This window comes from Notolepis coatsorum, assembly GCF_963971535.1.
Source record: "Notolepis coatsorum genome assembly, chromosome: 3".
Lineage (NCBI taxonomy): Eukaryota > Metazoa > Chordata > Actinopteri > Aulopiformes > Paralepididae > Notolepis > Notolepis coatsorum.
Window position 1 is genome coordinate 206,129,634 of NC_140167.1, and position 72,089 is coordinate 206,201,722.

The 72,089-nt window shown below is 46.2% G+C and overlaps 1 protein-coding gene across 1 annotated transcript; it reads right to left on the bottom strand.

Moving 5' to 3' along the window:
- Window positions 1-7,149: 7,149 nt before the first annotated feature.
- On the bottom strand, window positions 7,150-36,061 carry LOC311224615 (HAUS augmin-like complex subunit 8). Its single transcript, XM_084309656.1, has 10 exons — window positions 35,940-36,061; window positions 31,065-31,117; window positions 30,057-30,121; window positions 26,568-27,150; window positions 26,052-26,162; window positions 21,907-21,998; window positions 17,325-17,483; window positions 16,245-16,386; window positions 14,830-14,971; window positions 7,150-7,346 (listed from the first exon to the last, which is right to left on the bottom strand). Exons 1-10 carry the CDS (start codon window positions 35,999-36,001, stop codon window positions 7,220-7,222), a joined length of 1,536 nt encoding a protein of 511 aa, XP_084165782.1. The 5' UTR covers window positions 36,002-36,061; the 3' UTR covers window positions 7,150-7,219.
- Between the last annotated feature and the right edge of the window lie 36,028 nt (window positions 36,062-72,089).

The window sequence follows — 72,089 nt, forward strand, 5'->3', positions numbered from 1 at the left end:
GTGGATGTCTTGTGGTGATGGCCAAGGTGGTGGATGTCTCATGGTGATGGCCAAGGTGGTGGATGTCTCGTGGTGATGGCCAAGGTGGTGGATGTCTCGTGGTGATGGCCAAGGTGGTGGATGTCTCGTGGTGATGGCCAAGGTGGTGGATGTCTCGTGGTGATGGCCAAGGTGGTGGATGTCTCGTGGTGATGGCCAAGGTGGTGGATGTCTCGTGGTGATGGCCAAGGTGGTGGATGTCTCGTGGTGATGGCCAAGGTGGTGGATGTCTCGTGGTGATGGCCAAGGTGGTGGATGTCTCGTGGTGATGGCCAAGGTGGTGGATGTCTCGTGGTGATGATCAAGGTGGTGGATGTCTCGTGGTGATGGCCAAGGTGGTGGATGTCTCGTGGTGATGATCAAGGTGGTGGATGTCTTGTGGTGATGGCCAAGGTGGTGGATGTCTCGTGGTGATGGCCAAGATGGTGCGATCCTCTCTACATCGCCCCCATACTTCAAATCAATCCGAACGGAATATGACTGATATTTTGACCTCTGAGCCTTGACATTTAGCCGTTATACTATTTTCATACTAGCGCTCGTTTCCCTATGCTTTTCATTTTGTTGTTGTTGTTCTTAGCTGCATTTAAATCTTTCAAAAATTGTCTTATGTACCCCAGTTGCTATTGCATGTACATATTTGTGTTTTATTACACGTATATATGTACATACATACCAACTATTCGCCTGTTTTATTCTCCACCCAATTGATCATCCATAGCAACACTATTATCACCGACATCCAAGAAGGAGGATCCCCCCTTGAATGGCCCATCTAAGGTTTCTCTCCTGCCTGTGATGCTTTTTTCCTATTGCTAGGTTTTTAGTGAGTTTTTCCTTACCTTCGCTGGCGTATGTCTGGGAGTGTTGCATTTATTTATTTTACATTTATTTTGGATTTCATGGTGGGTTTTTTGTTCTTGATCTATTGTGATGTTTCTTCTTGACTTGTTTAAATTAAAAAGGCTACAATGTATCCAAAACAGCGCTGCTAGGATCCTGATGAGAGTGCGGAAATACCACCACATCACTCCCATCCTCAAGTCCCTTCACTGGCTCCCTGTCTCACTCAGGATTGAGTTCAAAGTCTCCCTGCTCACCCACAAATGCCTCTACGGAAACGCCCCCCCTATACCTCAAAGAACTCATCACCCCCCACTCCTCCTCCCGACAACTCCGCTCTGGCCAGGCAAACCTCCTCCAGCGCACAAGGACAAATCTCTGCACTATGGGAGATCTGGCTTTTTGCTCTTCCGCTCCCAGTCTGTGGAATGCTCTCCCTGACTACCTGAGAGCACCACAGACTGTGGATGCTTTTAAGAAAGGCCTCAAAATTCACCTTTTTAGTAGAGCCTTCTGTTGACTTTTTATCAAATTTTTTGCTCCACACATTTTATGTTCTTTTACCAATTTCTTTCATCAGTTTTATTTATTCTATGTTTCTCTATGTTATTCTATGTTTTAGTCATGCCCCGCAACTGTAAAGCGCATTACAAATATAACCTATTATTATTATTATTATTAGACTTGTCTGGAACAACCAGAGTTAAGACCCTCTAGCTGACCACTGGAACCAGAGTTAATACCCTCTATCTGACCACTGGAACCAGAGTTAAGACCCTCTATCTGACCACTGGGACAACCAGAGTTAAGACCCTCTATCTGACCACTGGAACCAGAGTTAAGACCCTCTACCTGACCACTGGAACCAGAGTTAAGACCCTCTAGCTGACCACTGGAACCAGAGTTAAGACCCTCTATCTGACCACTGGAACAACCAGAGTTAAGACCCTCTATCTGACCACTGGAAGAACCAGTTAAGATCCTCTATCTGACCACTGGGACAACCAGAGTTAAGACCCTCTAGCTGACCACTGGAAGAACCAGTTAAGACCCTCTATCTGACCACTGGAACCAGAGTTAAGACCCTCTATCTGACCACTGGAACAACCAGAGTTAAGACCCTCTATCTGACCACTGGAACCAGAGTTAAGACCCTCTATCTGACCACTGGGACAACCAGAGTTAAGACCCTCTATCTGACCACTGGCACAACCAGAGTTAAGACCCTCTACCTGACCACTGGAACAACCAGAGTTAAGACCCTCTACCTGACCACTGGAACAACCAGAGTTAAGACCCTCTATCTGACCACTGGAACCAGAGTTAAGACCCTCTACCTGACCACTGGAACAACCAGAGTTAAGAACCTCTATCTGACCACTGGAACAACCAGAGTTAAGACCCTCTACCTGACCACTGGAACCAGAGTTAAGACCCTCTATCTGACCACTGGAACCAGAGTTAAGACCCTCTATCTGACCACTGGGACAACCAGAGTTAAGACCCTCTATCTGACCACTGGAACCAGAGTTAAGACCCTCTATCTGACCACTGGAACAACCAGAGTTAAGACCCTCTATCTGACCACTGGAACAACCAGAGTTAAGACCCTCTATCTGACCACTGGGACAACCAGAGTTAAGACCCTCTATCTGACCACTGGAACCAGAGTTCTATCTGACCACTGGAACAACCAGAGTTAAGACACTATCTGACCACCGGAACAACCAGAGTTAAGACCTTCTACCTGACCACTGGAACAACCAGAGTTAAGACCCTCTATCTGACCACTGGGACAACCAGAGTTAAGATCCTCTATCTGACCACTGGAACAACCAGAGTTAAGACCCTCTAGCTGACCACTGGAACAACCAGTTAAGACCCTCTACCTGACCACTGGAACAACCAGAGTTAAGACCCTCTATCTGACCACTGGAACAACCAGAGTTAAGACCCTCTACCTGACCACTGGAACAAGAGTTAAGACCCTCTATCTGACCACTGGAACCAGAGTTAAGACCCTCTATCTGACCACTGGAACCAGAGTTCTATCTGACCACTGGAACAACCAGAGTTAAGACCATCTACCTGACCACTGGAACAACCAGAGTTAAGACCCTCTACCTGACCACTGGAACAACCAGAGTTAAGACCCTCTATCTGACCACTGGAACAACCAGAGTTAAGACCCTCTATCTGACCACTGGAACAACCAGAGTTAAGACCCTCTACCTGACCACTGGAACAACCAGAGTTAAGACCCTCTACCTGACCACTGGAACAAGAGTTAAGACCCTCTATCTGACCACTGGGACCAGAGTTAAGACCCTCTATCTGACCACTGGAACAACCAGAGTTAAGACCTTCTATCTGACCACTGGAACAACCAGAGTTAAGACCCTCTATCTGACCACTGGAACAACCAGTTAAGACCCTCTAGCTGACCACTGGAACAACCAGTTAAGACCCTCTACCTGACCACTGGAACAACCAGAGTTAAGACCTTCTACCTGACCACTGGAACAACCAGTTAAGACCCTCTAGCTGACCACTGGAACAACCAGAGTTAAGACCTTCTACCTGACCAAAAGATGGTTCAGCCACAATCTATATTTAATTTGTTGACAAAATTGTTGAACCCACATATCACATATGAACCTTTATATACGCACTTACACATTATATAACTTATATTACAATTAGGGATGTCCGATACTATCGGCCTACCGATATCGGCATTAAAATGCGATATCAGAGGGGAGCTCCCGTAGCTCACCGCATATCTCGGCGCTATTTCTGCGTCGGGGAAAACCGTGCTCGTCACGGATCTGGGGGACACGAGTTCGAGTCCCGGACCCGCCGTCATTTCTCAGAATGTCTTCCCCTGCTCTACATCCCATTTCAACCTGTTTCTGTCGGTCATGCTTGACCAGAAAAGCGATAAACACTAAAAAATAAAGTTTAAAAAAAAATGCGATATCAGAAAATATCGGTATCCGTTTAAAATTTTATTTTATATATATATTTTTTTACATTTCTATAACCTTTATTTACCCAGGTAAGCAAGTAAGAACAAATTCTGATTTTATTTATTGTCAAAAGTATGCATAATGTTGTGTTAATTCCACAACAAGAGATATGTAAGGGATAATGTAATGTACGAGGTCATTGTCGCAAAATAATTGACCGACACGGAGTTTAGAACACAGAGGCGCAGCACCGAGGTGTTTTAAACGTCAGTGAAGGTCAATTATTTTGTGACAATGATCGAGTATAGCTATACATTATCCCGCTTATTACATGGCTAACTTACTAACAATATACCCAATTCATTTTACATCGACAAGACGAGATCAAATGCAGACGCAGTTCTGTTCTGGCTCCGCTGTCATCGTCACACACTCCGCTGTCAGTGCAGCCAGCAGGAGTCTGTCTCGAGTAATATCGGACCTCTGACGAGCGCTATTGACCAATCACAAGCAAGCATTTCGGCGAATGTGAAAACGCCATGTAATAAATAATTTTAATGCAAAAAAAAAGTGTCCTCTGTTCTTTCATTTCAGCATTGTCTATCGCAGAACACATTCCATTGTGGGCCGAGTGTATGCTTGGTTTCATTCCAGCCTTGCCTAAACACCAGCTGATGATTTCACTAATCACCTCTTGATTGATTGAAAACTTTATTAACAGATTGCAGAATGGGTACAATACAGTACAGCTCAATACACACAATTGTTAAGGGGATGCAGACCAGAGAAAGACTTTCGTCTTGTTTACATCAGGGTCCCCCATTTTCAATTCATCAGGACATATATGACATACATGACATACAGATAGTCAGTACTGCTACATCTATACATTTATGACATACCAGATTTGCAAATACAGTACTGTTTGTGATTCAGAAGGAGTCAAGAAAAGAGAGTATATACATTTGACGTAGAAACTGTACATTGGAGGAGGTTGGGTGGGGTTGTGTGGGGGGGGTTGGGTACATTGGGATATTGTCAACCATACTGGGTAATTTACATTGGAGGTGGTTGGGGGGGGGGAAACACTGTATAAACAAGCAAAACTGTACATTGAGGGGGGGGGGACACTGTACAAACAAGCAAAATTGTACATTGGACTGTTGACAAAACCATACTAGGTAAGTGACTGTACATTAGAGGGGGTTGGGTTAGGACATTTACAGGGGCCAGTTTTGAATTGCAGTCTCCCGTAGGTGTCCCTTGAGTGGTTTTGAAAGTGGGTAGTGAACTAGTGATCCACATTCCTTTACAGCTTTGGGTAGGGCGTTCCACATTGATGTGGCATAATTGCGAAACGTGTTTAGTCCCTTATTTGAGCCGAATCTGGGTTTAACATGATTTGTGGCGCTCCCTCTGGTGTTGTGATCGTGGTATTCACTGACCTTTGGGAAGTATTTTGACATGTACATGGGTACCTTGGTCGTGTAGTGTATCTTGTAGACCAGGCCCATTGCAAGTTGCTGTACTCTGTCGTCTACTCTAAGCCATCCTAGGTTGTCAAAGTGGGCAGGGGTGAGGTGGGTTCTAGGAGTAAGGTCAAGCAGTAGTCTGACTAGTTTGTTTTGAGATGTTTGTAATTTTGTTTTTAGCGCCTTTGAGGTGCTTTGGTACCATGAGGTGCAAGCATAGTCGTAGTACCCTTGAATGAGTGCTCCAGCCAGAGTCTTCAGGGTATTCTTGTTTACCAGAGAGGAGATCCGGTACAAGAATAGAGTTCGTTGGTTGACTTTTTTTATTACATTGGATGCCATTTTGTCACAGGAGAGATTAGCCTCTAGGATGGAACCCAGGTAGGTAATTTCATCTTTCCTTGTGACAATATTGTCACCCACTGTAACTGAGAAGTCGTCGGTCTTGCTGAGTTTGTTATTTGAACCGAAGAGAATGGACTCTGTTTTGCCCATGTGTAATGATAGTTTGTTATCAGCGAGCCATATGCAGATTTTGCCTAGTTCCGAGCTGAGGGTTTTTTCAACCTGTAACTTGTTCTCGTCAGAGACCAGCAGGGCTGAGTCGTCCGCAAACAGGAACAAGTTGCAGTCACAAGCTGACGACATGTCATTTGCATAAATTAGGAACAGTAGCGGTCCTAGTATGCTTCCTTGTGGAACACCACAGCTCACTGTGAGGGGGGGGGATAGGGTACCGTTTACCTCCACCATCTGTTCCCTCCCCTCAAGGTAGGATTGCATCCAGCTCACTGATAGCCTATCAAAACCAATTGCTTTTAGCTTGTCAATCAGAATGGAGTGATTGACAGTGTCGAAGGCCTTTTGTAGGTCCAGCATGACCATGCCGCAGTATTTGCCTGCGTCCACCTCTTGTTTGATGTGGTCATTCAAATAGAGAAGGCATGTGTCAGTGGAGTGGGATGTTCTGAAGCCAGATTGGAATTCGTAGATTAGATTTTTTCCGCTAGGTACTTTTCGACCTGTTCGTAGACTATTTTTTCCATGACTTTCGAGATGGAGGTGAGAATAGAAACAGGGCGGTAGTTGCCTGGGTCTAATTTGCTGCCCTTTTTGTGCAGAGGGGTTACCCTCTTCAACTAACTCACCTTCAACTAACTCACCTGGTGCAATGTATAGTTAAAATGTAAACTTGGCCCACGATGGAATGAGTTTGAGACCCCTGGTCTATCCCTTTCAAAAAAAGAATTACTTTTACTTTTTAGCACTCAAGTACATTTAAAAGTAGGACTTTGACTTTTACTCAAGTGTGTTTTTAGACAGATACTTTGACTTTTACTTTAGCGATTTTGAGACGGTACCCATACTTTCACTTAAGTATAATTTCTGGGTACTTTTTACACCACTGGTTATAATGAATGAAGCAGTGTTGCTTGTGATTGATGTTTTATATAGCATTTACATTTTTGTTGTTCCAGAGGAACAGAGGTTAAAATGGATGCATTTATATAGATTTTTTTTCTTTAAATCTAAAGCGCTTTACAATTTGTTCGCCACATTTTTACCCATTCACTCACACCGATGGCGGAGGCAACCATGCAAGGTGCCAAACTGCTCATCAGGAGCAATTAGGGGTTAAGTGTTTTGCTCAAGGACACTTCGACACGCTGCCCGGGAATCGAACCAGGAACCTCTGGATTACCAGACGACTGCGCTACCTCCACTGTACCACTACCACTGTCGCAAAAAAGATGGTCCAATTCAAGCATTTTTTAAAACAATAAAAAAATATTCACAACATTATAATAACCACATGTGGGGGCATGAATTCATTTATTATTTAAAAAAGGTACAATTACACATTATAGTTACATATCAATAAACAACAAGACGGGTTTATCGTGCAGGGCGGTAGAGCTCCTGGGCTCTGGTGAAACCCATCCCGTCTTCCTCCAACGCCTGCTGGGTCAGGATGTTCTGGTAGGAGACCAGAGAGGAGAGCTCCAATAACTCTGAGAAGCCTCTGGTGGAGCAGAGACAGATGGATAGAGGAACAGAAGAATGTCGGATCAGAATTTTAAATATACATTCATTCAAAGCATTAACTTTTATAAAGTCGATTTGACAGATTGACAGTCTGGATAGAACCAGACATGTGAAGACAGTAGAACCAGACATGTGAAGACAGTAGAACCAGACATGTGAAGACAGTAGAACCAGAAATGTGAAGACAGTAGAACCAGACTGGCCAGGGTTCCCACTCTATTTAGAGAAATCATTTTCCAGTCGTTTTTCTTGACAATTCAGGACTTTCTCACAAAAAATGTACTGGTAGGCCTTAACACACCACAGCACTGAAACTGCTTAGTAAAATAAATAGCAACCGCAGACTAAACTCTGATGCAAATAAGGTCCAAATTATTGTCCTCTTAGACCTAAGCTACCTGGGAACATGATTACTGATTAGACTCGAGAACATAGCTATGCAGATGACACAATTGTACATCTCTGCTGAACCCAATGATGCTACAGCTATTAAAACAAGGGTTGAATTGGATGATACGAAATTGGGATGGGAGAAAAATAGAAAATGGGAGAAAAAGTGAATAAAAAAAATGATCATGCAACATTTGGGTTTGGGAGAGGAAGGAGTTTTAGGTTGCTGTTGAGATATTTCCGTTGCCTTTTTTGAGTTGATCTAAAAGTTACCGATTCTGTTAAAAGGATATAATATCGATCGCAGGCACCTGAATCATATCGTATCGTGGCAGACTGATATCGGCAAATATCGTATCGTTGTCCAAAGAATCTATATCGTAATGAAACCGGTAATTCCCACCCCTAGTATCAACACCGATGCTGTCCACCTCAGTGTGCACGCTCATCAAGGGGGCAAAAGGAACGTAATCCTGGTCAGACTACAATATATTTGCATTTGTTTGATTGATTGATTGAAAAGTTTATTAACAGATTGCAGAATGGGTACAGTACAGTACAGCTCAATACATACAATTGTTAAGAGGATGCAGACCAGAGAAAGACTTTAGTCTTGTTTCCATCAGGGTCCCCCATGCTAGCGATCTAAACAATCCATCCATGCCAAAGCTAGATATGTAAAAGGTGAAAGTCTCGCACACAAGATTTGGCATACTTGAAATGTTTTATCATGGATGAACAAAACATTCAATGGTTGATTTGAATTTCAATTACTTTTAAGCACCTTGTTAAAATTGGCTGTTTAAGGAATTCCAGGCCTTTTTTTTGTCAAGCACTTTAAGGACCCGTCTCACCCTCAGGTCACTGAGAACTGTCTCACCCTCAGGTCACTGAGAACTGTCTCACCCTCAGGTCACTGATAACTGTCTCACCCTCAGGTCACTGATAACTGTCTCACCTTCAGGTCACTGAGAACTGTCTCACCTTCAGGTCACTGATAACTGTCTCACCCTCAGGTCACTGATAACTGTCTCACCTTCAGGTCACTGATAACTGTCTCACCCTCAGGTCACTGATAACTGTCTCACCTTCAGGTCACTGATAACTGTCTCACCCTCAGGTCACTGATAACTGTCTCACCTTCAGGTCACAGATAACCGTCTCACCTTCAGGTCACAGATAACCGTCTCACCCTCAGGTCACTGAGAACCGTCTCACCTTCAGGTCACTGATAACTGTCTCACCTTCAGGTCACTGATAACTGTCTCACCTTCAGGTCACTGATAACCGTCTCACCTTCAGGTCACTGATAACCGTCTCACCTTCAGGTCACTGATAACCGTCTCACCTTCAGGTCACTGAGAACTGTCTCACCCTCAGGGTGGGTTGGGGGGGGGTTAGGGGGTAGGAGTTTTTATTTTAAATGAGGCAAGGGGCAAGCCAATGTGTAATTGGCAAAAAAATTGAAATGTATGTTTTATGTGCATTGTATGCCTGTACCTGTGCCTTTTCTTCCAAAAAATGAAATAAAAAATATATTAAAAATAAATCTTCCAGGATATTTTGGTAATTTTAGCACATTTTCCAGTATTTTTTTCGTGATATAGTCTCCACGACTTTCCAGGACGGGTGGGAACCGTGCTGACGGACGAGACGGTAGAAGCAGAGCGAGGCCTCACCCTGCCAGCTGCTGAGGGACGAGGCCTCACCCTGCCAGCTGCTGAGGGACGAGGCCTCACCCTGCCAGCTGCTGAGGGACGAGGCCTCACCCTGCCAGCTGCTGAGGGACGAGGCCTCACCCTGCCAGCTGCTGAGGGACGAGGCCTCACCCTGCCAGCTGCTGAGGGACGAGGCCTCACCCTGCCAGCTGCTGAGGGACGAGGCCTCACCCTGCCAGCTGCTGAGGGACGAGGCCTCACCCTGCCAGCTGCTGAGGGACGAGGCCTCACCCTGCCAGCTGCTGAGGGACGAGGCCTCACCCTGCCAGCTGCTGAGGGACGAGGCCTCACCCTGCCAGCTGCTGAGGGACGAGGCCTCACCCTGCCAGCTGCTGTCCTTAAATAAAGTTATTATTATTATTAACCGTGCTGAGGGACGAGGCCTCACCCTGCCAGCTGCTGTCCTTAAATAAAGTTATTATTATTATTAACCGTGCTGAGGGACGAGGCCTCACCCTGCCAGCTGCTGTCCTTAAATAAAGTTATTATTATTATTAACCGTGCTGAGGGACGAGGCCTCACCCTGCCAGCTGCTGTCCTTAAATAAAGTTATTATTATTATTAACCGTGCTGAGGGACGAGGCCTCACCCTGCCAGCTGCTGTCCTTAAATAAAGTTATTATTATTATTAACCGTGCTGAGGGACGAGGCCTCACCCTGCCAGCTGCTGTCCTTAAATAAAGTTATTATTATTATTAACCGTGCTGAGGGACGAGGCCTCACCCTGCCAGCAGCTGTCCTTAAATAAAGTTATTATTATTATTAACCGTGCTGAGGGACGAGGCCTCACCCTGCCAGCTGCTGTCCTTAAATAAAGTTATTATTATTATTAACCGTGCTGAGGGACGAGGCCTCACCCTGCCAGCTGCTGTCCTTAAATAAAGTTATTATTATTATTAACCGTGCTGAGGGACGAGGCCTCACCCTGCCAGCTGCTGTCCTTAAATAAAGTTATTATTATTATTAACCGTGCTGAGGGACGAGGCCTCACCCTGCCAGCTGCTGTCCTTAAATAAAGTTATTATTATTATTAACCGTGCTGAGGGACGAGGCCTCACCCTGCCAGCTGCTGTCCTTAAATAAAGTTATTATTATTATTAACCGTGCTGAGGGACGAGGCCTCACCCTGCCAGCTGCTGTCCTTAAATAAAGTTATTATTATTATTAACCGTGCTGAGGGACGAGGCCTCACCCTGCCAGCTGATGTCCTTAAATAAAGTTATTATTATTATTAACCGTGCTGAGGGACGAGGCCTCACCCTGCCAGCTGATGTCCTTAAATAAAGTTATTATTATTATTAACCGTGCTGAGGGACGAGGCCTCACCCTGCCAGCTGCTGTCCTTAAATAAAGTTATTATTATTATTAACCGTGCTGAGGGACGAGGCCTCACCCTGCCAGCTGCTGTCCTTAAATAAAGTTATTATTATTATTAACCGTGCTGAGGGACGAGGCCTCACCCTGCCAGCTGATGTCCTTAAATAAAGTTATTATTATTATTAACCGTGCTGAGGGACGAGGCCTCACCCTGCCAGCTGCTGTCCTTAAATAAAGTTATTATTATTATTAACCGTGCTGAGGGACGAGGCCTCACCCTGCCAGCTGCTGTCCTTAAATAAAGTTATTATTATTATTAACCGTGCTGAGGGACGAGGCCTCACCCTGCCAGCTGCTGTCCTTAAATAAAGTTATTATTATTATTAACCGTGCTGAGGGACGAGGCCTCACCCTGCCAGCTGCTGTCCTTAAATAAAGTTATTATTATTATTAACCGTGCTGAGGGACGAGGCCTCACCCTGCCAGCTGCTGTCCTTAAATAAAGTTATTATTATTATTAACCGTGCTGAGGGACGAGGCCTCACCCTGCCAGCTGCTGTCCTTAAATAAAGTTATTATTATTAACCGTGCTGAGGGACGAGGCCTCACCCTGCCAGCTGCTGTCCTTAAATAAAGTTATTATTATTATTAACCGTGCTGAGGGACGAGGCCTCACCCTGCCAGCTGCTGTCCTTAAATAAAGTTATTATTATTATTAACCGTGCTGAGGGACGAGGCCTCACCCTGCCAGCTGCTGTCCTTAAATAAAGTTATTATTATTATTAACCGTGCTGAGGGACGAGGCCTCACCCTGCCAGCTGATGTCCTTAAATAAAGTTATTATTATTATTAACCGTGCTGAGGGACGAGGCCTCACCCTGCCAGCTGATGTCCTTAAATAAAGTTATTATTATTATTAACCGTGCTGAGGGACGAGGCCTCACCCTGCCAGCTGCTGTCCTTAAATAAAGTTATTATTATTATTAACCGTGCTGAGGGACGAGGCCTCACCCTGCCAGCTGCTGTCCTTAAATAAAGTTATTATTATTATTATTATTATTAACCGTGCTGAGGGACGAGGCCTCACCCTGCCAGCTGCTGTCCTTAAATAAAGTTATTATTATTATTAACCGTGCTGAGGGACGAGGCCTCACCCTGCCAGCTGCTGTCCTTAAATAAAGTTATTATTATTATTAACCGTGCTGAGGGACGAGGCCTCACCCTGCCAGCTGATGTCCTTAAATAAAGTTATTATTATTATTAACCGTGCTGAGGGACGAGGCCTCACCCTGCCAGCTGCTGTCCTTAAATAAAGTTATTATTATTATTAACCGTGCTGAGGGACGAGGCCTCACCCTGCCAGCTGCTGTCCTTAAATAAAGTTATTATTATTATTAACCGTGCTGAGGGACGAGGCCTCACCCTGCCAGCTGCTGTCCTTAAATAAAGTTATTATTATTATTAACCGTGCTGAGGGACGAGGCCTCACCCTGCCAGCTGATGTCCTTAAATAAAGTTATTATTATTATTATTAACCGTGCTGAGGGACGAGGCCTCACCCTGCCAGCTGCTGTCCTTAAATAAAGTTATTATTATTATTAACCGTGCTGAGGGACGAGGCCTCACCCTGCCAGCTGCTGTCCTTAAATAAAGTTATTATTATTATTAACCGTGCTGAGGGACGAGGCCTCACCCTGCCAGCTGCTGTCCTTAAATAAAGTTATTATTATTATTAACCGTGCTGAGGGACGAGGCCTCACCCTGCCAGCTGCTGTCCTTAAATAAAGTTATTATTATTATTAACCGTGCTGAGGGACGAGGCCTCACCCTGCCAGCTGCTGTCCTTAAATAAAGTTATTATTATTATTAACCGTGCTGAGGGACGAGGCCTCACCCTGCCAGCTGCTGTCCTTAAATAAAGTTATTATTATTATTAACCGTGCTGAGGGACGAGGCCTCACCCTGCCAGCTGATGTCCTTAAATAAAGTTATTATTATTATTAACCGTGCTGAGGGACGAGGCCTCACCCTGCCAGCTGCTGTCCTTAAATAAAGTTATTATTATTATTAACCGTGCTGAGGGACGAGGCCTCACCCTGCCAGCTGCTGTCCTTAAATAAAGTTATTATTATTATTAACCGTGCTGAGGGACGAGGCCTCACCCTGCCAGCTGATGTCCTTAAATAAAGTTATTATTATTATTAACCGTGCTGAGGGACGAGGCCTCACCCTGCCAGCTGATGTCCTTAAATAAAGTTATTATTATTATTAACCGTGCTGAGGGACGAGGCCTCACCCTGCCAGCTGCTGTCCTTAAATAAAGTTATTATTATTATTAACCGTGCTGAGGGACGAGGCCTCACCCTGCCAGCTGCTGTCCTTAAATAAAGTTATTATTATTATTAACCGTGCTGAGGGACGAGGCCTCACCCTGCCAGCTGCTGTCCTTAAATAAAGTTATTATTATTATTAACCGTGCTGAGGGACGAGGCCTCACCCTGCCAGCTGCTGTCCTTAAATAAAGTTATTATTATTATTAACCGTGCTGAGGGACGAGGCCTCACCCTGCCAGCTGCTGTCCTTAAATAAAGTTATTATTATTATTAACCGTGCTGAGGGACAAGGCCTCACCCTGCCAGCTGCTGTCCTTAAATAAAGTTATTATTATTATTAACCGTGCTGAGGGACGAGGCCTCACCCTGCCAGCTGCTGTCCTTAAATAAAGTTATTATTATTATTAACCGTGCTGAGGGACGAGGCCTCACCCTGCCAGCTGCTGTCCTTAAATAAAGTTATTATTATTATTAACCGTGCTGAGGGACGAGGCCTCACCCTGCCAGCTGCTGTCCTTAAATAAAGTTATTATTATTATTAACCGTGCTGAGGGACGAGGCCTCACCCTGCCAGCTGCTGTCCTTAAATAAAGTTATTATTATTATTAACCGTGCTGAGGGACGAGGCCTCACCCTGCCAGCTGATGTCCTTAAATAAAGTTATTATTATTATTAACCGTGCTGAGGGACGAGGCCTCACCCTGCCAGCTGCTGTCCTTAAATAAAGTTATTATTATTATTAACCGTGCTGAGGGACGAGGCCTCACCCTGCCAGCTGATGTCCTTAAATAAAGTTATTATTAACCGTGCTGAGGGACGAGGCCTCACCCTGCCAGCTGATGTCCTTAAATAAAGTTATTATTATTATTAACCGTGCTGAGGGACGAGGCCTCACCCTGCCAGCTGCTGTCCTTAAATAAAGTTATTATTATTATTAACCGTGCTGAGGGACGAGGCCTCACCCTGCCAGCTGATGTCCTTAAATAAAGTTATTATTATTATTATTAACCGTGCTGAGGGACGAGGCCTCACCCTGCCAGCTGCTGTCCTTAAATAAAGTTATTATTATTATTAACCGTGCTGAGGGACGAGGCCTCACCCTGCCAGCTGCTGTCCTTAAATAAAGTTATTATTATTATTAACCGTGCTGAGGGACGAGGCCTCACCCTGCCAGCTGCTGTCCTTAAATAAAGTTATTATTATTATTAACCGTGCTGAGGGACGAGGCCTCACCCTGCCAGCTGCTGTCCTTAAATAAAGTTATTATTATTATTAACCGTGCTGAGGGACGAGGCCTCACCCTGCCAGCTGCTGTCCTTAAATAAAGTTATTATTATTATTAACCGTGCTGAGGGACGAGGCCTCACCCTGCCAGCTGATGTCCTTAAATAAAGTTATTATTATTATTAACCGTGCTGAGGGACGAGGCCTCACCCTGCCAGCTGCTGTCCTTAAATAAAGTTATTATTATTATTAACCGTGCTGAGGGACGAGGCCTCACCCTGCCAGCTGCTGTCCTTAAATAAAGTTATTATTATTATTAACCGTGCTGAGGGACGAGGCCTCACCCTGCCAGCTGCTGTCCTTAAATAAAGTTATTATTATTATTAACCGTGCTGAGGGACGAGGCCTCACCCTGCCAGCTGCTGTCCTTAAATAAAGTTATTATTATTATTAACCGTGCTGAGGGACGAGGCCTCACCCTGCCAGCTGCTGGCTGATGTCCTTGGAGGTGGTCTTCATGTCTCTCAGGTGCTCCGCTGAGGAGCTGTGGTCCAGCTGGCTGCTCTGGGAGCTCTGCAGCAGCACAGCCTCCGTCTCCTTTAGACGCGCCTCCGCCTCGGCTGGGAGAGAGGAGAGGTTACTCAGGGTTCCCACAGATTCAAGGACTTTCACGTACTTTTCCAAGCACTATTTTTTCATTTTAAAAAGGATTCAATTCACTTTTAAATGCGTTTTTTTCTCTCCAATATTTATGGCTTAAAACCAATTTCCGACAATTAGTTACACTTCAGATAAAAAAAAAATGCAATTTCTTGATTCAGAACAATTTTATCATGGATGAACAAAAATGCCAATGACTTTTTAAGCACCTCGTAAAAAAAAATTGCCGTTTAAGGAATTCCAGGCCATGACTTTGTAAAAAAATAAAATCAAGCACTTTAAGCACTTCAAGGACCTTGTGCGAACCCATCGCAGACGTTCTGCTCACAAACAGCCGCTGAGTGGAATTTGGTAAATGACTGCATTCATAACTCGTGCCTCACATTCACTCAACGCACCAACGGCGGATACGACTATGCAAGGTGCCAACCTGCTCATCAGTTAGGGGTTGAAGGTGCTGTACGTGGCATTTTCTTTGGTTAAGATAAGTGGTCTACATGTTACAATAACAGCTCTACATTCCGACAGCCATCACCGAGTGTTGGGTCAGTAGCGTGGGTCCCTCCGCAGTAAACACTTAAATACATTCCTGTAATATATGCTTGAAACAAGTGCAATAAGCTAATTTGGCTTGGCAAGATTTCTTGAAATAAGTAGAAATATCTGGGGTTCTCTCTCCTGATTGGATAAAGTGGGAAGGGATTACCAGGAAATGCATTTTGTGAGGGACTGGTAGGCCTTTCACACACCGGCCACGAACGTAATCTCCAACCGGCCGGCGCGTTCACACCGGGAATAATTGGTTCGGAACATGAAAAATCGGTGTTCAGTGTTTTCTTAGAGGGCCGAACTAAAGCCTCCGTCATGTTCTGGTGTGAACGCGCCGGCCGGTTCGAGATAACGTTTGGGAACCGGCACGGAGCCCGGGCAGTGTGAAAGGCCTATGGGAGACCCCATGTTACTGACCAAACACTGATGGCGGTCAGAATGTAGAGCTATTCAACACTTAATTTTAACCAAAACATACCACTTACAGCACCTTTAAGTATCTTGCTCAAGGACACTTCCGACAGGAGCTGGAAACGAACCAGGAACCTTCCCGTCCGCCCGTAATCAAATAGCAGGTAATGGTCATTAAATGAGGAGCGTGGCCGGTGAGCTGTGGCCTGGTACTGAGTTAACTTACAGATGAATCTGGTTCATGTTTATGTCACAGATTACAGTGTCACCTACCCAGGAATGTCCTCCCGTCTCCCTGGATGTAGAGGTGTTTGACGGGCAGCTCATGGCGCGTGGCGTCAACAGCTGTGGCCAGAGTCTGGTACTCCTCTGTGAACCGCTCGGCAGCTTCAGCCACTGGAGTCAACACAGAGATCTGATGGGACACAGGATTAACAGAGTCATCGTCAAGCCATAGAGCCCACTGTGTGTAGAGTGTAAAGATATATAGAATATGAAGGTATATATAGAATATGAAGGTAGGTATATAGAATACGAAGGTATATATAGAATACGAAGGTATATATAGAATACGAAGGTATATATAGAATATGAAGGTATATATAGAATATGAAGGTAGGTATAGAGATATGTATAGAGTATACGTGTATATGTTGTTATAGAGATAACCTGTTACTCCAGGGCAATAGGTGGACAGCATGCAGTAGTGAACCAGGTGAATCACATGGTGTGGAAACATGTTGGTTTAACCCCTAGCCATATTTTCAGAAAATACGCCTAAAAGTACATACGCAAGTAAAGGAAGATTGCTCCACTTCTACAAGGTCAGTAATAGACACAATATTTCTGACACTGGGAACACATTCCCTGAGAGCCATAGATGTCCCCAGATACCAAGAACATGCAAATGGAGCTTGTAAAAGTGGAGCAATCTTCCATTTACTTAGGTGTGTATTTTTAGGCGGATTTTCAGAGAATATGGCTCAGGTTTAAGAGGTTAACTATAAAGGCTTGAATTAATTAGATTAAAAAAAAAATTTATATTCATTTACATTTATTTTATTATAAAAAAAAATGTATTCCCATTTCGAGTCCCACTTCCCACTTTTCGAGTAATACCACTTAAAATCATTGATAAACAAACGTAGTACTGAAAATATACACGACTGCTGTTTTGATAGGGTTACAGTCTTTATTCTTGGCTACATTTAAAAAAGAAACGCAACATCACTTAATACAGACTGTATTGATCCATTTGTGATGTGAAATAAATCTCGGCCCAGTAACGAGCCGATCGGGTTTAAGAGATTAAAAAGAATGAGGAAAGCTGGTTAATAACATCAGTTTAGTGACCTGCAGCTCCAGCAGCTCCTTGGTCCTCTTGTCCTGCTCCATGAGGAGGTACTGCCGCCGTTTCTCCTGGTTCTCCCTCCGTAGCTTCTCCTCTTCCTCCATCATCTGCAGCAAACTGGCCTCCGCCGCGGCCTTAAATTTAGCAGTATTATGCTGCATCTAAGAGGGGAAAGAGATTATAGTATATTATAGTAGTGTAGTAGTGTAGATTATAATTGCTAATATAATCTACTACTATAATATCATTGCTAATATAATCTATGTTATTATGGTAGAAGAATAGATTAGTAGATTATAGTGATTGAAAACTTTATTAATACAATACAGCTCAATACAAAAACTGCTAAGAGGATAAGACCAGAAAAACACTTCGGCATACAACATTTAGAGACATACAAATATACAGTATTATGTAAGGGAGAGAGAACATCATAAAAATAGAAAACGAGGAAAACATTTTTTACATTAGAGGGGGCTGGGGTTAGGGTGAATTTTGACATTTACCGGGGCCATTTTTTTTTTAATCCACTTTCTCCTTTTTCTGTTTTTCTCCCATCCCAATTTAGTCGTGCCAATTCCCCCCTCCCCTGTCTTGATTGTTGCTCGCATGTGCCCCCCACTGGTCGGTCGTAGGGAGGGTTGAAGAATCTATCGCATGTCCCCTCCGATACATGGGGAGTCAGCCAGCCACTTCTTTTCACCTGGCAGCGCGGACTCTCATGGCGAGGTGCAACGTGTCGGAGGCTCACACTACCCTCAACATCTCCTGTCTCTGCTGTGCAGGCGCCCTGACCGACCTGTAGGAGTCGCTGTTTACAACGACCAGATTACCACCCATAGACTCCCCTCCTGCTGATTCTGCCAATTTGAGTCAGTATGACAGGCCGGCCCAAGCCGGAGGGAACGCTGACAGCCGGATTCGATACCAGCGTCTCTTGCGTTGGTGACGAGCGCAATGTCCGCTGCGCCACCCAGCAGCTACCGGGGCCAGTTTTGAATTATAGCCACCTGTAGGTGCTCTTTGAGAGCGGTTTTGAAGGAGGAATTCACATTCCTTTACGGCTGTTGGTAGGGCGTTCCACATTATTGTCTCATACCGTAAATCCTCAAATATAGGACGGGTCTTATATTTACCTCAGCTGCAAAGAGCACCAGGCCTTTATTAGAGAGGCTTATATAAGAGGCAGGCCTTAATTTCACAAACTGGCCAATTGTAATTGTGATTGATTTTATTTAGACATAAATATACAGATCACATGAGTATTTGCTTTGTCAGGGTGAAACTGGTGGATTAATGTAATTCACACACTGAAGTTGGAACCGTCTATAGGTTGCGGGGTCTGGGGACAATTTAGCGTGTGGTACCTACCTTCTCGACTTCAGTCGAATCGAGTTGATGATAACATGCAGTGGCTTTAGCTGACGCTGTCATAGCCATCATGATCTGTGATGCCTACTGGACACCGCCAGCCAATGTTAACACATTGGGCGCCGGGGGTTGTGCCCATCATTGTACCCAGTCTGCCACCGTTGAAAGCCTATGGAGATGTTTACCTTCTTTGCAGGGCTATAACTTTTAAAATTTTATTGCTATATTGACATTACTATGGCCCATTCAACATCGATTATCTATCGTTCAGGATGTGGGAACGTTATATTTTTTAATTCATACATTGTTGTGTTAATACTAGGGGTGGAACGGTTCACAAAATGCACTGTTCGGTTCACGGTTCGGTATACGTTGTTTTTTATATAAGAAATTTAACACTAAAATCGAAGCATGCTTCTCATTTATTAAAAAATTAAAAAAAAAAAGTTTACAGTGTTAGTGTTTACAGCCTTAAATAATGTTTGGCACACAAAGACCGAACTGACTGAAAAATATAGGCTACATTTGTCAAAGTATTAACTTAGTGCAAACAAACAATATGCTCAGCCAGCACTAGGGATGGGTACCTTTCACATTTGAACCAATACGGTACCTGTGAATCGATACCGGTACCCAACGGTACCTTTTTTCGGTACTTTAGTCTCAAGAAATTTAATTTACCTACCTCAGTCGTGAAAAAAATATCCAAACTTCAAATAACTACAATTTCGACCGTTTTCGGCTTGCCATTGCTCAGACTGCTTTGTTGTTGAATCAAGTCAAATCCTAGGTAAGCATATATTGTGCGTGTGAACGTTAAAAAAAAAGTATAAATTATTAAATTCCCCCCCCCCCCCCCCGGTATCTCACTTGAATCGATACTCTGTAGTACCGACGTGTTTCGGTTCGGTACCTCAAAAGTACCGAATTCGGTACCCATCCCTAGCCAGCACTAGACTTTCCTTTTAATATAAACACAAAAACAATGTCAACAATGTTTAAATTCCCTGATTGTCAGTTCTTAATGGAAAGATTAGTTTTCTGCTTGAAATTAAAGTGCAGTATTTGAAATACAATGAAAGGAATATGGCTGGATTTCACTGTTATTTAAAATAAATAAACAAATTAGAAGGCCATCAATATAAATTGCAGCATACATCAAACTAACACACACTGTACAGTTTCAAAACAACACTGCTCTGTTCATTCTATTTTTAAAATACGTACATTATCAGTCTACATTTATTTAGACTAACATTTAAATATTGAGTGCAACTGTGGCTGAACCATCTATGGGTTGGCATCAAGGCGCTCGCCACATCAGTTCGATCCCAGCGCTCCACATTTGCTTTCAGTTTAGCTGGTCGTCCGTACTAATACACATTGGCCGTATTAGGGGGTGGGAAACTGATTTGGTGGGGATCGGGCGTTGTGGACAGCGACTCCTACAGGTCGGTTGGTGCGCCTGCGCAGTAGAATCAGGAAGTGTCGGGGGCAGCGTGAGCCTCCCACGCGTTACTCCTCGCCACTGAGAGATCGAGCTGCGCAGGTGAAAAGATGCGACTGCTGTTACCTCAAGTACCGGAGGGGACTTGTGCTATGTATGACTTAGTTAGTCCACATTGCAGCCGGCTTGTGGGAGGCAAGAAACAGCGTTCGTGACAGGGGAGGGTTGAATTGGATGATACGAAATTGGGATGGGAGAAAATATAGAAATGAGAGAAAAAGTGGATCAAAAAAAGAATTATGGTATACATTATGCTTCATCATGCGTGAAGGAAAGTGGGGAGGGGGGGTCGTTTATAATTCCTTGACGTCAGTAACGGCTTTATTTAGTATGGGTTGATACATTGATCAGATGGATGGTTTGCAGTGAAATGAATAAACAATCGGGCTGAAAATAACATTAGTGTCCTCTTACCGTTCGCCGATGAGACTGGAGGAAAAAGATACCAATTATTTGACACCGATCTCCTAGATCCATTTCCGGTTTGTAAGGCGCAATAAACTCCGAAATCATATCGATTATTGAGTTTAGAAAGCAATCCAAATGCAATATAGTGTTTGTCTGGATCCACGTAACAAGATATTACTGCCGGAGGGATTTCCTCGATGCACCAGCGCCACTTCCGGTTTTGGCGAGAGTGTAACTGGCCCAACCATCCACCAGGTGGCGGTATTGAGGCGTTGCAATCTCATACAGGGTGCCGCTGCAGTCCTGAAGGGAGACTGGATGAATTATGAATGCCATGGCGAAAAAATTAAATAACGATCACAAAAACGATTTACGCCGTTTTTGCGCTCAAAGCATTGGCGGGCAAACACGGCGTAAGTCGTTCTTGGCGACCAATGTGTTAACGTTTGCAAAACAAAGCCGGCGTCGTCCAGCAGACACCACAGATCTAGATGTGACGACGTTAGCCAACGCTAAAGCCAACGCCAGCGAGAGGGAAACGTTCATGGATTTAGTGTAGCGGGGGGCAGCACTTAATTTGCATTGGCAAGAGTTTCTCATTCTATATCACGGCACGAAATATATATATATATATATTTTTTTAGACCTTATATTGGAAGCCGGCCTGTATTTGTCTCCATGTATCAAACCCCCGGGCTTATATAAGAGGCCCGTCCTTTATTTGAGTACCCTCCACTATTAGAGGATTTACGGTAGTTGCAAAATTAGCTTAATGCCTTTGAGCCAAATCTGAGTTGAACGTGAAACTCCCTCTGGTGTGGTGGTCATGGACTTCACTGACCTTTAAGAAGTATTTAGGTACATGGGTATCTTTGAGGTGTAGCGTATCTTGTAGACCAGGCCCATTGCAAGTTGCTGTACTCCGTAGTCTACCCTAAGCCATCCTAGACTATCAAAGTGGGCAGGGGTGAGGTGGGTTCTAGGAGTAAGGCCAAGCAGTAGCCTGACCAGTTTGTTTTGGGATGTTTGGAGCCTTGTTTTTAGGGCCTTTGGTACCATGAGGTGCAAGTATAGTCGAAGTGACCTTGAATGAGTGCTCCTGCCTCCTGTTAAGAGTCTTCAAAGTATTCTTGTTTACCAGAGAGGAGATCCTGTACAAAAATGTTGTTCGTTGGTTGACTTTTTTTATTACATTGGTTGCCATTTTGTCACCGGAAAGATTTGTCTCTAGTAGTAGATAATAGTAAAAAGAAGCCTCATTTACAATAACTGAGAGGTGACCCTGAAGGTCGTCTTACCTTGGCTGTGAGGTAGGCCAACAGAAACGCCTCATTATCAATTATCATCTTGTCTTCCTCCGAGCCCCTCTCCCGCTCCATTAGAGTTTTCTCTGAGTCAACGGGGCAAAAAATTATTCAACAACACATAAATATTATTTCTCTATTGTACATACAGTGCCTTACAAACGTATTCACCCCCTTGGCATTTTTCCCATTTTGTTGCATTACAACCTGTAATTTAAAGTGGATTTTTATTTGGATTTTATGTAATGGACCTACACAAAATAGTCCAAATTGGTGAAGTGAAAAAAACTAAAACTCATTTTACAAAATGTAAGGAAATATGCATTCACCCCCTTTGATATGAAGACCCTAAATAAGATTTGAACATCCCATCCATAAATCCATTATTACCAAATGGAAAGAATATGCGGAGATTAATATTTGTCCATAGGACCACTTTGAGCCGTACACTCCAGAGCTGGAAGAGTGGCCAGAAAAAAAGACATTGCTTAAAGAAGAAAACATGTTTTGGAGTTCACCAACAGGCATGTGGGACTCCCCAAACATAATGGAAGAAGGTACTCTGGTTAGATGACTTAACATTGAACCATTTGGTCATCAAGGAAATCGCCATGTCACGTCATAGGCAGGGACTGTTGAAGGAATGATGGATAGCACTAAATACAGGGAAATTGAGGAAAACCTCTTCCAGTCTTCCAGCGATTTCAGACTGGGACAGAGGTTCACCTTCCAGCAGAACAATGACCTTGAGCATACTGCTAAAGCAACACACAAGGGGAAACATTTAAATGTCTTGTAATGCCTAGTAGTCAAAGCCCATAACTCAATCCAATTAAGAATCTGTGGTATGACTTGAAGATTGCTGTACACCAGTGGAACCCATCCAACTTGAAGGAGCTGGAGCAGTTTTGCCTTGAAGAATAGGCAAAAATCCCAATGGCTACATGAGCCACACTTAGACATACCCCAAGAGACTTAGAGGCCTTTCTCACTCACCAATCGGGGTTGAATCAGCGCCCCCGATGACGGGGGGGGGACGGGGAGGTGTTCTCACTCAGACAGACACACCCCTTTTGGGTGCGAAGCGGCGCTGATTCGTATTACCCCCCGCTGAACCTGGGACACTTGAAATAGGTGGTCTCGGGTGCGGGCCAGTGGGAGTGGGGGCGTGACACACAACGTCGTTACTGTAATGCTTTTCATGCTTGCTAGAGTTTGCCACAATGCTATACTATTATACTGGCATATTCCATTCACGTTAGCATGTAAGCTAACAAAATCAGCGCCTATGAGACTAAACTCTGCTTTTGGTGTTCAATTGTGTTGATGTTAGTTTTGTTTCATCAACAAATGAGGCAGAACACAGTGAATGTATCCGTTTTGTTTATTGCACGTTCTTTGCTGAAAAATAAGTGCTACAGTGGCTATACTAGACTAGTACTAGGCTAAGCTAACTAGCGTTAGCCGTTAGCTTAGCGTTAGCCCTGGGAAAAGCGAACTCTACAACACCATCCATTCGTGAGAAAAGGGGGTGGGTTATATTGACAAGGCTTGACAACAGAGGTTCAAATATAACTTCATATTTATTGGTTATTTTATATCAGCATCCAGTCTCCACCGTGTGTTAAACTCTTCCCGTTTACATTTGAGCGTGACATCATCGCCTACGGCAAGCTTACAAGCTCAAAACGCAAACCGTAAACAAAACCCAGAGCGCACCAAGACTGAGTGTGTACACAAACTAGATCTCGGAATCTCGGACCAGAATGGAATGGAACGGAATGGGTGAGTGAGAAAGGCCCCTTATAGAGACATATAACCCAAGAGACGGTTGGTCATTACAACCAGGAATACAAGACACTTAACCCTGAGCAGTCCAGTACCGGACCAACAATCATGTCACGCCATAAATAGACCAATACAGTCCGTATTAATTAATGTAGCCTCCCCCCCCTCTAATGTAGCCAAGAGTAAAGACCCTAACCCTATCAAAACACCAGTCAAAGTCAATTTTCAGCACTACGTTTGTTTACCAATGATTTTAAGTGTTATTAGCTAAATTATGGAGTTCATAAATATCTCAGTGCATCCCGGCAGAAACCGGATGAATTAAGACGAAAATAAAAAGCGGGCATAGGCGTGTGTGTAGTCTTGGACACAGGGCTTTCGAATTTCATAAAACTACACTTCCAAGCTCACACCAGCCCCCCGTCAATCATCTGACTTCCAGCAGCATGAACTTTATTTTTTTGTATGTTATTTTCGGGATCATATCTAATAATAATAATGCAGGACCTGCTCAGAGGTCTTTAATTGGCATGCAATTACCGTACTTTTCGGACTATAAGCCGCGGCTTTCCCCCCCATTTTTCGACCCTGCGGCTTATATAACGGTGCAGCTTATATGTGACTCAACGTGACCAAACCCGAAAATGTAAAAATCAAACTATTGCTTTTTTGACTGCATTGAAATGTTATTTATCTGTTCCCTTATTTGCTAAACTTAATACAACTTGTAAATGAGTTAATTCTTGTTATTTGTCCGACAGTATTGTGTCCCAATGCTAATTACATATGGTAATTAAACATTAAAACACCTGCGGCTTATAGTCCAGTGCGGCTTATATATGTACACATCATTCAATTTAGCTGCTGCGGCTTATAGTCAGGTGCGGCTTATAGTGCGAAAAGTACGGTATCCTCAACACACACCAGAACACACACGCATGCATTGTCTCTGTAGGATCGCCGATGCGATTAGTCTCTGCGATTAACCCATCCCGTCGTCGTCGTCCCCCCCCCCCCAAGGGCAGCCGGGAGCAGACAGGAGTCAACGTGAGCCACGCCCGGGGACCAATCCAAGTGCTCCTGTCCGTCTTTGTCAAGGACACCACAGCGTTAGCGATCTGTTGTTGTGCATGTTTTTCCATTGGGTTTATCTTATCGGGGGGGAAACCCTTGTGAGCACAGAGGGGGAGAACATGCAAACTCCACACAGAAAGGCCTGGGAGATACCCCACCTGGGTACCTGGCATCAAGGAAACCTGGTCCCCAAGCGGGAATCGAACCCTGGACCTTCTTGCTGTGAGGCGACAGTGTTAACCACTACACCACCGTGTAACCTGAAAGTTATTGCCATAAAATAGAACGTAGTTCGTTTCTTTACCTTTCTGTGAACGTCTAGACGCATTCTGATGAAAAATGACGGAGCTATTTACATTCTAAAAAAGTAACTACTACTTACAGTAATTTCATTCAGTTTTTGCTGCCCTGTCAGGGGCGCCTGGTGGTACTAAATCCAGATTGAACTCTGCCATTGGGAAGAGGAGATTTGGCCCGATCCATATATGTGCGACATGGCCATAATAAGTTAATTTATAGGCCTGATATTCTATATTCATATTTAAAATTGTCCGGATTGGCTAAATTCAGTACTGTATCTACGACACCCCCTGTAAATCATCTGCCCTTTATTCATTCGCTTAGATTTCTTTGTATACTTGGATCTCAAGAAGGTGATGAATTTCTCAGGTCAATGTTAGTATAGTGTTATTCACAGTCAAAGATGAAAAATTATATATATTGATATTCTCCTTTGGTTCATCACAATTTACTCAAGCCTAGTAACAGACACAATATTTCTGACACTAGGAATATCCCCTGAGATCCATAGATGTCCCTAGATACCAAGGACCTGCAAATGGACCTTGTAGAAGTGGAGCAATCTTTCATTTACTTAGGTATGCATCTTTAGGCGAAAGTTCTGAAAATATGGCTCGACATCGGATGGCGGCACTTTGCCCTCGTCTGACGGCTTCAGGCTGTATTTTCGGCGATCAATCAATACATAGAGCATCAGCATGTAATTTATCCAATCAGGTGCATTCCACGTGGGAAAATGGGAAGTAGGGAGGGGATACATGTCCCCGACATGTAAACAACAACATTATTTTTGGACACGCAAAGATTTTTTTTTTTTATGAGAAATTCATTCATCAATAATAGTTTTTTGGGGGAAAGAAATATTTATTCAGCAACTTATATATAAATAAATTTAAAAAAGATTAGTCTACATAAAATTTGTATCTATAGCACCTTTAACATCAGTTCTACGGTTAGTTGGGCGCGAGAGACTTTACCTCGGATAACTGAAAGATCAAACTCTGGGTGAGCAGCGTAGTGGCCATCCGAGAAGGTGGACTGCAGAACACTCCTCCCCAGCCGAGCGGGCTCCAGGAGACTGGACATCGCTGGAAGGAAGGAAGGAATCTCTCATCAGCCCAATCAAACTAAAAACTATACTTTGAATGCACTCAAATAACATTCCAATATTATTTTGTGTGATTATATATTAACCCTTTCACTGCCACACGACAGAAGGTTAACCCTTTACTATCACACAACCGACGGCGATGCTCCATCATTAGCTCCGCATCCTCAGAGCTAATGATGGAGCATGGCCGTCGGTTGTGTGATAGTAAAGGGCTAACCTTCTGTATTGTCACAGTGAAAGGGCTAATGGCTCCATGTAGCCTCACTGTTAGACGTTCACTCGCGGTTAAGTCACTCTGCCCCCTAGTGGTGGCTCACAGACACGGTACTCTGTATAAGGTCGACGTCATTAGGAATGCTTGGAGGAGGTGTCTGGGACTTACAGGTGGACCGAGGGGCCATGGACCGTCTCGGGGGGGTGGCCACCCGGGGTCTCACGCCGCCAGCGGGCTTGGGAGAGGACGGTCTGACGCCGCCAGCGGGCTTAGGAGAGGACGATCTGACGCTGCCAGCGGGCTTGGGAGAGGACGGTCTGACGCTGCCAGCGGGCTTAGGAGAGGACGGTCTGACGCCGCCAGCGGGCTTGGAAGAGGACGGTCTGACGCCGCCAGCGGGCTTGGAAGAGGACGGTCTGACGCCGCCAGCGGGCTTAGGAGAGGACGGTCTGACGCCGCCAGCGGGCTTGGGAGAGGACGGTCTGACTCCGCCAGCGGGCTTGGGAGAGGACGGTCTGACTCCGCCAGCGGGCTTGGGAGAGGACGGTCTGACGCCGCCAGCGGGCTTAGGAGAGGACGGTCTGACTCCGCCAGCGGGCTTAGGAGAGGACGGTCTCACGCTGCCAGCGGGCTTGGGAGAGGACGGTCTGACGCCGCCAGCGGGCTTAGGAGAGGACGATCTGACGCCGCCAGCGGGCTTGGGAGAGGACGGTCTCGGTGGGAGAACAAACTCGTTGGTGAGAGAGTTACTCTGGGGAAGAAGCAGGGGGGGGGGGGTAGAGACACGGAGTCATGAGTTGAAACTGATGAGATAAAGTCACTGCTGCAGTGCGGCGCTTTCAGAAGCATCTAGAACACATCTATTTAACAGCAGATTCCATCAGATCATCATGATAACAGTGAGTATTACCTAGGACAGAGTATTACCTAGGACAGTGTATTACCTAGGACAGAGTATTACCTAGGACAGTGTATTACCTAGGACAGAGTATTACCTAGGACAGTGTATTACCTAGGACAGTGTATTACCTAGGACAGAGTATTACCTAGGACAGAGTATTACCTAGGACAGAGTATTACCTAGGACAGAGTATTACCTAGGACAGTGCATTACCTAGGACAGAGTATTACCTAGGACAGAGTATTACCTAGGACAGTGTATTACCTAGGACAGTGTATTACCTAGGACAGAGTATTACCTAGGACAGAGTATTACCTAGGACAGTGTATTACCTAGGACAGAGTATTACCTAGGACAGAGTATTACCTAGGACAGAGTATTACCTAGGACAGAGTATTACCTAGGTCCGGACAGAGAGTATTACCTAGGACAGAGTATTACCTAGGACAGTGTATTACCTAGGACAGTGTATTACCTAGGACAGAGTATTACCTAGGACAGAGTATTACCTAGGACAGAGTATTACCTAGGACAGAGTATTACCTAGGACAGTGTATTACCTAGGACAGTGTATTACCTAGGACAGAGTATTACCTAGGACAGAGTATTACCTAGGACAGAGTATTACCTAGGACAGTTTATACAACGGCATGCAAATTTCTCGATTCTGATTGGCCATTCACACGTCTTTATTGGCAACAATCCACGGTCCTGGGCTCAGGACCCGCCCACAACCGAATCACATAACCCTCCCCGGCTCACTCCGGGAGAAAACAAGATCGCGGACAACAAATGGTTATGTTGAAAGCACCATAACGACTAAATATGAAGCGATTCTGTCAAGGGGAATGTGTTAGCCCTTTAAACAATGTTGGATGATGTAATTGATGGGTCTTGAGTCAATCTAGAACAAAAGAAAAATCGCGGTTTGATTGATAGATTAATTGATTTAAATTTCTACTTCCTTCTTTCTACAGACTGCAGCGTTCTCTCTCACACTGTCCGACGCTGGCGTACCCACAAACACACACACACACACACACACACACACACACTCCTGTCTGCAACAGCGGGGGAGTCAGACTGAGAGAGAAGCAGCGCTGTTTTAAGTGAGCATGGTCTATTGAATTGATTGATTGGTTGATTGCTAATTTTATTACTGTACCCCTGGTTTCCAACTGGTTAAGTTTAGGCTAAAAGAAATAAATAAAAAAATAGGGCGAAGAAAACGTTTTTTTCCTATAGGGCAAAGAAAACGTTTTAATTTGTTTTACCTACTTTATATAGAAGCATCTAAGAATGAAGTTCTATGGAAAGTAGGTCTGCATTCCCTTAACAATTGTGTGTATTGAGCCGTACTGTATTGTACCCATTCTGCATCTGGTAATAAAATTTTCAATCAATCATTCCAATAATACACAGTTGGATGTGTTAGTTGGTTGGATGCACTTCAAGCTGCTTCCACATGAGGCAACTTCTCTCAATCATTCCAATAATACACAGTTGGATGTGTTAGTTTGGTTGGATGCACTTCAAGCTGCTTCCACATGGAGGCAACTTGTCTTTTTTGTAGTTGTGGGAACTACTTTTTCTGGCGGATGGTTTTTTCAATAAATCTTCGATTAATGTGTGTTTATTGTATAGAAATAAGGTTGGATGAATCTGGCAGTTGTATAAAAGCTTTACACCACGTGCAGTCGTGGTTTGTGACCAATAAACCATGCCTAGGGGGGGTCTAACGACCCTCGGCTGCGCCTCGGGCCTAACGACCACCCCTAGGCATGGTTTATTGGTCACAAACCACTCCTGCGTGTGATGTAATGCTTAAGTATTACCTAGGACAGTGTATTACCTAGGACAGAGTATTACCTAGGACAGTGTATTACCTAGGACAGAGTATTACCTAGGACAGTGTATTACCTAGGACAGAGTATTACCTAGGACAGAGTATTACCTAGGACAGTGTATTACCTAGGACAGTGTATTACCTAGGACAGTGTATTACCTAGGACAGAGTATTACCTAGGACAGAGTATTACCTAGGACAGTGTATTACCTAGGACAGAGTATTACCTAGGACAGTGTATTACCTAGGACAGTGTATTACCTAGGACAGTGTATTACCTAGGACAGAGTATTACCTAGGACAGTGTATTACCTAGGACAGAGTATTACCTAGGACAGTGTATTACCTAGGACAGTGTATTACCTAGGACAGTGTATTACCTAGGACAGAGTATTACCTAGGACAGTGTATTACCTAGGACAGTGTATTACCTAGGACAGAGAGTATTACCTAGGACAGAATATTACCTAGGACAGTGTATTACCTAGGACAGAGAGTATTACCTAGGACAGTGTATTACCTAGGACAGTGTATTACCTAGGACAGAGTATTACCTAGGACAGTGTATTAACTAGGACAGAGAGTATTACCTAGGACAGTGTATTACCTAGGACAGTGTATTACCTAGGACAGTGTATTACCTAGGACAGAGTATTACCTAGGACAGTGTATTACCTAGGACAGAGTATTACCTAGGACAGTGTATTACCTAGGACAGAGAGTATTACCCAGAGAGTATTACCTAGGTCCGGACAGAGAGTATTACCTAGGACAGAGTATTACCTAGGACAGTGTATTACCTAGGCTCCGCCCCCTGACAGAGACTATTACCTAGGACAGTGTATTACCTAGGCTCCGCCCCCTGACAGAGAGTATTACCTAGGCTCCGCCCCCTGACAGAGAGTATTACCTTGGGCAGAGAGCTCTTCTCAACAACAGGCTGCCGGTAGCGAGACTTCACCACTGTGCCGCTGGCTGGAAGAGAAAGATGAGGAAGAAGAGAAGGATGAGGAGTAGGAAGAGAAATGTGAGAATGAGGAAGAGAAGGAAGAAGAGAAAGAGAAGGAAGAAGAGAAAGATGAGGAAGAAGGATGAGGATGAAGAGAAAGATGATTCTGAACTGTTTAACATAACTGTAACATGGTGGTCAGCTCGTTATAGTTGAGTCACAACAAGCACAATAAACACATGTCTTCTGGTCTGTAATATAATGTTACATATTGAATACAATCTATAGTACTACTTCGCATGCAGGATAATGCAGATTTTTTCCCCTTTTTTTTTTTATTTAACCTTTATTTAACCAGGTAAGTAATTAACAACAAATTCTTATTTACAATGGCGACCTGGCAAAAGGCACAGCCTTGTGAGTCGTGAGGGATAGGGGCAGGGGGTAAAAGAAATAGTTAAAACAGAACAAGATTAAAACATGGTAAGACAAACAGAGCAAAACAAAACCGCAAGCAGGCAGATGCAGGTGCTAGTTAGGAGCAGATGCAAGTGTCAGCTAAAATGTCCATGATAGTATACTTGAAAGCCGATTAAATTGTACTACTGTACTAAGTTAGAACGCAGTATAACCATGTACTACTAAGCATGCAGTATAGCCCTGTACTACTTAGCATACTGTACTGGCTTAGATATGGGTAGTTCCTGGTTTAACACCAGGTTTAGACACAATAAGGGTAGGGCTGCACGATTTTGGGAAATAATCTAATTGCGATTTTTCTGACAGATATTGCGATTAAATTTGCGATTATAATTATTATTATTTTTAAGCAGCCCCACAGAGGTTTATTGTAAAATGCGGCTTGCATCTGGTTTAACACCAGGTTTAGATAAGGGTAGTTTCTCACTCTGAGGTTCCTATCCTCCACTAACTACTTTCCTGGGGAAACACTGGGTTTGATTTACTCACATTTGGTTTTCTTGCGAGCTCCACTGGCTTGGTTTTCATTACCTCCTTCAGAGCTAAATAAAATGGAAGAAAAACAGTAGAGGATTATTTAAACCAGGGTTACCACAGACATTGCAAATTGAAATTCAAGGACTTATGTACTTTTCCAAGCACTATTTTTTCATTTACAAGGATGTCACTCGAAGGATACAATTCACTTTTAAATGCTGTTCCTTTTTAAGCATTTTCTTGGCCTGCTTGCCAGCTAGAGCATCATGTGAAGAAATTAGGAAAAGCAGTTAGAGCACGCAACTTTGAAATTGAAAGAAATTACATTTTATTCCCCCCCCCCCCCCCCCCCCCCCCCCAACTCGAATAAAGAGGGGTGCCTGGATACATTGTGAGAATTCTGGCTTATTGATATTCCCACCAGACTATGCATGCAAAATGGGGCAATAGTGTCTCAGCCCCATTAGGGGTTAGCAATGGGGTCAGACAAGGGGGAATTTTGTCACCAGTTCTTTTTAATCTATATGTCGATGGTCTGTCCGAGCAACCGAGTGCATGAAATACTGGTGATACTTTAGTGAACCATATTATGTATGCAGATGATCTTGTGGTATTTAGTCCGAGTAGCGCTGGTCTCCAGCAGCTTGTTGCTATATACTAGGGATGGGTACCGAATTCGGTACTTTTAAAAAGGTACTTACCGAAACACGTCGGTACTACAGAGTATCGATTCACGTGAGATACCGTTGTTGGTTACACTTTTTTCTTTTCACTTCAACGTTCACACGCACAATATACGCTTACCTAGGATTTGACTTGATTCAACAACAAAGCAGTCGGGGCAATGGCAAGCCGAAAACGGTCGAAAGTGTGGTTATTTGAAGTTTGGATATTTTTTTTCACAACTGAGGTAGGTAGATTACATTTTTAGAGACCAAGTACCGAAAAAAGGTACCGTTAGGTACCAGTACCGCATCGGTTCAAATGTGAAGGTACCCATCCCTACTATATACTGTGTATGGGGTTGAACATGATATAAAATACAATGCCAGTAAGAGTGTTGTTTTAATATGTAGATCCAAAGAGGACAAAATGTCTCTAACATTTCCTAAATTGTCTGAAAATAATCTTGGGTAATCTTGAAGGTAAAACATCGTGGACATTTTATTACAGAACAAATGCTATATACAGGCAATGCAGGATGTATGCACAAGCGAACACTCTCACGCACGTTTAGTATGTGTACAGATGGAGTGAAAGTGTCTCTGTTCAGAGCATATTGTACACCACAAGTCTTTATACTGCACACTTGTGGTCAAGCTACAAAAAAGCAAGTTTGTGGAGACTTCAAGTAGTTTATAGTGATGCCATGAGAATATTACTCAAAAGACCTAGATGGTGTAGTGCAAGTGAAATGTTCGTGGCTGCACCGTCCAAGATGTTTTAAGAAATCTCAAGTATGGGGCGGCTGGGTGGCGCAGCGGACATTGCACTCATCACCAACGCAAGAGACACCGGTATCGAATCCGGCTGTCAGCGAGTGAGAGTACGCACTGGCAGGTGAAAAGATGTGACTGGCTGCATTCACATGTATCGGAGGGGACATGTGATGGGCTTCTATCCTCCCTACGACCAGCCAGTGGGGGGCACATGCGAGCAACGATCAGAACAGGGGAGGGAGAATTGGCACGAGAGGAAATTGGGATGGGAGAAAAATCACAGGAGAAGTAGTAGGTAAAAAATAATATCAAGTATAAATTAGTGATGCACGATATATCGGCGGCCGATATAATATCGGCCGATATGGCCGTTTTTTTACACATCGGTATCGGACCGATATCAAGATAGGGCCGATATTAAAAAAAATGTTTTTTTTTTTTTTTTTTTTTATTATCTTTTTTTTTTCTTTTTACATGTTTTGGCCTTAAATAGTTTCAAAATATCAGTCATTTCTGAAAATAAGTTACAAAAGTAAAAAAATTATGCGTTTTGGAAAATGGCTCTTTATTTGATTATCATAAAAAAAGTGTTTTCTATACAGAGATATCGACATCGGTAAATATCGGTATCGGCCAGAACAGCAATATTAATATCGGTTATCGGTATCGGCCACAATTTTCACATCGGTGCATCACTAGTATAAATTCATCCGTCTACTAAATTAGATCATTCTGGTTTTAACAGACATTAGGTTCAGTGCCACACGTTAGCACTCATCATCTATGTGGAGACATTGGCACAGCTGTCCATTTGTGGGACATTGAAGCATTTTTAAGTGATGTCATTTTTGCCTGTTGTGTGTAATTGTATATAGGGTGTGCGTTTACTTCTTTATCTGGACCATGAGGCCGTATTCAATTTAGAATTTAATTGAATACCGGTATTGTTATCGGATACGTTTCGATATGATACGTTTAATGTTCTTTATTGGGTCGTTTAAATTAGTTAGTAGTATGTCATATTATATGTCACTATGAATTGAAAATGGGGGACCCTGATGTAAACAAGACGAAAGTCTTTCTCTGGTCTGCATCCCCTTAACAATTGTATGTATATTGAGCTGTACTGTATTGTACCCATTCTGTTAATAACATTTCCAATCAATCAATCAATCAATCAGAGACTTAGCTGCGAGTTCTCCTAAACAGCAGATCAGCTATGATGCCAACGAACTAGATTCTTGTACCGGATCTCCTCTCTGGTAAACAAGAATACCCTGAAGAAAAGACTCTGGCAGGAGCACTCATTCAAGGGTACTATGACTATGCGTGCACCTCATGGTACCAAAGCACCTCAAAGGCGCTTAAAACAAAATTACAAACATCACAAAACAAACTGGTCAGACTACTACTTGACCTGAACCCCAGAACCCACCTCACCCCTGCCCACTTTGACAACCTAGGATGGCTTAGAGTAGACGACAGAGTACAGCAACTTGCAATGGGCCTGGTCTACAAGATACACTATACGACCGGGGTACCCATGTACATGTCAAAATACTTCCCAAAGGTCAGTGAATACCACAACCACTACACCAGAGGAAGCTCAACAAATCATGTAAAACCCAGATTCGGCTCAAATAAGGGACTAAACACGTTTCGCAATTATGCCACAACAATGTGGAACCGAACGCCCTACCCAAAGCTGTAAAGGAATGTGAATCACTACCCACATTCAAAAACGGCTCTTAAAGAGCACCTACGGGAGGCTGCAATTCGAAACTGGCCACCGTAAATGCCCCCACCACCTCCTAATAGACTGTCTCCTCCCCACCGCATGTATATATTCCCTCCCCGCCGTATGTATATTTCTCTCCCACCCACCCACCCACCCCCTCCTAATGTACAGTCCCCTCCCCATCATATGTATATACTCTGTGAATGAATGAATGAATGAATGAAAACTTTATTTAACAGATTGCAGAATGGGTACAATACAGTACGGCTCAATACATACAATTGTTAAGGGGATGCAGACCTGAGAAAGACGTTTGTCTTGTTTCCATCAGGGTCCCCCATTTTCAATTCATATAGACATTTATGACATACACAACATACATGACATTTATGGCATAGGGACATATAGGTATTTGGTACTGATACATTTGTGACATATACAGTATTCAAATATACAGTACTGTTACCCCTAGATCCTGACAAGAGTATATACATATGATGGGGAGGGGACTGTACATTAGGAGGGGGTGGGTGGGTGGGAGGGAAATATACATACGGCGGGGAGGGAATACATGCGGTGGGGAGGACACTGTCTATTAGGAGGTGGTGGGGGTTTTGGGCATTTACGGTGGCCAGTTTCGAATTGCAGCCTCCCGTAGGTGCTCTTTAAGAGCGGTTTTGAATGTGGGCAGGGATTCACATTCCTTTACAGCTTTGGGTAGGGCGTTCCACATTGTTGTGGCATAATTGCGAAACGTGTTTAGTCCCTTGTTTGAGCCGAATCTGGGTTTAACATGATTTGTTGAGCTTCCTCTGGTGTAGCGGTTGTGGTATTCACTGACCTTTGGGAAGTATTTTGACATGTACATGGGTACCCCGGTCGTATAGTGTATCTTGTAGACCAGGCCCATTGCAAGTTGCTGTACTCTGTCGTCTACTCTAAGCCATCCTAGGTTGTCAAAGTGGGCAGGGGTGAGGTGGATTCTGGGGTTCAGGTCAAGTAGTAGTCTGACCAGTTTGTTTTGTGATGTTTGTAATTTTGTTTTAAGCGCCTTTGAGGTGCTTTGGTACCATGAGGTGCACGCATAGTCATAGTACCCTTGAATGAGTGCTCCTGCCAGAGTCTTCAGGGTATTCTTGTTTACCAGAGAGGAGATCCGGTACAAGAATCTAGTTCGTTGGTTGACTTTTTTTATTACATTGGATGCCATTTTGTCACAGGAAAGATTTGCCTCTCTAGGATGGAACCCAGGTATCTGTCAGGATCTAGGGGTAACAGTACTGTATATTTGAATACCGTTTATGTCACAAATGTATCAGTACTAAATACCTATAATTATGTCCCTATTCCATAAATGTCATGCATGTTGTGTATGTCATAAATGTCTATATGAATTGAAAATGGGGGACCCTGATGTAAACAAGACAAACGTCTTTCTCAGGTCTGCATCCCCTTAACAATTGTATGTATTGAGCCGTACTGTATTGTACCCATTCTGCAATCTGTTAATAAACTTTTCAATCAATCAATCAAACCCATTCTGCAATCTGTTAAATAAAGTTCTCATTCATTCATTCATTCATAACAACACACAGCTAAGCTGTGTTATCGAAGCACAATGATATTGACGTTACAAATAGTTGCAGAACATGAGACAACTATTGTCAGAACAGCAACAACGCGAGGATGGCGTTAGTGCTTATTATATACCTGTTATCTGCTGAACTTGGTTGTTCTGGGCGGCTGGGCGCTATAGATCTCCTGGAAGACATTTTACTAAAGAATGAAAAATTATTCCGGGTTCTGTTTTTATATATAACCGCCTGTACGTCACTAACAGAAAGTCCGGCGGAAACACATCCAACAACACTTGTGTTCCGCGGCCCCCTCCCTCTCTGTGCATTGATTGATTGATTGAAAACTTTATTAACAGATTGCAGAATGGGTACAATACAGTACAGCTCAATACAAACAATTGTTAAGGGGATGCAGACCAGAGAAAGACTTTCATCTTGTTTACATCAGGGTCCCCCATTTTCAATTCATCATAACATATGACATACATGACATACAGATAGACAGTACTGCTCCATCTATACATTTATGACATACCAGATTTGCAAATACAGTACTGTTTGTGATACGAAAAGAGTCCAGAAAAGAGAGTACATACATTTGACGTAGAAACTGTACATTGGAGGAGGTTGGGTAGGTGGGGGGGAGGTTGGGTAGGAGGGGTGGGTGGGGGACACTGTACAACTGTACAAGCAAAAACATTATTTTCCGATTTAGTAACAATCAGTGATGCCACAGATTACTTGTAAAAAATAATCTGATTACTGATTACTCCTTTAAAAAGTAATCTAGTTACTTTACTGATTACTTGATTAAAATAACTAGGTTACGAAGTCGTCGTCGTCCCCCCTGCTGCTGCCACAAGAATGCCAACAGTTTTTTATTTTTATTTTTTAATAATGCTTTATTGAAAGTGCATAATGTCATAAATCACGATTGGCTGCTCAGACAGGTCATCATCATGAGACGTCATCAGCCATCCGGTCTAGCTGACTGTACCCCTGGCTCTCTTATCATCAGCATTATGAGATAGTAACTAAATAGTAACTCACAGCTACTTGGAAAAGTAACTGTAATCAGATTACTGGCTTGTAAAAAGTAACAAGTTAGATTACTATTTACTGAAAAAAGTAATCAGATTACAGTAACTGGCATCACTGGTAACAATAGATGCACACCCTATCTGCAATCATATGACGAGTCAGATTATCATCTTGCAGGACGGGTTCATAGTTATAAAAACAACACTTTGTGTTGATCAAACCAAAGCAAACTTAGTTAGTAGTTCCCAGAAGTGACCACTAGATGGGAGCAGGGTGTTGTGTGTCGTTTTCTTGTCCTCCTCACCATCACACAAAAATCACAGACGCCTCTCGATTTCCTGTCATTGCTGCTGATGGAAATTAAAACATTTTGTTAAAACATATCCCTGTTACTTTAGACTAGAGTCTGCAGCCTAGGTCTACTCTTTGGCTTGGAGACTAATAGATTCATGTTACTACATGTAATGGGATTACTGTAGTAGGGTAACCTGGAAACAAACTAGGAACAGTTACATTCTAGCCCAGGAACTCCTATCTGTGAGGATACAGTATTTGTTTTTACATATGATTTAATCCAGAGTTCCATCTGTCTGAACTAGTCATGTAACTACAGGAACTCTTATACATGAGTTCAGTGTGACATTAATTAAACTATTCAAGTTTGTTTTTATTTGTCACATATAAACGTACATGTACTTCACAGTGAAATGCTTTGTTCTGTATGAGCCCCTGAGAATGTGCTTCATACAGTAAAAAAAAAAAAGTAAAGGAGGAATTACAATATACAATACAATATACAAACTAAAGTACAACCTAAGTCAATCTAAGTACAGTGAAAGACTGCAATAAATGCAGACTTAATGAGGTACAACACTTTTAAGGCAAGGTGCAAATGCAAATGAAGAATGAATGTAGTGCAAATCCTTTTAATAAATAGATAAATATAATGTAGTGTTAAAGTGTCTAAAGTGAGTGTTAAGGTGAGTGTTTGTTTAAAGTGAGTGTGTGCATGTGGATGTGTGTGCAATGATGGATGGGTTGATGATGTTACATAGAGTCATTGAGCATCCTGATGGCCTGGGGATAGAAGCTCCTTCTGAGTCTCTCTGTACTGGCCGCTAGCGCTTGCCTGACCACAGCAGTTCAAAGAGGCAGTTGTTTGGGTGGCACAAGTAATGCATTTTATGCTACTTCTATTGCTTACTTTTATTCTATTGCCATTGCTGCTGTATGGTTGAGGAACCCAAACCAAAGACTTCACTTTGCTGTACTTGTATATGAAGATGTGATGATACAGAATGTGAATGTGCTCCAGGAGTTCTGTCTGTGTATTGACATTTTTTTTTATAGATTTTTTAAGGTTCAACAACATTATATACATACAAACATACATACACTACATGATTACACATAACCACACAATACCTAAAATAAATGAAAAATACTGTAAACAAAAAGAGAAAAAGAAAAAGAATAATAATAATAAAGAAAATTGCATCGTTCTTATACAGGCTGTCACTTGCCATACAGAAATGGCCTATCTAATAAATCACTGTCCTATGCTTAAACATCCTCAACCGGGAATTTAAATTAAAATAATCTATAAATGGCTGCCAAACCTTGAAAAACTTCTGGGTAGAGCCCCTGGTGGAATATTTAAGTCTCTGATGTTTTAGGTGTGCCATCACCATCACATCTTCGACCCAGTGTTGATGTGATGGAGGAATGGCTGACTTCCAGTTAAGCAAGATAAGGCATCTAGCCAACAAAGAGGAGAAGGCCACAGCATCTGATTGAGCAAGAGATACCCTCATTTCGCCAGGGAGCACTCCAAAGACTGCTGCAACCAAGAGGTTAGGGCGGCTCTCCATGTCACAGATGAAGGAAAAGGTCTCGAAAACAGAAGGCCAGAATCGGGATAATGATGGGCATGACCAGAACATGTGGCAAAGAGTGGCTGGAGCCTGATGGCACCTGGGGCGCGTGTTGCTTTTTAACAGCGCAGCAGTGCAAGAATGTGACAATTTGACCATGTGACCGCGGCAACGCGGGAGAGCGGCAGTGCGGAAATAGGCTGTCTCTAAGACAAACTCTAACCTTAACCAGCTCCTTAACAGCGCCTAAACTTAACCGTTCTAACCTTAACCAACTCCGAAACAATGCCTAACCTTAACCTTAACCTTAACCATGCCTAACCTTAACCGGCGAAAGAATACATGTTAAAAAAAAATCACGTTAAAAAATTTTTTTTTATGGGATTCGAACTCGTCAACAACGGACCGCAGGACCGGTGCTCTGCCAGGTGAGCTGAAGCACCGAATGAAAATCATGGCGGATTACTCGCTCTGCCGCTCCGCTCGCTCTGCCGCTCCGCTCTGCGGTTGCCGCGCCTGCCGCGGGGCATGGCGCAGCCAATCAGGGAAAACGCGGAAGCAAAAGCAGCACTGCTGCGCTGTTATTAAGCAATAGGCACCTGGCGTAGGTTTGATTGATTGAAACTTGTATTTAACAGATTGCAGAATGGGTAAAATATACAGTACGGCTCAATACACACAATTGTTAAGGGGATGCAGACCAGAGAAAGACTTTCGTCTTGTTTACATGAGGCTGTCTGTTATTACAAGTTATTACATGGCGTTTTCACATTCGCCGAAATGCTTGCTTGTGATTGGTCAATAGCCCCCGACAGCGGTGAATAATTTTTCGTTATTACATGGCGTTTTCACATTCGCCGAAATGCTTGCTTGTGATTGGTCAATAGCGCGCGTCAGAGGTCCGTTATCACACAATAATGACCGCTGTGGGACAATAATGACCGCTGTGCGCAGCTGTTCGCAATCAAGCCCCACTGACACACTGCCTCAGTGCAGCTCAGCATATGCACAGCTGCACTCAGTCATGCAATCAGACCAGAGACCTGCCGGCTGCCGATAATAATAATCACTTTATTTGGGCTGACAGAGCCACAGAACAACTGCGTCTTCATTTGATCTAGTCTTGTCGATGAATTAGGTATATTGTTAGTAAGTTAGCCATGTAATAAGAGGGATAATGTATAGCTATACTCGATCATTGTCGCAAAATAATTTACCTTCACTGACGTTTAAAACACCTCGGCGCTGCGCCTCGGTATTTTAAACTCTGTCGGTCAATTATTTTGCGACAATGACCTCGTAGCTATACATTATCCCTTACATACTAGCCTACACTGTAAACAAAATAATAATAATCACGAGAAATTCACTGTATTATTTTACAGATTACTTTTGTTTTTCTACTTTAAGTGTAAATGCCATAAAAAATACAGTAAATTACCTTTTATCAAAATATTAACCATTAAATAAAGGTTGTAAGTATTTGATTTTACTGTAAGCACAGATTGGAAAATGATCAGATATGATTAAATCTATTCAAATGTATTTATATGGTTCAGAGCGAGCTTGCCAAGTGTGCAAAGAGAATTACATTAGAGATAATAAACGGGCCAATCAGAAGCGAGACCAAATACACAGGCCATTGACTTGGGGCATAAACCTTGTTAACCCTTTCACTGCCGCACTACCAAACGGTTAACCCTTTGTCCCTTTCACTGCGACAATACACAATATACACAGAAATCTCCCTTATTTTCAAATCCCAATGTTGACAGCTGTTCTGATCGGCTCCCATTTCTGCGCAAATGGAGAAAATGCAATTCGGGAGGCCACGGTTTTGTATACAGTTGTATCTGTACGGCCTGATCTGTCAATTCAGGAGGCATAGCTTTCGCACCTAGAGCCTCTTGGTGGAGAATGCAGTGAGGGATCTGAACGTTGGGGATTTGAGCTTCAATTTGGTCACAGAATAATGTCCGCACCTCCTCCGTCAGAGGCTGCGCACCGTGTTCCAGATCTAGTTATATAGCAAACAGAAACACACCTGACCACACCGTCCATCACACCGTGTTCCAGATCTTGTTATATAGCAAACAGAAACACACCTGACCACACCGTCCATCACACCTTGTTCCAGATCTTGTTATATAGCAAACAGAAACACACCTGACCACACCGTCCATCACACCTTGTTCCAGATCTAGTTATATAGCAACAGAAACACACCTGACCACACCGTCCATCACACCGTGTTCCAGATCTAGTTATATAGCAAACAGAAACACACCTGACCACACCGTCCATCACACCGTGTTCCAGATCTAGTTATATAGCAACAGAAACACACCTGACCACACCGTCTATCACACCGTGTTCCAGATCTAGTTATATAGCAACAGAAACACACCTGACCACACCGTCCATCACACCTTGTTCCAGATCTTGTTATATAGCAAACAGAAACACACCTGACCACACCGTCCATCACACCGTGTTCCAGATCTAGTTATATAGCAAACAGAAACACACCTGACCACACCGTCCATCACACCTTGTTCCAGATCTAGTTATATAGCAACAGAAACACACCTGACCACACCGTCCATCACACCGTGTTCCAGATCTAGTTATATAGCAACAGAAACACACCTGACCACACCGTCCATCACACCGTGTTCCAGATCTTGTTATATAGCAACAGAAACACACCTGACCACACCGTCCATCACACCTTGTTCCAGATCTAGTTATATAGCAACAGAAACACACCTGACCACACCGTCCATCACACCGTGTTCCAGATCTAGTTATATAGCAACAGAAACACACCTGACCACACCGTCCATCACACCTTGTTCCAGATCTTGTTATATAGCAACAGAAACACACCTGACCACACCGTCCATCACACCGTGTTCCAGATCTAGTTATATAGCAAACAGAAACACACCTGACCACACCGTCCATCACACCTTGTTCCAGATCTTGTTATATAGCAAACAGAAACACACCTGACCACACCGTCCATCACACCTTGTTCCAGATCTAGTTATATAGCAACAGAAACACACCTGACCACACCGTCCATCACACCGTGTTCCAGATCTAGTTATATAGCAAACAGAAACACACCTGACCACACCGTCCATCACACCGTGTTCCAGATCTAGTTATATAGCAACAGAAACACACCTGACCACACCGTCTATCACACCGTGTTCCAGATCTAGTTATATAGCAACAGAAACACACCTGACCACACCGTCCATCACACCTTGTTCCAGATCTTGTTATATAGCAAACAGAAACACACCTGACCACACCGTCCATCACACCTTGTTCCAGATCTAGTTATATAGCAAACAGAAACACACCTGACCACACCGTCCATCACACCTTGTTCCAGATCTAGTTATATAGCAACAGAAACACACCTGACCACACCGTCCATCACACCGTGTTCCAGATCTAGTTATATAGCAACAGAAACACACCTGACTACACCGTCTATCACACCGTGTTCCAGATCTTGTTATATAGCAACAGAAACACACCTGACCACACCGTCCATCACACCGTGTTCCAGATCTAGTTATATAGCAACAGAAACACACCTGACCACACCGTCCATCACACCGTGTTCCAGATCTAGTTATATAGCAACAGAAACACACCTGACCACACCGTCCATCACACCGTGTTCCAGATCTAGTTATATAGCAACAGAAACACACCTGACCACACCGTCCATCACACCTTGTTCCAGATCTTGTTATATAGCAACAGAAACACACCTGACCACACCGTCCATCACACCGTGTTCCAGATCTAGTTATATAGCAAACAGAAACACACCTGACCACACCGTCCATCACACCTTGTTCCAGATCTAGTTATATAGCAACAGAAACACACCTGACCACACCGTCCATCACACCGTGTTCCAGATCTAGTTATATAGCAACAGAAACACACCTGACCACACCGTCCATCACACCGTGTTCCAGATCTAGTTATATAGCAACAGAAACACACCTGACCACACCGTGTTCCAGATCTAGTTATATAGCAACAGAAACACACCTGACCACACCGTCCATCACACCGTGTTCCAGATCTAGTTATATAGCAAACAGAAACACACCTGACCACACCGTCCATCACACCTTGTTCCAGATCTAGTTATATAGCAACAGAAACACACCTGACCACACCGTCCATCACACCGTGTTCCAGATCTAGTTATATAGCAACAGAAACACACCTGACCACACCGTCCATCACACCGTGTTCCAGATCTAGTTATATAGCAAACAGAAACACACCTGACCACACCGTCCATCACACCGTGTTCCAGATCTAGTTATATAGCAAACAGAAACACACCTGACCACACCGTCCATCACACCGTGTTCCAGATCTAGTTATATAGCAAACAGAAACACACCTGACCACACCGTCCATCACACCGTGTTCCAGATCTAGTTATATAGCAAACAGAAACACACCTGACCACACCGTCCATCACACCTTGTTCCAGATCTAGTTATATAGCAACAGAAACACACCTGACCACACCGTCCATCACACCGTGTTCCAGATCTAGTTATATAGCAACAGAAACACACCTGACCACACCGTCCATCACACCTTGTTCCAGATCTAGTTATATAGCAAACAGAAACACACCTGACCACACCGTCCATCACACCTTGTTCCAGATCTAGTTATATAGCAAACAGAAACACACCTGACCACACCGTCCATCACACCGTGTTCCAGATCTTGTTATATAGCAACAGAAACACACCTGACCACACCGTCCATCACACCGTGTTCCAGATCTAGTTATATAGCAACAGAAACACACCTGACCACACCATCCATCACACCGTGTTCCAGATCTAGTTATATAGCAACAGAAACACACCTGACCACACCGTCCATCACACCTTGTTCCAGATCTAGTTATATAGCAACAGAAACACACCTGACCACACCGTCCATCACACCTTGTTCCAGATCTAGTTATATAGCAAACAGAAACACACCTGACCACACCGTCCATCACACCGTGTTCCAGATCTAGTTATATAGCAAACAGAAACACACCTGACCACACCGTCCATCACACCGTGTTCCAGATCTAGTTATATAGCAACAGAAACACACCTGACCACACCGTCCATCACACCTTGTTCCAGATCTAGTTATATAGCAACAGAAACACACCTGACCACACCGTCCATCACACCGTGTTCCAGATCTAGTTATATAGCAACAGAAACACACCTGACCACACCGTCCATCACACCGTGTTCCAGATCTAGTTATGTAGCAACAGAAACACACCTGACCACACCGTCCATCACACCGTCTTGCTTAGCCCTGCGATGTGCAAGCCAGGGGCTTTTGAAGTTTTTGAAGTTGAGTTTTGAAGTTTTTAAAGCTTCTGAAGTTTTTAAAGTTATAACTCTAATATAAAATTAAATAGTGACATGACGTCGCTGCATTTATTTAAAAAATAACTTATATTCTGTTGAATCTAGAGGTTGTATGTATGGTTGTAACTAACTGTAACTGTCCTCTACTGCTCCCATGACTGCATATATATCTGTGTCCACTGGAGGGCGCTATAGGCGGAGCTTCTACTGTCTACGCCAGGTTGGGAGTATTTAAGCTTTGGTTCCCTCCCTCTCTATCTTCTTCCCACATCTGCCTCTCCCGGAGAGGAGACCACATGAGCTGCTGTGTTATGAATCAATGTGAATGAATAAACCGCTGCCAGCAGAGCAAGGCCAAAGATAGAAACCATGCCTCTTGTATATATTATTGTCGCCCCATAGCCAATTCTGTCAACAGGTTATGGGCCCAGATCTCGCAGGGGCGAAATAATAAGGGTAGCTAGCTTAGCTGAAGTGTAGGCCAGAGTAGCACCGGGAGTACCGTGTGGCTAGATACTAGGCCAACGGAGCTTAAGCTACACCTACCACCTACCACCAAGAAGGAGGATGGCGACCAAGGGAAGGAGCAAATGGCCCTCATTTAATGGAAAGGCGGAGGGATATGAGCTCTGGCAAGAGCGCATGCTATGTTGCATGCACGGCGCGGGACTCAAGGCGGTGATCTTGGCGGCCCCCGCGGGACCACTGATGGCGGAGGACCAAGCACAAGACGACAAGCTTAATGTGGACGCATACTGTGAGTTGGCACCGCTGCTCGACGATATAAGCTTGTGGCTAATATTCCGCGACACGAAGGACAAAGGCAGAGAAAGCCTGGGAGTGTTGAGGGAGCATTACATCGGACGGGGAAGGCCCCGAGTAGTGTCCCTCTACGTAACGTTAACGGCTCTGAAGAAGGGGCACACAGAGACGATGACAGAATACATCATCCGAGCTGAGCAGATCATGACGGCGCTCAAGAGTGCAAGAGAGGCACCAGGTGAGGGGTTAATGATGGCGATGGTGATGAGAGGACTACCGGAGTTGTACAGGCCGTTCGCGCTACTGGTTACCCACGGTTCAACGGACATGACATTGGGGCAGTTCAAAGCCAAGCTGCGGGACTTTGAGGCCTCAGAGGATATCCACCCAGACGCCGTGGAAGCGGGGGGGATAGCACTGAAAGCCCGAGCGACACCGAGGGAGAAAGCCAGGCCCACGACGGAGCTGACGTGTTGGCGATGCGGAGAGAACAGGCATCGGAGGGATAACTGCAACAAGACGGTCTGGTGCAACTTCTGCAGATCATCGGGGCACACAGACAAAGAGTGCCGAAAGAAACGAGACCAGAGCGCCCGATACGCACATGGGCAAGATGTCGGCTATAGACGAGGCGGCGCCCATGGACAAGATGGCGGCGACGGACGAGGTCGAGGCTACGGACAAGATGGCGGCGATGGACGAGATCGCGGCCACGGCCAAGATAGCGACTGTGGATGAGGTGGCGATTACAGACAAGATGGCGGCGACGGAGATCGCGAGACGAGTCGAGATGACGCCCGGAGAGCGGCAGGACGAGAGGACTTCGTTTTCGGGGCACGGACTACGGGCGTCACCCGGCCAACGCAGCACCGGCACCGAGGAGGGGACTGATCGTGGACACAGGTGCGTCGTCCCACATCATCAACGACAGGAACAGTTTCAAGAACTTCGATAAATCCTTCGAGCCGGAGGGACACAGCATGGAGCTGGCAGACGGGAAGCGCACCTACGGGTTGGCGCAAGGGAGAGGAGACGCACAGGTACACCTTATAGACAGTAAGGGACGCCGGTGTACAGTGATGTTAAAGGACGCTCTATATATACCCTCGTTCCCACAAGAACTATTCTCAGTCAAATCTGCTACTGCTAACGGCGCCGAAGTGTTCTTCAGTGAAGGTAAAGATGTTCTTGTAGAACGAGATGGTACGCGGTTTAACATCAACGTATATGAGAGAATGTATTACCTACAAACGGAGTGCAATAATAATGACAAATGTAATGTGACTGTCAGTCATGACATCCAGACGTGGCATGAAATTATGGGTCATTGTAATCATGAGGATTTACTAAAGCTGCAAGCAGTGACAGACGGTATGCACATTAAAGGTGAAAAGCATAGACCTGACAAAGAATGTGAAGTTTGCATAAGGGGGAAGTTTACTCAAACAAGGAACAGGGACCCCACGGAGAAGGTAAAGAGACCACTGGAGCTAGTTAACACCGACCTAGCCTGTCCAGTAAGGAACGAGTCCATAGGTGGCTTTAACTATGTACAGTCCTTTACAGATGTGGGTACAGGCGTAGTGTTCGTCTATTTCCTTAAAGCAAAGAGTGATGCACTCCAAGCCACGGAAAAGTTCCTTGCCGATGTAGCCCCCTATGGAGACGTAAAATGTTTGAGGTCAGACAACGGGACCGAGTTTACAAACAGAGAGTTCCAATCACTGCTGAGAAAGAACAGGATCAGACACGAGATGTCATGTCCCTACTCCCCACATCAGAACGGGGTAGCAGAGAGGGAATGGCGCACCCTTTTTGAAATGGCCAGGTGTAAGCTAGACGATAGTAACATACCGAAGAGCCTGTGGCATTATGCGGTACAAGAAGCCGCTTACACCAGAAACAGGTGTTTTAATAAACACACGGGCACCACCCCATATACAGCAATGACAGGGAAAATATGTAATCTAGCCAGAATGCACAAATTCGGATCAGTGTGCTATGCTTACCAGCAGGACAGAGGCAAGCTTGAGTCCAGATGTGAAAAAGGGCTCTTTGTAGGACACGACAGAGGGAGCCCAGCACTCCTAGTGTGAGGATTGGTTCATTCCCCGCCACAGGCTTCTTAAGGTACTGTGATGATTGGTCCGTTCCCCGCCACACGCTCCGCTCCTTTAAGGTACTGTGTTGATTGGTGCATTCCCCGCCACACGCTCCGCTCCTTTAAGGTGCTGTGTTGATTGGTGCATTCCCCGCCACACGCTTTTGGAGCAAGTATCAATTCCAGCGCGCACCTGTCATAGTTTTTGATTAGCGCCCCAGAGGCTTTTTATACTGGGACTTCCCTTCAATCGATGTCGGGTCGTTTTGAATACTTCTGTTTCTGCCTGTTGTTCCCCGTTGCTGTGCCTCGTCTACTCTCCCTCCAGGACATCTGTGGATTGCCGCTGGTGAAGACCTTGTCCCCCGTTTCGAGCTGCGCCTCGTTTACCCGCTTTACTCTTGCGCTTTGTTGAAGCTGGGAGTATCTGCAGAGCCGCTTCAGCGTCAATACCGTTTCCCCACCTCGAACACCAAGAGGATCTGCAGAGCCGCAGATAACTCTGCTGAAGGCAGTCTCCCTTTGTTTCAAGATTGTTACTTGCTCCTTTTTGACTCTGAAAATAAATACGCCCTAGTATTTGGCTAACTCTGAACTACCTGTCTGTGCCGTGCGTTTGAGGTCGGTTTCAAACCCTAACATTACGACCCGACCATGACGACCTCAGCCGACACAGACAGGGTCAGGGCAGCCTTGGCGGTCCAGATCGAGGTGGTCAACGACCACACCCAACAGTTGGGTGCGGCTGCGGCTGCTTTACAGGACCTCCGGGCCAAGGTCCAGCTCATTCTGGATGCCCTTGACACTCTGGCCACCCAGCAGACTACCCAGGGTAATCAGCAGGCTGTTATTCTGCACCAGCTACAGGCTCTCAGTACTGCATTAAACACTCTGCTTTTAAACCCACCTGTCCCAGGAGTCTCAGCCAGATCACCACCCGCAGCCGCGGCAGACCTCGCACCTCGGGAGCCCTGTCTCTCCGAACCAAGTCTGTTCGAGGGTAACTTCGAGGATTGTGCCACATTCATCATGCAGTGTGAGTTGGTCTTCCTTCATCAACCCAGCCGTTTTTCGTCAGAGGGAGCCCGAGTAGCCTACATGACTAACCTGCTCACGGGCCGAGCAGCACAGTGGGTCACTGCTTCCTGGGCTATGAGGGCCGATTTTTGTTTCTCCTACCCAGACTTCGTGGCAGAGCTCCGAAGGGTTTTCCACCACCCAGCTCGTGGCCAGGACCCAGGAGCTCGGTTTGGCACCTTCCGGCAGGACAGTGGCAGTGTCAGAGACTACGCGCTGGAGTTCAGACTGGCCGCAACGGAGAGCGGTTGGAACGATCAAGCGCTTCGTCTCACCATTCCTGAGGGGGCTCAACGACGCAGTAAGGGACCAGCTCGCGACCCAAGAGGAGCCAGATTCTCTCGAAGGCCTGATCAGCCTCGCTATCCGCATCGACGGACGCCTCCGGGAGGGAAGGCGTGAGCGAGCACGACTAGGACCCCCAGACGTTCCCCAGACCCCCCGTCCTCTGGACCGTTCTGCTGACCGTCCTGCCCCCTCCGTGACTGGTGGGTTTTTTCCCTCCCGGGCTGTGACCGAGGAGGAACCCATGCAGCTGGGACGCACCCGCCTTAGCCCGGCCGGACGGGAGTCCAGGCTCAGGTCCGGCCTTTGCCTCTACTGCGGCCGGGATGGACACCGTGTCTCCAATTGCCCTACCCGGCCAAGAAGACCAGGCTCACCGGGACCCCGGGAGATCCTGGTGAGCCGTTTTTCCTGTTCCCACACCCGTGCACCACCTAACCATCTGACGAGCGTCACCCTAGCCTGGGCGGACCAGCGGGCGACGGTGGGTGCACTCATTGACTCTGGTGCTGATGGGAGTTTCCTGGACGTTGAGTTTGCCACCCGGGCCAACATTCCGCTTGAGGACCTCGAGAGGCCCTTGGAGGTCTTCGCGCTGGATCATCGCCGCCTGGCTGACATCACTCAACGCACCTGTCCTGTCCTCCTCACCGTGGCTGGTAACCACGTTGAGAGACTCCAGTTTTTCATTACCAGATCCCCTCTTGTCCCGGTAGTCCTGGGTCGGCCCTGGCTCGCGCTGCATGAGCCCCACATCGCCTGGTCCTCCGGCACCATCAGGGGGTGGAGCCCCTCCTGTCATGCCCAGTGTCTTCAGGTGCCGTCCAGCCCCCTCACCGGGTCCCAGTCCCCGTCTCCGGCCTCCCTCGCCGGTCCTCTGTCCCCGTCTCCGGTCCCCCTCTCCGGGCCTCTGTCTTTGTCCCCCTCTCCAGTGCCCCTGATCGCTGGCTTCCTTCGGTCCCGTCCGGGCAGGCCGGGGCCGAGTGGGTCGCCGGGTGGCTCCCGTGGAGGGGGGGGTACTGTGAGGATTGGTTCATTCCCCGCCACAGGCTTCTTAAGGTACTGTGATGATTGGTCCGTTCCCCGCCACACGCTCCGCTCCTTTAAGGTACTGTGTTGATTGGTGCATTCCCCGCCACACGCTCCGCTCCTTTAAGGTGCTGTGTTGATTGGTGCATTCCCCGCCACACGCTTTTGGAGCAAGTATCAATTCCAGCGCGCACCTGTCATAGTTTTTGATTAGCGCCCCAGAGGCTTTTTATACTGGGACTTCCCTTCAATCGATGTCGGGTCGTTTTGAATACTTCTGTTTCTGCCTGTTGTTCCCTGTTGCTGTGCCTCGTCTACTCTCCCTCCAGGACATCTGTGGATTGCCGCTGGTGAAGACCTTGTCCCCCGTTTCGAGCTGCGCCTCGTTTACCCGCTTTACTCTTGCGCTTTGTTGAAGCTGGGAGTATCTGCAGAGCCGCTTCAGCATCAATACCGTTTCCCCACCGCGAACACCAAGATGATCTGCAGAGCGCAGATAACTCTGCTGAAGGCAGTCTCCCTTTGTTTCAAGATTGTTACTTGCTCCTTTTTGACTCTGAAAATAAATACGCCCTAGTATTTGGCTAACTCTGAACTACCTGTATGTGCCGTGCGTTTGAGGTCGGTTTCAAACCCTAACACCTAGTCTACTATCCCGGTAAAGGGAAGGTGCAAAAGCACAGACTAGTGAAATTTGTCACCAAGACAACGTGCGAAATCGAGACAGACAGAGGAGCCATGGCTGGACTCCGGGGTAAGGTATGGAGGGACAGAGACACCACAGCCTAGTGTACTGAGCATAGACGTGCAAGCAGACAGCCAGCCACCCCCAGAGGGCGATGACGAGGAGCACCCGAGGGTGACGTCAAGTGCCCCAGGCAGTGGGAGGTATCCCTCAAGGGAACACAAACCCCCAAAATATCTGATAGATTATGCCCGGAGAGGAAGTGACGAGGATGACAGTACACTCGCCAGTATTGATTACTGCTACAGAGTGGTGTGTGGCGTGCCTCAGTCTTTTAAGGAAGCCATAGTGTCCCCAGAGTCGAGTAAGTGGGAGAGAGCGATGGACGAGGAGATGAGGTCCTTAGAGGACAACCACACCTTTACCCTCACAAAATTGCCAGAGGGCAGACAGACAGTGGGAGGGAAATGGGTGTACTCAATCAAGGAAGGGATCGAAGGCCACGAAAAGTACAAAGCGAGATTTGTAGCTAAGGGTTTCAGTCAGAGGGAGGGGATAGACTATGGTGAAACATTTTCCCCCACCGCCAATCTGACCAGTGTAAGGGTAGTGGTTCAGAAAGCAGCTGAGGACGATCTGATTTTACATCAGATGGATGAGAAGACAGCCTATCTGCACGCACTTTTGTTCTGTGTCTGGTGGTGTAGAACATGACATCAAATACAGTGTTCTGTGTAGAACATGACATCAAATACAGTGTTCTGTGTAGAACATGACATCAAATACAGTGTTCTGTGTAGAACATGACATCAAATACAGTGTTCTGTGTAGAACATGACATCAAATACAGTGTTCTGTGTAGAACATGACATCAAATACAGTGTTCTGTGTAGAACATGACATCAAATACAATGCCTGTAAGTGTCGGCATGACCTGTAGAACCAAAGAGGACAAATGTCTGCTTGGAAAGACGGCTGAGAGGAGGGAATAGACCCCATCGGGGATGGCATGGTTAGCGCCCCATTTCAGTGGTGGGTTAGCGCCTCATTACAGCGAGTATGCAGCGAGACGGTAAACACTTTGGCTGCACCCAAAAAGAGCTACGACAAATACAGGAACAATTCCCCTGGAGTCTGCGAGAGCAGGGGTGGAAGAGGACTCCCAGGCAGATCACACGGTTACAGGGACCGTGGAGCGGACAAGACGATTTATTTCACCACCTATTTGCCTTATATTGTTTTCATGTCTTGGATATAAAACTGAAAATACAATATATAAAAAAAAAAAAACATGCAAACATGGAATCATAGCCTCCTCCTTCAATACATTTTAAATGATAAATCAGATCTATGAATCCAGCAGGGGACATTATGAAATGTCTTGTGTTCAGATACAGTAGACCCCATGAAGTCACTAATAGAGGCCTTGCACAGAAGGTTGTGTAGTTCTTCTTCCAACATGGCTGGCTGTAACAATGGCAACCATTGTTATGTACATGGCAATGGAAGAGACAAGAATGGTTGCTATGTGAGAAATATATAAACAAAAACATCATCATTTGGCTGTCTTATTAGACTGATGGTGTTTGAACTCAGTGACTGATGGTGTTTGAACTCAGTGACTGATGGTGTTTGAACTCAGTGACTGACGGTGTTTGAACTCAGTGACTGACGGTGTTTGAACTCAGTGACTGATGGTGTTTGAACTCAGTGACTGATGGTGTTTGAACTCAGTGACTGATGGTGTTTGAACTCAGTGACTGACGGTGTTTGAACTCAGTGTCTGATGGTGTTTGAACTCAGTGACTGATGGTGTTTGAACTCAGTGACTGATGGTGTTTGAACTCAGTGACTGATGGTGTTTGAGCTCAGTAGAGGTAGCCTGGGTGCGTGAATCGCTTCCGCAACGGAATTCGGTTTCCGGGTTCCTCTGATTGGCCGCGACCCCCACGTGACCCGCCCTCTCTATCCACCGCTCTGCCGCTGCCACGCGCGGCAGTCGGCAGAGCGAGCGGCCGCGGACGCGCTCGCTCGCTTCCTCAATTTATACGCATGGAAGTATTGACTGAATGAATGAATGAATGAATGAATGAATGAATGAAAACTTTATTTAACAGATTGCAGAATGGGTACAATACAGTACGGCTCAATACACACAATTGTTAAGGGGATGCAGACCTGAGAAAGACGTTTGTCTTGTTTACATGGGGACCCCATTTTCAATTCATATAGAACGACTGCGCCGTAACAAATCATTAAAAAAAGATACCGTTAACGATAGGTTATAACTATAACCAAGTTCTGTGAGTAATGGTGACGCTCGGCGTCACTCTCTGCACTGTACCTCGCTTGTGCACGCGCACTGAATAAAAATTCCACAATGTACCTTTACATCCCAATATTCGTCTGACCACACCCCTATCAGCTTACCTTCATAAGCAGGTGTGTGGCCACCTACTCGCCTCCTTCCCAAGCTTTCACCACAAGGTGAGATCAAGGGCTGCAGCGGCGTCGGACGCCGAGCGTCACCATTACTCACAGAACTTGGTTATAGTTATAACCTATCGTTCTGTTTCGTAATGGCTCTCGCTCAGCGTCACTCTCTGCACAAGGGAGGCCGAGCGAGAGCCATCGGCCGACAAATATACCCCGCTGAGGCCCCCCACAACCATCAGATCGGGGAGGACCGAGCCCCCCCGACCCCCCCTAATGGAGGGCACCCCCCCTATTGGAGGTTCCCGGGAGGGCGACGTACCCGACCGTGCGAAGAGGCACTCAAGCAACTCAACGCACAGGGTGAGAAGACCGTGGCCTGACCCCACGACTACACACACATACAACCCGCATGCCACCCGGGAACGAACGGAAGGAACAACCTCGTTACTGCCCCCAGAAATCACGGGGTCAAGAGCAAACCCAACCCCGTGGCAAGGCCGTAGCAGCGGAGCGCGAAGGAAGACCCAGACCCACCAAAGGGACTGGATCCCCTGGAAAACGGGGGCCCGGAGAGGTCAATGACGCCAGGCATCAAGACCCCACCAGGCGGTCACTTAGTGACACCGCCCCCCACATCGCCAGCGTATTCGGATCAGGCCCCTCCAAGAGCGGGCCCTTTCCCCCCAACAGCACACCGCCTGGCATACTGACCCTGCAGAACAGGCAGTCAGCACGGCCGTAACACTCAAGGTTAACCAACGGAAGCAGGCAGCGTACCGGGGAAACCAGGCAACAGGCTGTAACCCGAGCCTGGAGCACTGCGGACGAGACAGGCGCCAAAGGAAGGGGCGTATGCTGGTGTTGTTGATCACCATGACAAAGCCTCCTTTAAAAAAAACCCACCCAGAGGGGTTGAGGCAGAGAAGGCTGACATGATTGGCAGACGTCATGAACGTGCAGGGGCACACTCAACCGGACAACCCGGGAGTTGACACTGCTCCAACACACCAGAGAACCAACCACCATGCTGTTACCCTATGCGGCGGTTGTTCCTATAACCCCTCAGGAAAAACTCCAAAACACACCTGCGGGTGTCATACCGCAGTACAAGTGTTGCAGTTTCTCAAAAAAGGGGGTTATCCCAGGCCTACGGGTCAACGAACAGTACTTCGGACCGGGCCCGGTGGCACAGGAAGCACAGAGTTACCAGAGGAGGTCTAAGACCACCCCAACAGCCCCCTCCACGCCATGCGTGAAAGAGGAGCGAAAAGAATGGAGAACCAGCCCCAAGCACACCGCCCTTGGTATTCCCAGGCGGTCTCCCAACCAAGTACTAACCAGGACCAAACCAGCGTAGCGGCCGAGATCGAACGAGATCGGGCGTGTACAGGTTGGCATGACCGTAAGCCATTACGACAGTGCAGAGTACAATATGTACCCAACAAGGGTCTCCATAGCGCCTAACCCTGCGATACCCGGACCGACCTGGCATTTTCCCCCCCGAAAAAGGCACAAGTCCCTCAGGGTACCAGAACAGCAGATCTGCATCCCCGGCGGACAACGGGTTTAACTGACCTGGACCAGCGTGACCAGAACCAGTCCCGTGCCCTAACCACGCCGACATGCCAACTCCAGGAGAAGGGGCAGATAGGCGTGTCGATCTTAAAACATGAAAAGAAGGCGCCACCCAGACGGTCGGTGCGAACCGCGCCTGGTGGCCCACCCCAAGGGCGTGAGACCCCTCTACATATGTTTAGATCCATTCCGTCATCATCCCCCAGACATGAACGAGAATCTGTCGATAACCAATACAGGTCGTCGGAAGAGGAAAAAACCTCCATCCCAGTTGCTTTATAAAAACGCTGTTTTAACCACAAGCAACCAAGGCGTGCTAGTCACCCGCATGATCTTCAACAGAACACCCCGAGCTAGCACTTAACGTGCGTCGGGACACAACCACATCAATGAACAGGCTATTTAGACCTTTCAGTGAATCCCCAAGGCGCCCAGGGGAACGACAAGAGGGGTGTGGTGCTTCCTAACTCCAACTCTTTTTAATAAAAAAGAAGGAAGCACCAACCGTATGAATCCCAGTCTACACAGCCGGGGGTAAAAACTGTTTATATTTTTACATCCAGTCACCCCTTCCACAGAGGATTTAGACTGAAATTCCCCAGAAAGCCTTCCCACGTGAGTCGTAGAATGAAAAAGCCATGGCAACTGCGAGTCACGTGACCAACTGACTCAAGTTACACATAAAAACGAGCGTAGCGGACCCGTAAGTCCTACGCTCTAACCCGACACTTTGACACCACAGACCTTACGAAAAGATCTACTCACGGAAGCCATCGTCATAGCAACGTAACGTACGCTATGACGGGGGGAAACCCCGCACATAACTCCTGTTTGTAATAGGAGCATAGTCAGGACAACCCTCCCCCCCCCCCCCCCCAGCCAAGGCGTTTAACGGCTTGGCCCTGACTGGCCCAACAGGAGATGAGAAAACCCATTCGACCAATCAAGTGGGAAGGAGGGGTTTATTCGGCTCCCCCTCACAAAACCCTTCCCCCTGCACACAATAACAACTTTAGCATATGATACCTTTGGTAGAATGCTAATGAAATAGCGCAAGCTAATACAATGCACGCTACCCACAGTTAACTGTGAACAGGGTTTACAACAAAACCAAGTCGTGTGCGTGTGTGAATCCTACACCCGCATTCCATGTTGTACATAGAAAAACACTGATAGAGAGTGTAAAGTGTCACAGCCAACTAGTGACACTAGTTAATAATGACATCCTGTTCTCTCTGTCAATTATGGAATGTAAAAGGTTTAAGCATATGTTTATGGTATATATCTGTTTTAGATCTAGACATATGTTACTGTAGGTGTCTATATGTGAAGATCCGTGGCAGAGGAGACAGCTCTCTATGACGGGTGCACACTTGTATAACTTGTATACACTTGTATCTTATATAAGCTGTATATTCTTTATACACCTTAGGCTATGTACTGTATATTACGGCAGCCTGCCTCGTCTTCTCCTCTTACTGTCAGAACGAAAGAGGCCCATGGAGGAAGGAGGGAAGTAAGGAAGTTAACCCTTACAGTGAGGAGAGCAGACTATAATGTACTATGTACTATAGTACTAATGTATATGAGTACTGTATTGTACCTGTAACCTATTGTACCTGTAACCTATAAATTATATATGTATGTATACCTGTATATATCTGTATATGTATGTGTTAGGCTAATCATGCTAAAAAGGACCATGTACTATATAGCACACGCAGTCTCCCTCGTCTGCATCCCCTTGAGTTGGGGTGAGTGAGAACGAAGGGGGCCCCTTCGGAATGCCGGGAGGTGATGGCCTTGGAAACATCTCTGAGCAGGGTGCTTTCCACAGCAGAGACAAAGGGAGGTTGCACCATATCGTACTCTGTTCCAGCAAAAACGTTACAATTACTTTTCAAGTTACGGCCCAGTGGAGTAGGAGGGGAGGAGAGCTAGTCCCTACGTATTGTGCGTTGACTGGCTAGTGAAATTTCATCACTGTATCTGAACCAATGACAGAGAGATCTTGAATTCCTTTATAAAGGCTAACTCACTTCATCTCAAGAGAGATTTTTTTGGTGGAGCTGCATTCTGATATATTGTAAGAAGAAACCTTTGTACTTATAACCATGAACTGTGCCTTTATTGTAATCTTGTATTTTTAAAAAATAAAACCTTTTTGGAACCCACTTCGTATCCATTCTTCTGACCAGTCGGGTAAGCATTGAAATGTTTTGCATTGTAACTTTACCCATTGTTTAAGCATGAGGGAGCACGGCTTCGTGATGTTCATGATTTATGATGTAAAACTCTAGTAGTGTGTCTTTAACCAGTCGGCAGCAACACGGCCCCGTGATGTTCCTGATTTATGATGTAAAACTCTAGTAGTGTGTCTTTATCCACACAGAGACCTAGAGAAAGAAATATATATCTATCTACCTATTTCTATATCTATATATATATATATTATAGATTCTATATAATGGGCTTATTAAGTAATGTTACAGTGATAATACGTGTGACGGATAAGGGAAATGGATATCATCTGATTAAAGAGTGTCCTACTGGTCAAATGAATCCTTCCCGGTGCAAATAAAATAATAGACTCCGTAACTCCAATCACTGGACCTAAGGTCGCTGACTGGGGGGGACGGAGTGGTGCGTGTGTCAGGTCGGGTCGGTCGGGTTTAACCCCTGCAGTTTGTGGACGCATTGAGTTCTGGATATCACAGACATCGCAGGACGCTGCTTGATGTTGAGATGAGCGGACCAATGAGTTATTGGGTTATCAATCTGACCGAAGGCTTACATGAGCACTTATCATGGCGTCCCTGGGTGGGCATTTATACTAACTGAATAGGTGCTAACGGCCGAAGAAAACAGGACTACTGTCAAATGCCTCTGGAGTAAAATTAATTACAGATTTGACAAAACCTAACGTAGAAGACTCTACTCAAAGAAAAAAATCACGCTTCACTAGAAAGCTCTGGGGGGAGTTACAAGTGCAACATAATTTCGTGCTTTGCCCACAGGAATGCAGGCTGACTAGCCACAAGCGAACTGAATGCTAACTGGATGGCTACCTAGCCCGAGGCTACGTGAGCTAGCTAAAACGGCGCTCACAGGAATGCAGGCTGACTAGCCACAAGCGAACTGAATGCTAACTGGATGGCTACCTAGCCCGAGGCTACGTGAGCTAGCTAAAACGGCGCTCACAGGAATGCAGGCTGACTAGCCACAATCGAACTGAATGCTAACTGGATGGCTACCTAGCCCGAGGCTACGTGAGCTAGCTAAAACGGCGCTCACAGGAATGCAGGCTGACTAGCCACAAGCGAACTGAATGCTAACTGGATGGCTACCTAGCCCGAGGCTACGTGAGCTAGCTAAAACGGCGCTCACAGGAATGCAGGCTGACTAGCCACAAGCGAACTGAATGCTAACTGGATGGCTACCTAGCCCGAGGCTACGTGAGCTAGCTAAAACGGCGCTCACAGGAATGCAGGCTAACTAGCCACGAGCTAACTAGCTCCCCACAGGCTAACAAGCCAAGAGTGAATTGATGGCTAACTAGCCAAGAGCTAACTAGCTCCCCACAGGCTAACAAGCCAAGAGTGAATTGATGGCTAACTAGCCAAGAGCTAACTAGCTCCCCACAGGCTAACAAGCCAAGAGTGAATTGATGGCTAACTAGCCACGAGCTAACTAGCTCCCCACAGGCTAACAAGCCAAGAGTGAATTGATGGCTAACTAGCCAACCACAGGCTAACAAAGCCAGGAGCTGATTGATGGCTAACTAGCCAAGAGCTAACTAGCCAACCACAGGCTAACAAAGCCAGGAGCTGATTGATGGCTAACTAGCCAAGAGCTAACTAGCTCCCAACAGGCTAACAAGCCAGTGCTAACAGGAAGTGGACTGGCCCTAGCCAGACATGAGCTAATAGCTGGCTACCAAGCCAGAGCTAATGGAAGTGAACAGGATGTCTCACAATCATCCCCACATCACAGAGGACGATGAATTACCCTCGGATGATGGATTGGGAGTTTCTACCCAGTAGACTACCCAGGAGAACGGGGAACACACCCAGAGTCCCCTGAGACGCTTGCGGAAAGTGAGGAATTCACAGAACCAAGCAAATCACAATACCCAGAGCTGCCGGCTGTACAGCAGGCAGTAATTGGCACAGGAGAGAAACATTACTGCTGTGGCCAGTGTGGGAAGAGCTTCAAGACAAAGAAATGTCTCAAACAACACCACATGGTACACACACTAGAGAAACCTTACTGCTGTGACCAGTGTGGGAAGAGTTTCAAGAAGAAGGCTCACCTTAAACGTCACCACCTGGTACACACAGAACATAAACCTTACAGCTGTGCCCAGTGTGGGAAGACCTTCAAGACGAAGGCAGAACTTAAACAACACCACCTGGTACACACAGAAAATAAACCTTACGGTTGCGCCCAGTGTGAGAAGACCTTCAAGACGAAGGGAGAGCTTAAAATTCACTCCATGGTACACACAGGAGAGAAACCTTACGGTTGTGACCAGTGTGGGAAGACCTTCAAGGCGAAGGCAGAACTTAAACAACACCACCTGGTACACACAGAAAATAAACCTTACGGTTGCGCCCAGTGTGAGAAGACCTTCAAGACGAAGGGAGAGCTTAAAATTCACTGCAGGGTACACACAGGAGAGAGACCTTACAGCTGTGGCCAGTGTGGAAAGAGCTTCAAGTGGAAGGCTAATCTTAAACAACACCACCTGGTACACACAGAACATAAACCTTACAGCTGTGCCCAGTGTGGGAAGACCTTCAAGACGAAGGCAGAACTTAAACAACACCACCTGGTACACACAGAAAATAAACCTTACGGTTGCGCCCAGTGTGAGAAGACCTTCAAGACGAAGGGAGGGCTTGAGAAACACAGACGGCGGAGGCAGCCATGCAAGGTGCCAACCTGCTTAACGGGAGCAGTCAGGGGTTATGTGTCTTGCTCAAAAACACTGCGACACACTATCATGGAAGAGTTTGGAAATGGAAAAAACCAAGAAGACGATGTAGTCATTCTTCCTCTTTATGAGGCGCAAGGCTCCACCTCAAAACGCGTATCTCCCTCCACTGACATAGAGGCGTTCAACTCTCTAGACGAGTTCCTAAAGGCCAAAAACATCAATTATGAGCACTGTTCCATTTTCTATGGCCCAGAAGAGGAGGATGGCGACATTCAGATCGGGGATCAGAACCCGAGGCCACAGATGACACCTTCAGGTGAAACTGAGTCTGAGCCTGAACATGATGGGGAGCTAAATACCTCTGAAACTGAACACAGTTCTGATTACTCAACATCTTGAGTAATAGCTCAGGAGAGGCTAGCACAAAAGAAGCTGGCGCAGAAGATGCTAGCACAACAGATGCTAGTGCAACAGACACTAGCTAAGGAGAAGCTGGCACAGGTAGCTCAGATGAAACTGGCGTACAGAAACCAGACATGGTTTGGCCCCCGGAAACACCAAGGGAAGCAGTGGGTCACTCAGACCAGAGGGCTCAAATTACGGACCCCCGGTCCAGATCCAGGGGAAAAACATGGGGGAGAAACTAACCCCAGAGCAGCAAGCAGAGATGAGGGCAACAAAGGGAGAAATTACCTTCTGGGGCCCTGACACATGACACTCAAGCAAGTGCAAACTGCACTTGACGGGAAAAACATGGGGGAGAAACTAACCCCAGAGCAGCAAGCAGAGATGAGGGCAACAAAGGGAGAAATTACCTTCTGGGGCCCTGACACATGACACTCAAGCAAGTGCAAACAGCACTTGACATACAGCTCATCTGTCAAAAGGAATAATATATAGTGTTATTGTCATTTAGGAAGAAACATGACATAGAATACTACATGCATTTTGTATATATTTTGAGTATAATATGTAAAGATGTCCGTCCTTGCTCTAAACCCAGAGTAAAGTAAAGTGAATTTGTAATCTATTTCATTCAGAAGGGATTTCCTGACAGCAACCATTTGGTAGGTTAGCACCCTACCAACCATATCAGCTGCATGAGATGTACACTCACCAGCGCCTATGGACAAAAAATTGAGACTCTGCAAACTCTCATCAAGCTTAGCACCTTGACGCGGGGGGACAGAGCGAGCATCAGGGTCTCTGTATCCGACGGGCCTATCAGATTTGTGGGGACTTGGAAGCTTCAGCATACAGGACGCTGTGGTGCTTAGGCGGCCAAGTCACTGGTTTATAGGTCTGTCAAAACGGATTGGAGGTTCCGGGGCTCAGAACATGAGTTCAAGTGAGTTGGGCTGTATACTAATTAAATAGGTATTAACAGCCGAAAGAATATTAACTGAAATAACTGCTGTCAGGTGCCTCTGGAGTAGAATTAGTTACAGATTTGAGTCAACCTTACTCAAGATTGATCTTATCGGCAGAACTTCTCCAACTGTTGTGAAGGATCAGATTAACCGAATATATATATTTATTTATGGATATATATTTAATAGTATTTGTATATCGTTTGATATCCCTTGTATATTCCTTGTACATATACACGGAATATCCCTTTATTCTACTACAGCCCATAATAGTTCATTCTCTTATTGGACAAAAGGACCAGGCGCCAGGGACAAGCCCCTGGCGTTCAAGTTCAAAGGTACCGACGAGACATGCCCTTACTAGCCTCAGCTCCGCGCAGGAATACGGCTACCGAAAGCAGAGCGGCACTACTTGTCCACTGTGCATATAAATATGGCGCAAGAAATGTAGAATTCCTCTTAGTCCTTTACCCTTCTACCCAACTAAGTAACAAGACGTGAAGCCTCACCCCACGATACCGCGTGCGGTGTAGTACGGCCTGTTTGGCCTTAGAATAGCAGTGAGACCTCGTGCGAATTAATAGCTGAATTGCCAGAGTTTGGCACCGTATTTCTATTAAGTAATAATAGTCTATTATGTATGGTGCATCGTTCGGTTAGAGTTCTAAAGTGAGCAGCACCCCCATCGTTTCCTCGCGTTATCTAGAGTCTTAACCAGGTTGGGCAGACCACGTGTGGTGCTTTCATCCGAGGAGTTCTAGGCGAGGACGAGTGGACCTGCACATTGGATTACCTACCCCGACGACTGCTGAGCCCTATACGGCATGGAATATCTATTTGCTTTGGTGCTTTGATTTGTGGAGCGGATAATCGCCAACACCGGTGAGTGTTGGATTTACCCCGAGAGGAGCCAAGGTGAGACGGCGCTCAGACCAGACTGAGGTCGCCTCGCTTCTTCTTCGTTGTGGACCGACAGCGACAGCTACAGCTATCGTCTACAAGAGAGCCCAAGTGTATTCATCTGCGGATCAAGGTTCTACGAGCACTGTGTTCTGTACCTGAACTCTCCCTGGAAATCGTTGACCAGACGGGATACAGCCGACGGCTCTCCTACCCCCCCTACTGGCTTACAACTGGCGGGACCCCTTCAGTATATTATCCAGCTATAATCATTAAGTGACCATCGCTATAATTCCCTAAGAGCCAGGTTGTATACTTGCTTCCTGTGTAACCAGAGATTGGACATTCAGTGTTGATTTGCATACGAGTACTCATTTGCCTTACAAGAGCATTCAATTCAAATCATAAATGTAATAAGTAACTATTATATGTACCCTTTGCTATATATTAAATATTTGACTATTACCTTTGTGTGGACCTGATTTCATATGTGGGAAAGTGTTCATCATACTTAGATATCGTGTACTGTATGGCCAGTAATTAAAGTACATAAAGCGGTAGTGGTTTAATGATACCATACTTATCAATACAGTCAGGGAATTGTACCCCTCAGTTACAATTGGTCCTTCGAGCCGGAGGGTAATTAGTGTAATATTAATATAGTGGTATTAATATTGAAATGGCCTATGATGAACACTCCACGAAACGGTCCTCCTAAAGTAGAACGCCCGCAACGTAGACGACAGCCACCTCAGTACTTAGAGGATTACGCTGTCAGTAAACTACCTAGCCTTCTACAAACAGTAAACGCAGTAAAAGTAGAAAGTAAAATTATGTCCGACCCTATCAACCAGGATACCCCGACCACAGAGGCCCTAGTGGGTTCTAATGTAACTGACCAAGCTCACGGTGGGGACCAGGAGGGAACTGACACGACTTTACCCCCCGCCAATACCGAAGAAGTAGTCCCCCCAGAGCTCCGGGAGGAAGACAACCCTCCAGAGGTGGAACTCTGCACGGAACAAGATGAGGAGAGCGCCGAGGAGATAGAGCTCCAGGACTCCCCAACGAGTACAGCCAGGAGCGGCTCACCTCTACAAGCGTCTTCCCCCAGCGAGGCGGAGAGGATGCTGTCACAGGCGTTCTTCGCCAGCCTGACAGCCTCGACCGAACGCGATCGACTTCAGGGTGAACGCGATCGACTTCAGGGTGAACGCGATCGACTCCAAGCACAGACGCTTAGCGAGCGCGAACAACTCCAAGCGCAGCAACGGAGCGAAGAAGAGCACATACGTCTGGAGCTGAGACGCCTTCAGACGGAAGAGAATATGGCAAGAGAACGGGCCGACGCCCAGCGCGCCGCTGCCGGTGCCCAAAGAGAAGCAGATCTCACCAAGCGCGAAGCCGAGCGCGACAGACTACAAGCGCAGCTAATGGAGCAGCTGATCACCAGGGCAACACCCCCTCCCTCCACAAGGGGTTCCAGAGCCTCGTCAAGACACACGTCAAGGGCACCCTCCCCTAACCGAGCAGGCGACCTTGAACTCGACCACCAGAGAGAGTCTACACCCCCCTCCGAACTCATTCCCCGACCGGTCCAAGTGAGACCCAGCTACAAGGAAGGAACAGCGGACACCGCGGAGAGGCTAAATAGACGACTACAGGATCTAGGTGACCTGGCAGAAGAAGAAGAGGGAGAAGAGGAGAGTCAAGCCCGACAGCAGCACATTACTCCACAGGACCAGGAGGTCCAGTACAGCCCAGGCTATACCCCCGCGGCTCTGCGCTACAGACCCCCGACTCGACTCACGGGTGAGCATGACGCACGACCAGTCCCGAGGAATAGCACCTGGACCAGCGGGCCATGGTACCCTGCCAGTACCAGCCCACCGAGAGGCGTAAGAAGAGACTCGCCCAGGAGGCCTCTCTTCCAACGCTCACCGATGTGCCAGCCATCCATGGCGTCATACATTGGCACACCGACGTTTCCAGACTTCACCCATGAGAATCGAGCACAGTACACGGAGCTCCGGATGTGCTTAGAGACAATGATGGTGGATGTCGCTGATGAACGCCACAAGTATGCAATATTATTGAAGCACCTGAAAGTGCCCCGAGCGCACAACATAGCGCTGGCCTATGCCACCTCTACGACCCCATACACCGCGGCTCTAGCAGCGCTGGACCAGAGATATGGACGTATATGGGATTACGTAATACAGGAGATAAGGCATATTGACCGCCTACCCCCAGCAACAGACAATCGCTCACTAGACGACCTGTCTATAAAAGTACAATCCCTGGTAGGGATGCTGGGGGCGCAACGAGAAAAGGGTATGCACGAACTATACGCAAACTCGAACGTCGAGAGGATTTTAGAGAAGCTGCCGCCCGCCCGACAGGAGCGCTTCAGGCGGCAAAGAGACCACCGCAATCCTAACGGTCCCGAGCCATCCCTCCTGGACTTAGCCGACTTCCTGGCGAGAGAAGTCAGCAGCCTACGGCTGGATACGTTCGTGCGGAGCACGCCAAGCTCCAGAGAGGGACCTAGGAGAGTAAACGATGGCCGAAGATCGGTGACTGTCATGCACCAATCAGAATCAGTACCGAGCAGCAAGAACCACAGTACCCCCTCGATGAAAGAGAAGTGGAAGATGGTGTGCCCGTACTGCGAGAAGGAACACTGGTTGTCACAATGTGACCAGTTCAAGAAGATGACCGCTGAAGAAACAAGTCACTGGATAAAGTCCAACAGGCGCTGTTACCGATGTGCGCGCAGTCACATGGCAGCCGAGTGCCGCCTAAAGAAGAGGTGTAGTCGGTGTGACGGAGCCCATCTGGATGTCCTACACGACAGTAACAAAAGAAAGCCTGCACCATCCAACAGCACAAAGGCAAGTGTTATGTACATTGACCCCGCTAGCAGCAGCGGCGCCCAGGTGCTCTTAAAGGTGGTTCGTGTAACACTGAGTTACCAAGATAAGGTCATGGACACTTACGCTGTCCTTGACGACGGGTCAGAGAAGACCCTTCTCCTCGCGTCCGCTGCGGCCCAGCTGGGGCTGCGGGGGAGCGAGAACCAGATGACGATTCGGACAATAAGAAGAGATCTAAAGATGATAAAGGGCGAGAATGTCTCCTTCACTATCGCAGCAAGCGGGCAGCCAGAGAGACGGTACAGGATTACTAATGCTTTCACCAGCCAAGAAATAGGACTATCGCAGTACACCTACCCCATCGCCAAGCTGATGGATAAATATGTGCACCTGCGTCAACTTCCTATCCCGCTCATAGACGGCGCCACCCCGACCCTGCTGATAGGCTCCGACCATGCAGACCTCATAGTCCCGATAGACCGGGTCCATACAGGACCCAGAGGTTGTCCTGCAGCAGTCGAGACCCGCCTAGGATGGACATTACAAGGCCCCCTCGCCAAGTCTCTTAACCGAACAGCAGCCACTAGCTGCCTCCACTCCAGAGCGACAGAAGGAGACACCACACTCCTGCAGCATGTCGAGAGGCTATGGACACTAGAGACAATGCCCTTTAAGAACGAAAAGAAAGACATTCGTTCTAAGGAAGATATCTACGCTATAGCCCTCCTCGAGCACGGGACAAAGAGAGTCAACATCAACGGAGTGATGAGATACGCAACTCCACTCCTGAGGCGAGAGGGAATGCCCACCTTTCACGCCACAAAAGAGGCGACGGAGCGGTATCTATTGAACACAGAGCGGCGCCTAGCCAAAGACCCCGCTCAAGAAGCTATGTACCGCGCTGAGATTAACAAGCGAATCACAGCGGGACACATAAAGAAAATTGACTGGCGACGTCGTGCGCTGCTCCGCGCCTCCCTGATCAAAGACGGCTTTGATCTCAGGCAGTGGGCCAGCAGCGACCCGCAAGTACTGCGCCGCCTCTCCCCCGAGGACAAGGCCGCGAGCAGCGATACCTGGATGGCGACCATCCCAGGAGAAGCCCAAGAAATGACACTAGGACTAGTCTGGCGCTTCAAAACAGACTCGCTCCATTATAGACACAAACCCCTGATCAAGGAGCAGGGAAGGTCGACGGCAATACCGACCACCAGACGGAGTGTATACAGAACACTCGCCAGACAATATGACCCGTTGGGATGTATTCTACCTTACACCACCAGGGCAAAGATGATTGTAAGAGCGCTATGGGACAAAGACCAGGGCTGGGACGATCCCATACCCGAACACCTTGCATCCACATGGAGAGAGTGGGAGACGGAACTCCGCTCACTCCCCGGTGTTAATATACGCCGCAGCTACTTCCCACCCACAGTGAGGCCAGAGACATGCAAGATCGACCTGCACGTATTCAGCGACGCCTCCGAAGTAGCCTACGGTTCGGTGGCTTACTTGCGTGCCCAAGAGGAGGGAGGAGAAATACATACTGCTTTCATCCTGGCTCGCTCAAGAATAGCCCCACGCAAGCAACAATCTATCCCGCGCCTAGAGCTCTGCGCAGCCCTAGCAGGAGCGCAGCTCGCCACGTTAATCCAATGTGAACTCACCATCCCGGTGCAAAGAACAATCTTGTGGTCAGACTCCACGACCGTACTCACATGGATCCGGTCTGATTCGTGCAGATACAAGGTCTTCGTGTGAGTCAGAGTCACCGAGATTCAAGAGTTAACAGAAGTAACCAGCTGGCGGTATGTGGACACCAAACACAACCCAGCTGACGTCATCACCCGGGGAATGTCCCTGGATGACCTCACCCGTCCCAACCTTTACAGTGACGGGCCAGAGTTCCTCAAGCTCCCCGAAGAAGAGTGGCCTACACCCACCCCACGGGAGGCGAGCAAAGAGGAGGCAGAGAACAAGAAACCTATGTTCTGTGGGTTGACACACACACTCGTCCCCACAGACCCGGTTCTAGACGATTGCCTCACCCTAGAGAGTGCGCAGCTAAAGACATTTCTGTGGCACCACCCAGAGGTTCAGCCCACAACTGACATTTCAGCAGCTGACTACGAAGAAGCAGAACTCCTTCTACTACAACGAGCCCAGAGAGACTCGTTCCCCGATGAGCTAGCCTGTCTACAGGGAGAAAAGCCGGTCCCATCAGACAGCAGACTGCTTCACCTGGCCCCCGAGAGCGACGCCCATAATCTCATCAGAGTGGGTGGTCGTCTGCGGAGAGCCCCAGACCTACCGGATGACGTTAAGCACCCGATAGTCTTGAACAGCCGACACAAGGTCACAGCGCTGATCATAAAGAAATACGACGAGGATGTGCACCACGCAGGGGCAGAGAGAGTCTTCGCGGAGATCAGACGTCGTTATTGGATACTGCAAGGGAGAGAAGCAGTGCGGCGCTTCCAGCGAACCTGTCTAGACTGCCGTAAGTGGCGCGCGCAGCCCAGTATACCCCGGATGGCTGACCTACCTCCCTGTCGCCTCCGACTCGGCGACAAGCCTTTCCACTCCACCGGTATGGACTGTTTTGGCCCGCTGTATATAAAGAGAGGAAGAGGAACCGAGAAGCGGTGGGGTATTGTATTCAAATGCATGACCACCAGAGCGATACATATCGAACTCCTCCCAACCATGAGCACAGACTCATTCCTTATGGCCTTCCGAAGATTCACATCACGGAAAGGAAAACCGTCTACATTGTTGTCTGATCACGGGACAAACTTCAAAGGCGGAGAAAGAGAGCTGAGAGAGAGCTTCCAAGCTATGGGCCCAGAACTTAAGACCCACCTCGCTCCATCCCAGATTGACTTCCAGTTTAATCCCCCGAACGCACCTCACTTCGGTGGAACCTGGGAACGAGAAGTACGTTCCATAAAGACAGCCCTGTACGCCGTGCTTGGGGCCCAGACTGTGGCGGAAGAAGTCCTAATGACAGTCGTCACGGAGATCGAGGGAGTATTGAACTCAAAGCCCCTCGGTTACGTCTCAAGTGATGTAGCAGATGTCGACCCAGTCACCCCCAACACCCTCTTGATGGGGCGGCTGGACCCCGCGCTACCACAGACAATGTACAGGCCTGAAGAAGCGAACGGCCAAAGAATGTGGAGGTACAGTCAAGTACTGGCTGACAAGTTTTGGAACAGCTTCCTACTCCACTACCTACCGTCTCTACAGACCCGCCAGAAGTGGGTAAAAGAGAGAGACAATTTGACAGAAGGAACAGTCGTCATGATCATCGACCAGTCACTACCCAGAGCTATGTGGCCGGCTGGCCGCGTAAGCAAAGTGATCACCGGTGCTGATGGAAAGGTCCGAGCAGCTGAAGTGCTCGTCCAAGGACGGACTTACACCCGACCCGTGGCGAGGCTAATAGAACTGCCAAGGCTCCCTGATACTATTGATGACGACCATGACCCTATGACTTTGTGAGTTGACTGACCCTTACAGCGGACATTGAGTAGTGGACAGTGCGGTTAATCTGTCTCTGCTCAGCTAATTAGGTGGGACTAATTAGGGGGCGGCTGTTGTGAAGGATCAGATTAACCGAATATATATATTTATTTATGGATATATATTTAATAGTATTTGTATATCGTTTGATATCCCTTGTATATTCCTTGTACATATACACGGAATATCCCTTTATTCTACTACAGCCCATAATAGTTCATTCTCTTATTGGACAAAAGGACCAGGCGCCAGGGATAAGCCCCTGGCGTTCAAGTTCAAAGGTACCGACGAGACATGCCCTTACTAGCCTCAGCTCCGCGCAGGAATACGGCTACCGAAAGCAGAGCGGCACTACTTGTCCACTGTGCATATAAATATGGCGCAAGAAATGTAGAATTCCTCTTAGTCCTTTACCCTTCTACCCAACTAAGTAACAAGACGTGAAGCCTCACCCCACGATACCGCGTGCGGTGTAGTACGGCCTGTTTGGCCTTAGAATAGCAGTGAGACCTCGTGCGAATTAATAGCTGAATTGCCAGAGTTTGGCACCGTATTTCTATTAAGTAATAATATCTATTATGTATGGTGCATCGTTCGGTTAGAGTTCTAAAGTGAGCAGCACCCCCATCGTTTCCTCGCGTTATCTAGAGTCTTAACCAGGTTGGGCAGACCACGCGTGGTGCTTTCATCCGAGGAGTTCTAGGCGAGGACGAGTGGACCTGCACATTGGATTACCTACCCCGACGACTGCTGAGCCCTATACGGCATGGAATATCTATTTGCTTTGGTGCTTTGATTTGTGGAGCGGATAATCGCCAACACCGGTGAGTGTTGGATTTACCCCGAGAGGAGCCAAGGTGAGACGGCGCTCAGACCAGACTGAGGTCGCCTCGCTTCTTCTTCGTTGTGGACCGACAGCGACAGCTACAGCTATCGTCTACAAGAGAGCCCAAGTGTATTCATCTGCGGATCAAGGTTCTACGGGCACTGTGTTCTGTACCTGAACTCTCCCTGGAAATCGTTGACCAGACGGGATACAGCCGACGGCTCTCCTACCCCCCCTACTGGCTTACAACCGGCGGGACCCCTTCAGTATATTATCCAGCTATAATCATTAAGTGACCATCGCTATAATTCCCTAAGAGCCAGGTTGTATACTTGCTTCCTGTGTAACCAGAGATTGGACATTCAGTGTTGATTTGCATACGAGTACTCATTTGCCTTACAAGAGCATTCAATTCAAATCATAAATGTAATAAGTAACTATTATATGTACCCTTTGCTATATATTAAATATTTGACTATTACCTTTGTGTGGACCTGATTTCATATGTGGGAAAGTGTTCATCATACTTAGATATCGTGTACTGTATGGCCAGTAATTAAAGTACATAAAGCGGTAGTGGTTTAATGATACCATACTTATCAATACAGTCAGGGAATTGTACCCCTCAGTTACACCAACCAAGACTCTTCCTAATGTTCGAGATCTGGAACAATGGTGACGTAGATGGTCTGCAGAGCGCAGCAGACAGCCTAAAAGTGAATTGGTAAAAAAATCTATCAGGAACAAGAGAGGGTTGATAAGTAACAGCTTGAAGTAGCGTTTACTCACGACTAAAGGGTAACGTAATGTTTACTTACAGTCGAAACCTAAGTAGAAAGCTCTACAGTAGAAAGCTCTACACGCGACTAGAAACCTAAAATAAAAGGCTTAAAGTCATACTTGAGTGGAAAGCTCTACTCGGGAATATCACACTTCAATAGAAAGCTCTATTTTTGTGATTACAGTAGCGTTTACTCACGACCAAAGGGTAACGTAATGTACAGGTAACAGGTCACCTGAACTAGAAGTAACCTAATGTTTACTTAAATTCAGAATAAGTCCTGCATAAGTCCTGCTACTGTGACGGAAGTGGAACCAGCGTAATCATACGGGCTGGTGTTATCGGCAGGAGCTGAGTCTACAAGAGGCTACCTAGCCCGAGTCTACAGCAGGCTAACTAGCCAGAGCTGACACCAGACATAACAATAACTAACTACCCAGTCTGGACCGAGACAAGCACAACACAGGGTCGACCCCCTGTGCAAGAAGGAAGTGGACGGAAACAACAGTCCGAAAGGCCTGTGAACAATGTGCGATGGTAAGGGGGACAAAACCTGAACCAGTGCCATCGGGACGAATAGCAGTATCTGAAAACAGGACTGAAACTACTGGAGGAAGCGGGTGTAATGGCCCAATACTCTGTACCCTACCAGCCCAATACGAACGGGGTGGCAGAGAGAGCTGTATGCTCTATGAAGGATCAGATGATCAAAGTGAATATGTTGCGATCCTGGGATGAACCGACCTCCCTCCTTAGGATACACCAAGGAGACCGACAGTACAGTTCGGACCGGAAGGATCAGAACCTGCCCTATTTCGGGCCAGGAGCATTCTTAGACGGGGGGGCTGTCCCCCGGAGTCAGTGGACGACGCAGCGAATGGCAAAAAGGAATATACTGACCCAGGTCAGAACTCAGAAATGGAGGAAGACCGGGATAGGTCAAGCTCCAGAGCCTCCTCAAGGTCCTCACCTAGACCTCCTAGACCTCCTAGACCTCCTAGACCTCCTAGACCTCCTAGACCTCCTAAACCGGACAGAGAGACATCGGCCTGGACTCAGGTTACAGGGCGACGAGAGCCCTCAATGGACCTGAAAGAGAGAAAAGAAATGAGTCCTCTGTGGACTATATCTGTAATGTCCTGCGTTGCCTACGGGCAAGGTCACACGACCAGGCCAACCACACTTCAATAGAGGAATGCTGCTACAATTCTCGGGGACCCGTGGTGTCGCCCGAGAAGTGACAATTCAACCTACCTCAAACTATGGGAGAGATCCAAGAGGTCAGAGGGGGTGACCACAAGATGACCACCAGGTGTTGTATTCAGACGACAACACCTGGGTGCGTTGGCCGGGAACAACAGATGCAAGTCTTCCCGCCGGATACCAAGCAACAACGTGACCCCTATCCTGTCGAGCCGTCCAGCCAGGGAACAACAGATGCAAGTCTTCCCGCCGGCTACCAGGGTAACAAGGTACCAAGATGGCAGAGGGGGTGTGGAGAGTCACAGCCATGTGACCCCGCAGTCGCCATCTCGTCCCCCAGTATAGACGCTATTAAGACAATGGAAAATGACCGACCAGGATGACAGAGGGGGTGTAAAGTGTCACAGCCAACTAGTGACACTAGTTAATAATGACATCCTGTTCTCTCTGTCAATTATGGAATGTAAAAGGTTTAAGCATATGTTTATGGTATATATCTGTTTTAGATCTAGGCATATGTTACTGTAGGTGTCTATATGTGAAGATCCGTGGCAGAGGAGACAGCTCTCTATGACGGGTGCACACTTGTATAACTTGTATACACTTGTATCTTATATAAGCTGTATATTCTTTATACACCTTAGGCTATGTACTGTATATTACGGCAGCCTGCCTCGTCTTCTCCTCTTACTGCCAGAACGAAAGAGGCCCATGGAGGAAGGAGGGAAGTAAGGAAGTTAACCCTTACAGTGAGGAGAGCAGACTATAATGTACTATGTACTATAGTACTAATGTATATGAGTACTGTATTGTACCTGTAACCTATTGTACCTGTAACCTATAAATTATATATGTATGTATACCTGTATATATCTGTATATGTATGTGTTAGGCTAATCATGCTAAAAAGGACCATGTACTATATAGCACACGCAGTCTCCCTCGTCTGCATCCCCTTGAGTTGGGGTGAGTGAGAACGAAGGGGGCCCCTTCGGAATGCCGGGAGGTGATGGCCTTGGAAACATCTCTGAGCAGGGTGCTTTCCACAGCAGAGACAAAGGGAGGTTGCACCATATCGTACTCTGTTCCAGCAAAAACGTTACAATTACTTTTCAAGTTACGGCCCAGTGGAGTAGGAGGGGAGGAGAGCTAGTCCCTACGTATTGTGCGTTGACTGGCTAGTGAAATTTCATCACTGTATCTGAACCAATGACAGAGAGATCTTGAATTCCTTTATAAAGGCTAACTCACTTCATCTCAAGAGAGATTTTTTTGGTGGAGCTGCCTTCTGATATATTGTAAGAAGAAACCTTTGTACTTATAACCATGAACTGTGCCTTTATTGTAATCTTGTATTTTTAAAAATAAAACCTTTTTGGAACCCACTTCGTATCCATTCTTCTGACCAGTCGGGTAAGCATTGAAATGTTTTGCATTGTAACTTTACCCATTGTTTAAGCATGAGGGAGCACGGCTTCGTGATGTTCATGATTTATGATGTAAAACTCTAGTAGTGTGTCTTTATCCACACAGAGACCTAGAGAAAGAAATATA

Coding starts and splice junctions, on each gene's coding strand:
- LOC311224615 (XM_084309656.1), bottom strand. CDS start 36,001: ATGTCTTCCAGGAGATCTATAGCGCCCAGCCGCCCAGAACAACCAAGT. Junction 21,999..26,051: donor TGATCTTTCAGTTATCCGAG/GTAAAGTCTCTC, acceptor CCGTTGACTCAG/AGAAAACTCTAATGGAGCGG. Junction 7,347..14,829: donor ATCAGCCAGCAGCTGGCAGG/GTGAGGCCTCGT, acceptor CTGCTCCACCAG/AGGCTTCTCAGAGTTATTGG.